General features: G+C 41.0%; 1 protein-coding gene across 2 annotated transcripts; it reads right to left on the minus strand.

Moving 5' to 3' along the window:
• Nucleotides 1-4,816: 4,816 nt before the first annotated feature.
• fam174c (family with sequence similarity 174 member C) lies at nucleotides 4,817-47,502 on the minus strand. Of its 2 annotated transcripts, XM_059991233.1 has the most exons (4): nucleotides 47,169-47,502; nucleotides 20,818-20,940; nucleotides 19,037-19,116; nucleotides 4,817-7,668 (listed from the first exon to the last, which is right to left on the minus strand). In XM_059991233.1, exons 1-3 carry the CDS (start codon nucleotides 47,414-47,416, stop codon nucleotides 19,083-19,085), a joined length of 405 nt encoding a protein of 134 aa, XP_059847216.1. In that variant the 5' UTR covers nucleotides 47,417-47,502; the 3' UTR covers nucleotides 4,817-7,668; nucleotides 19,037-19,082. The 2 variants fall into 2 exon arrangements, with proteins under 2 accessions (XP_059847216.1, XP_059847217.1); XM_059991234.1 differs by lacking the exon at nucleotides 19,037-19,116.
• Nucleotides 47,503-72,089: the final 24,587 nt, after the last annotated feature.

Consider the following 72,089-nt stretch of genomic DNA (forward strand, 5'->3'; position numbering starts at 1 on the left):
GACAGGTGTGCTGCCGTCAGAGCTATTAGACCCAATGGTTGCCTCCTGTGCTGTAACAATTCTAAACCCTCAGCTATATGCTCCTATATGCTATATGAGTCCTATATGCTGGAATTTAGCTACGTAGTGTAGTGGTTAGCACCATCGCTTTACAATGCCAGCAATCACCAACTAGGGCTCGATTTGTGCCTAAGGAGTTTGTACATTCTCCCCATGACCACATGGGTTTCCTCCCATCTTCCAAAGACACATGGTTAGGGTTTGAGTTAGTGAGTTTTAGGCATGCTATTTTGGTGCCGAAAGAGTTGTGACAATTGAGGGCTGCATCCAGCACAATCCTCAGACTGTGTTGGTCATTGATCAAAATGACACCTTTCATTATATTTCAATCTACATGTGACAAGTAAAGCTAATCTTTCCTTCCCCAAACCTCCTTAAAAGACAAACCTCACTGACCAAGCATTACTCCACATGCCTGGGTATCCCTTGATATAGCTTCAAGTCCAACTTTTAATGGCATTTTATTCTGTTATTTTGAAATACAACGTGAAATAGGCCCTTCCAACCCTTTAAGCCATACCACCCACTGCCCCTGCGACCCCTATTTAACCTGAACTAATCACAGAACAGTTTACAATAATCAATACATCAATCAATACTACCCGATATGTCTTTGGACCGCATAGGAGGAAACTGATGGACCTGAAAAAAAACCCAAGCAACCCACACGGAGGACAAGCAGAGACTCCTTACAGAGGATGTTCGGAATGAACTCTGGACACCCCTGGCTGTAATAGCACCGCGCTAACCACTACGGCGTCCAAGTCATACTACTAAGAAGCATGTTGTAATGACTTTACTAAAGATGCTTTATTTACAAGAGTTACTGCCATTATCCACATCCAGGCACAGCCCTTTGTTAATTACACTCCTTTCTTAGTCTCTGTTCTTTGAGAGTTCAAACCCAAATCCAGGGACTGTACCACAAAATCTGTACTGCAGTTCCAGTGCAGCTCCAGAAAAGGCATCCTTCTGCTGAGTGCATTCTTCTCTTGCTAAACAGACAATTTGATAACTTTAAATGCTGAAGTCAAGGGAGTTAATCCTAGTCTCTTGCACAGTATTCATATTTCCGTCAGCATCACAAGGAGGACTTCATTCCCCAGAAGTTCGGAGAATGAAAGAAGATCTTACAGAGGCATACAAAAGTATGAGGGGTATAGATACGGTGAATACATGCAAGGTTTTTCACCCGAGATTGAGTGAGGCCAGAATTAGAGCTGGTTGATTCAGGGCAAGGGTTCCAATGGGATCCATGGACCTTTTGCTTAATGGTAAAGGTCCATGGCATAAAAAAAGGTTGGGAACCCCTGATTTAGGGTCACATGAACTGAACATAATAGTTTATTTTTTGTTAGATTGTCTAATTTCAGGACCTGGGACTTCTACCCTCAATCTATTCAACAGTGCTTACTGAAAATGTGATAGGAGACTGTATGCCCGATTTAAACATGCAAACTGACAGCATTAAGCACACATTGGTAGGAAGGAAAACATCAGAAATTAACATTTAAAAGAATGATGCAAAACAATGCTTTTGATTTTTTAAAAATTTATTGGTCATAGTTGAACAACTGAAACTACCCAAGTACATATATACACTTTACATTTGGTATTGTTGTGCAGTTTATAATATGGTCTCTTTACAATCTCAGACACTTAAAAAAAACAATCAACCTATAACAAGAAGGGTTGAGACTTAAGTTATATTAGTAACAAACATGTGTAACTGAAGTACCTGTGCCTGCCTTTCACCCCTCAGTAAAACATGTTCCCATCAAATGAAGACACTTTTGATAATTAATTGAGCCAATGATTTTTCTCCATCCACTCTAATTTTTTTTGTTGGGAGAGGTGGGTATGCGTGTGAATTGCCTCAAGGAGACAGAACCATAAATTGTGATGGGGAGAAACCTCTGGCTCCAATCAGTAGAAACCTGGATCTCTCACCACCCACCAGCATCCTTGGCTTCTGGCTCAATTCTATCTTAAGTGATGCTGGGCGGGAGGGAGATCCATTTCGCAATTTCAAAAAGTAAAGCAGCCTAACAAGAACCAATGAGAAGAAAATATGTAAGATATTGCTAACATACACATTAGGAATGAACAGTGAATAAAGTCTGTGCAGGTGCAAACCCTAAACCTGCCCTTATTAAAATATGACATGTACGGCACTCCGATATAGAAAAGGCAATTTAAATACAAACCCCAGAAGCACTACAGAGGAAACATTTACAACATTTGGAATAAAAAGGACTTTGTTCTGTTATGAATGCTAAGCAGAAGAAAACTGAACTAAACAGAAAAGCTGGAAGTTAAGAATAATAAAAGGTCACGGAACGCTCAGCAGGTAATGAAGATTAGTTAAACAAAGGGAATTCAGCAGATGTTCAAAGCGTAAACCTTGGTTTAGAACTGGGTGTTTATGCAAAATAATTTAGTTGGATTAATTAATTAATCCATCTCATAAGCACTTCCAGTCACTTGCACACCCGCCCATCTGGAGATGAAGATAAATTATGTTCTGATGTTCGCTGCTTCCCAGGACTTTAGTATGGCTTATGGACCACATCCATCCAAATATAATTTGTTCACAGTCAATTAAGTAAAACTCCAACAAATTTCTCCACAGATGCAAAGATCTGCTTACTTTGATCTAAGGGTTTTAACCAGATACTGCTGTATAGGGGCAAGGTCAAGCCTATACAACAGCAAAAAAAGGTGTTGTTTTACTTCAACCATCTAACCAAATTCAAAGTGACAGCCCTTCAATGCAAAGTACACTGCCACATAACAAAAGCAAAATAAACCAAAAGGAGATCACATGAAGCATTTAGCTGATAAAAGATAATTTCACTTCAAGTTCACAATGTGTTAATAAGTGACTTCTAGTGTTAGTCTGGAATTATTTGCTCCAACAACCTGATAATAATAGCTATACGGCAATGAAAAGAGGGCTAAGTACACAGACCTGCTGCACAGACCAACTCCCTCAGTAACTCCTCGGCTGTTCAATTATACATTAAATTTTCTTCCCCCTTCTCACTGCACGGGCTATATATTAGTCTGGATGCATTGCTCTAGTATCCCATGTGGCCATTTTTTACCTGGGAAGCTAGAAGGGAGTAGGAAAGCAGAAACCTCAGTTCCCGATTCAACTCATTTTCCACTGCATTACTCAAGAATGCAGGGGCTTCTGCTTGTTACTGCCTACCAATGACCTTTACTCAAGAAGGGTCATTGGCAGGCAGTAACAAGCAGAAGCCCCCTTTCCCAAACCTAGTGTCATGTGAAATGTGACAAGCACATCTCTCCAAATAGTTTTACTGCAAGTTCAGGGATGAAAATTTTCCTTTTCAACAAAAGCATATTTACACTCATTAAAATAAAACCAATTGCTCATTTACACGCTAACAAACTCACTGTATTTTCTGAATATCACCATTTGGCAGGCAAGAAAACAGACAAACATATTTTCTATGGGTCCAAAATTAAACTTGCTTTGTTCTCTGGGGGGAAAAAATGGCTAATGTACCATGAAGTGATCTATTACACAAAGTGATTTACTCTTCTGTTAAGCACAAATTTTACTTTAAGTTTTTTTGCCCTCTCGATTAGTACAAGGACATAACATAATCCATAAATTTTTTCTAGGGCTGACTAATGTTCTCCTCTCACACTAGGCAAACGCTCAGCAGCATCCTTAATGTCTCGATGATACTTGCTGTAACTCACATTTGCCAGTTTTGTAGTTCTCAGCTGATTTCAAAACAAGAATGGAGCAAACCATCTGGGACCAAATGTTGCATTTTCGTAAACAAGCACATTCAAAGAATAATCTGACGCACATTTGTCCGGTTTGCTACCCTCCTTGCAGCTTGCCTCCGTGAGCTACCTCTCTGCTGCAGTGCATTTGTTCAAGGTGGAAGAATTCATTTGTCCTCATTAAAAATCTAAAAGTGTATGACATGGAAAGAGGCCATCCAGCCCATTTTCTCAATGTCAGCTGATTGCTTTGTAATGCTTCACAGCAAACAACAGTTCCAGGAGTGATGCTACTTCCTTCACTTCTCCTAGTTAGTGTCCATGCTTGTTAGAGAAACCTGAATGTTGACCGCAAGCGGGGTATAAATTTGCACTGATTACCACATTCATCTGTTCCTATTAGCACACTTTTCAGCACTGTTTCATTCCCAGAAGAGACCCTGGCCAAGTTTTCGCCAACATTTGTTCAGATCAGAGCCATTAAGGTCTGTAGCACTAGTCCGAGTGATAGGTCAACCAGGATTAGCTCATGGCCTAATTAATTATGCTTAAATATTGTCTTCCAATAAGCAAAGTTGTTGACAAGCTTCAGGGTACAGTAACAAAGCTCTTCAATCCATTAATAGCTTAGCCAATTCATGAAACCGTGGACTAAAGATAATCTGACACCGCTCACACATAGTGTCAGATTTTCTGCCAGGTCCCTGACCTATAAGACATTCAACAGCGCTATCCAAAGAAAACTGAATGTGGTTTGCTGGAAAAGAGGAGGCCAAAACAAATTAAAGCAGGCCAGCCCATCCATTTAATGTCAATTTGTCCATCCCTGGAGCTCTACTAATAAGGGCATTGAGTGACAAATGTGTCATACAACAGATGATCGGTTTTGCTTGTCCGGTGGATGGAGGGGAAAGCAGCAATGTACATCCACTCCTCTAGGCTACTGAACACATACATAGGTTTAACTCGGCCTCGATTTTAAGAGGAGTCAGTGCCATTTACATGGAAGACTGTATATACTGATGGCAAAATGGCCAGGCAAAGTGGACACAACTGGGCAATTCTATCAGTCCTATTGACCACATTATTATTAATCACAAAGGTTCATTTTCATCATGACTGTTCTCCACTTACTGCCTTTGTCTGGGATAATTACCCTCCTTTTATTCAGAAAAGTAGTTGCAGTTTATTTTCTTTAAGCTGTAAATAATTTTTGAGGAAAGGCTTTATTAAATAAATACTGTAAGCCCAGTTATACAGCATGCCTTAGCTCTAACACATTGCCTGATGCAGTATTATCTATAAATAATGTAAAACAGACCACTGCCATTGCTGTAACAGCTGTGAAAAAATAAGGCAAATAGACGTTTAAAATGTTCACCTTATTTTTTTCCAAGGGTGCCCTAAACTAAAACCATATTCATACAGTAGTATGAAAAGTCTGTTACATGGCTGCATATGAATTGAGCTCAAGTTGCCTCAACCCAAGTCCTTATGAATACAAGAATTGCATTGTGGAAAGTAACTTGGCATTCGGTGGTGATCTGAATCAAACAGGCAGCAATTCCTAATGAGAGAGAGAAAATAAACTTGTCCGCCTGGTTCAATAAAAGGGTGTTATCCACAGTGGGTAGATTCAGATAGCAGCTGAACTTAAGTTGGGTAGAAATTAGGGAGTACTTTATTTCTCTCTATCTAGCATTGATGTGCTTAATGCCAAGGAAAGATTGAAGAGTTCCATTTTTTCCATACAAACGTGTTTCATTTTGAAAATTACATAACTAAATAAATAGAGCATTATAACAAACAATAATAATAGAGCTTTGGTCTTTTGCTTTTATTTCTTCCAAAGATACAGTATCACTACTTCTACTTACCCCTAAATCTCTAACCCATTTTTTTCTCTTTCAGCACTTTTGTTGCTTTTGACTGCAACATGGAAGTGAAATAATGAATCAGCAATACATTCAGAACCATCAACTTTCTAATAAATAGAGCAGGAATTGCTGTCAATAACCCACTTTGTAATCTCTTTTAAACAGGAAAAGACAGTTTCATTCTTTCCTTCATGTTCCCTGTTAATAAAACAATTGAAACCCTGAATCAGAATTTAAGATAAATTATAAGCTTATTTCAGCCACTGCATAAAATGGCGTGAAATTTGCATTTTGTTTTTGTACTCAGTGGACATTTTATGTAATTAAAATATTATCTTCAATTAGTGCCAAAGTCACGAGCTCCTTGTAACCTAAGGAAAATTAGTAGAGGAAGGGAAACGCTGTGCCAATCTGTGCATAGGAAACAGTGAACAGGGTTTGTGCTCAAATTATTCTGTAATGCTTCCCCCTCACCCAATTTCTCCAACCCATCTCCAAACGCTTCGACCCAATGGCTGTCCTGCCAAAACTTCACTGCAGCTCCCCACCCTTCTCCAACCTGAATTTAAATACCCCTTTCATTTTGGCACATTACATTGTATAAACCCCAATTGCTTCACCCCTCTTCTGGTACAGACTTAAACATCTTGGTAAGGAATGTGTTCCGGAGGACGCTCTCAGCAACTCTAACTACATCTATGAATCCTATCAGTTAAATTACATAGGGCACCAAAATTATTTTTAAAAGGTTTAAATTCACATAAATTAAAGAAAAACTATGGCATTCAATTGTAGCTTCTTCATGTTGTCGAGAAGGCATGTAAAAAGCTTCACAGTTCCAACAAGTATATACTTTGTGAGTTATGCCACATTGGCCTGGACTGAACTTATTTAAGCTAACAATGAAATAATCCTTGAATTGCGCACAGGAAACAGGATTTCAGTCAAAGTAAGATAGTATACTGTGGTTGCACTGAAAATAATTAATTCAACCAGCAAGCTGGTAAGTTTCTTCCTTGCAAGTGAAGTCAGTTCCCCAAATGTGCCATAGAAATGTCTGCTTACAGGTGACAGCTTCTACATACTGGTGTCACCGAAAAGGGGAATCATTTTTAAAACCTGCTTTTCCCCATTCATTTTTAAAACCTGTTTTTCCCCATTCCTCCTCCCCAAGAGAAATTTTCAGTGCATTAGAATCACGAGTACAAAAGAAGCATTCTATGTTAAACAACCGATGACACCCAATTAATTGCTCCCTTTGTTTAAGCAGGCACTCCTATATGACAACATTATACTTTAAAATATTAGGTGGTTAGCAGACTTTCTGTATAGCCATCCATAACTTAATAGGGACAAAGTGTAACACAGCACTGTTTTAAGTGTAAAACAGCTCTGTTGCTAGGAAGACCATGGAAAAAGCATTTAAAATAAGATGAGATTTGGGGTGCCACTTTAGGCAAAGGTTTAGTTGTTTCTTCCAAAAAAGCACGTGCTCTCTGCCAAACACAAAATATTATTAACATTGTTGTATGTACATACATACATTTATCCACAGTGAATGGCATAAAAGCAAACATTCCACTCAGTGCAACAATATCAATTTAAATATTTCATTACAAAAAATTATACATGTTTTAAAGTTTGCAAATCCCACTTGCTGTGAAGCAGAATTTTAAAGAAAAACAATTCAGACAAATCTTCAACTTGTCTTTTGAATGACACAGAATGATACAGAAATTTCAAAGTCAGCGTAAAACATCCCCCCCCCCCCCCCCCAGCTGAAGAAATTCCCTGTTCCTTTACTGAAGAGCCTGCTTGTCCTGGAATTGTTACCTGTCGAGTGCCACATAAAACCATACGAATATTTTTAGTCATTGGTTGGTAATCAGTGGGCGACAGGGAGCTTCTTAAAAATTGCACAACAGGTAATGTTGCATTCGCTGTATGTCCCTCGGGTGCTTATTATCTGCAAACAAAAATATATAATTAATATTATAAATTTGTCATTTTGTAGTTTGTATTTAAATAGCTGTGACTTGTCCAACGCAACTAGATTCAGAAACAAAAATCTTAGATGCTTAAAAAAAGGGTCAAGATTAAATGGTCATTGCACAGAAACAAATCAGAATTCTACTTCCATTTCCACAACTTATCTAATTAATGTAACAGCACTGGTTGTTAAATGTAAGAATGGATGCAGTCCAATTATAAACATAATGGGCTGCGTATAACATTATGGAAAGATGAAAATGATGCTTGGAGGATTATCCAGGCTGTCAGCTGGGCTTGTCGGCAACTGGTTACAAGCTTGCTTTGCGCTGGTTACAATCCTGCAGGAATAGCGCGACTTAGACAATGCTAACTTAACACTAAAGGCACTTTCATTATTAAAATAGCAATGATATCTGCCTACAAGATTGCAACATAACACAGACTTCCCATCTCAAATATAATGGTTCAATAAAATAAGAAAACATTCAGCTAAGCAGTATTTTTAAACATTTTCTTTTACAATGGGTGCAACAACACTGCATGCACTATTAAAGGGAGTCATGTAAAAAACTGTGATCATGCAACAAACAAGTTGAGATTTAAGCAGGACTATAAAAGACAGCAATAAAGTATAAATCTGAGCTGAAGAGGGAAAAATCAAGTGAATGAAGTTACCAAGAATAAGTCAAGTTTATATAATCTTTCAGTAAAAGTAATTCCATTTTAAGCAGTGGACCCTGCAATGAATGATCAGGAAAGAGATCATTTAAAGTAAAAAGCCCTGATTTTATCTGAATAAAAACAAAAAATAATAGGAACATGCACTTTCTGGAAATAAAGACTTACTATTCTACACATACACTTTTGCCATAAACTCAATGTACTCCTAACCAGACACAGAGTGACCCTTCCCTATGTCTCTCTTCCTCAGTTACTATTCAATTCAGCTGTTTCCAGAGAGCTGCATCAATGCTTTTCAGAATCAGGTATTATTAGCCTGTGCCAGTATCCTTTCTAAGCAGTGAATCGACTTTTGTAAAGGCAGGGATGGGGCAACTCTAGCTACTCGGATGTTCAGCTCAAGGCAGCTTTCAGACTGGAGACTGGTTCATTTTGCACTCTTGAAATAGGAAGTGCAAAGCTGCTGGAGGAAACAAATGAAAAATGATTAATCACAGAAAATCTTTGTAATTAATTTAACTCCATTTAATGTAATAATTTTTACAATTTATTCATATAGTGACGGACACATCAAGGAGAGCACTTACTGTCCATCTTTAATTACTATCGATTGGTTGATCATTTCTGAATATGAGCTGCCAGAGGAAGGAGGCAGGTATATTTAAAAAGCAGTTGTATAAGTACATGGATAGGAAACGTTTAGGGATATGGACCAATCAGAACTAGTTTAGATTAGAAACAGTAGGCACAGACCAGATGGGCCAAGAGGCCAATTTGTGTTGTTAGAGTACGATGCAAGAGTCAATCATATTGCTCTGTATAGGTGTAGAGCAGGAGCTCCCAACATTTTTTACACCTCAGAACCCTACCATCAACCGAGGGGTCCGTGGACTCCAAACAGTGAACCTCTGGTCTGGGATCAGACACAGACCAGAGTGGGCAAAGACAAAGAATTTCCACCCTTCAAAAAGAATCTTAGCAAACCAATTTGTTTCTATGACAATCCAGTGGTTTCATGGCCACCACAATTAATACAAGCTCACAAAGGTAATTAACAATTTAAATTACAGAACTGCCTTGGCAGGATTTTAACTAGTGCCCCTAGTTCTGAATTGATAATGCTGCAATGCAACAATGGAGGGCTGTGTGGGAAGGAAGAGTTAGGTTGATCGTGTAGGTTAATAGGTCGGCTCAACATTGTGGGGCAAAGGGTCTGTACTGTGTGTAAAGTTCTATGTTACCATAGCATTGTGATAAGATTATTTGACACGTATCCAATGACCTGGATCATTTATCAGGCGATAGTACTTTGAGTCATGTAATTGTAGGGAGTGAATTTAAATTTAAACATTCAATTTGAAACAAAATAACAATAGCACCAGTAACTAGACAGTTGCAGAAATCAACCTGGTTTACGACTGTCCTTCAGAAAAGGTAATTTACCATTTCTACGTGGTCTTGTCTGCAAGGCCAACTCCAGAACCACTGCACTGCCTCCTCAGCTGAGCAGCAACTAGAGTTGGATAACAAACAATAGCCTTGCCAGTTTTATCTACATACCATAAACATACAAAGTAAACAGTTAAAACACTTTGTTCTAGGTCAAAGTGGTTGAACATCTGTCCCTGAATGAATATAGGATTTTAAATCACATTGAATGCCAAAAACTATATCCAGAAGTCCAGAGGGTTCAGTTGCAGATAGCTGGGAAAGCAAGCTGTTGGATGTACTCACTTGAGCAAACTATCCCAAGTGAGATGATCAAGTCTTTCCTCCTAGAGTAGGGGTTCCCAACTATTTTTTTTTAATGCCCCGGATCAATACTATTAAGCAAGGGGTCCATGAACCTCAAATTGGGAACCTCTGTCCCAGAGAGTGCAGGATACATAGATGAAAAAAAAGATGCTTTCTATGACTTTAGGATACAGTTTCCTGGGATGGTGGGGTGGCAATGACACAACTTCAGTTAAAGGCCCCTTATCAATTCTGACTGTTGCTTTATAAAATAGATTAAGGCTTCTGATTTCACATCAGTCAATCATTAACGGTCTAAGTGGGCAAGATCATTAGTTCACATATTTTCCCCTTTTGTTGAAAGCACAGAGGTTACTTCCATTTAAACAGCAAACACCAACACTGCTATCAAGAGAGCTTGTTTATTTAACCTGCTGCTCTCCATTTCAGAGTTAAAACCTGGCACCAACTTATTCTTTTTTTACTCCAGTCTTCCAAGCACAAGACTCTTGTGGTGAGAAACTGAAGGCTGTGGTAAATTTCTTCAGAAGCCTCCCTTCCTTGATAGGCAACTCCTCATAGGGGAAGCTGTCTACACTTTCTACAATCTCTTTGGGGTGATGGTGTTGTAAAGCAGAAGCAAACTGGAAGAGGATCCCTGTTTTGTGGATATGAGTTGTTAGGTCCATTCTCTTATATGATTCAGTAAATTAGGCAATAATGACTTGAGCAGCTTCCAAACATAAACAAATGCAAGCCACCATCTGCATACCGCAGTTTAATTTCTTTTAACAGATGGTGGTGAATCTGTGGAAGGTATTGCCACAAATGGATGTGGAGGCCAAGTCAATGGGTATATTTAAAACAGAGATTGATAGGTTCTTGATTAGTAACAGCATCAAATGTGACAAGGAGAAGCCAGGTGAATGGGATTGAGTGGGAAAATAAATCAGCTATGATCAAATGGCAGAATGGCCTAATTCTGCTCCTCTGGCTCATCACCTTAACTACTGAAGATGAAGCATGGGGGGTGGGAGGATTCCAATTCAAGCTGTCATGAATTTGCTGTAATGCCTGGATATTCTTGTCAAAGCAGTCCTGATATTTTCTGAGAACTTCAGGAGTGCTAATTACAATGGATTTTGAGGCAGTCTAGATGTCATGGTCATTCTTCTTGGTTGCAAGTTGTCAGCTTATCCATGGGAGTTAGCATTGCAGGGTCTTTATAGCCTTTTTATGGTGACTTTCTTGTCACATTCTATTGCTGCCATTATTTTGGGTCAAGGTTAATGAAAATACCTCTTGTCTGGAGATTATGGACAGGTGTCAGGGCTAGGGCAGGGGTGAGACAGTGGGTTATATTGATATCATATTTGATGTTCAATTCGCTGACAAAACAGGAATTGATTATGACAAGGCTATGCTCCAGGTATTTTGATATGAGCACTCCATCCAAGTTATTTTTCCCCTACTCCCTCTTGCCAAATCATGTCTTATCAAAGGATTATAATTTTTCTGATCTTATCACTGAAAGCTGCCGAGAATATCAGGATTGTTATGGCAAGCCAAGAGGTGGCGATGGATCGGTATATAGGAGGGAAATTGAAAATCTGGCTGACTGGTGCTACCACACCAACCTCTTACTCAATGTCAGTAAGACCAAGGAGCTGATTATTGAATTCAGAAGGAGGAAATCAGAGGTCCATGAGCCAGTCCTCATTGGGGGAATCAGAGGTGGAGAGGGTCAGCTACTTTTAAATTCCTCGGCGTATTCATTTCAGACAACCTGTCCTAGGCCTAGCTACAAAGAAAACACGAAGTTCCTAGACTTCCTTAGAAGTTTACAAAGATTCAACATGACATCTGAAGCTTTGACAAACTTCTATAGATATGTTGGGGAGAGTATATCGACTGGCTGCATCACAACCTGGTATGGAAACACGAATGCCTTGAATGGAAAATCCTGAAAAAAGTAGTGGATACAGTCCAGTCCATCACGGGTAAAGCCGTCCCCATCATTGAACATATTTACATGGAGTATTGTTGCAGAAAAAAAGAATTCATCATCATAGACACACCCCCACACAGTTCACACTCTTTTCTCACTGGTGCTATCAGAAAGGAGACACAGGAGCCTCAGGACCCACAACACCAGGTGGGCAGCCCAGTAGCACAGTGGTTAGCATGACACTTTACAGTATCGGCAACCTGGGTTCAATTCCCGCTGCTGCCTGTAAGGAGTTTGTACATTCTCCCTGTGACCATGTGGGTTTCCTCCAGGTGCTCTGGTTCCCTCCAACAGTCCAAAGACGTACTGGTCAGTAGTTTAATTGGTCATTGTAAATTGCTCCATGTTTAGGTTGTGTTTAAGTCGGGGGATTGCTGGGCGGTGAGCTTCGAAGGGCTATTCTGCGGTGTATCTCAATAAAATAAATAAACAAACTGCCAGGGTCTTGAACCAAAGGGAATAACTTCACTCAACATCACTTCCCCCAATCACTGAAACGTTCCCACAAACTATGGACTCACTTTTAAGGGCTTTTCATCTCATGTTTTTGATATTTATTGCTTATTATTATTATTTCTTTTTGTATTTGCAGTTTGCTGTCTTTTGCACACTGGTTGAACATCCAGTTGGTGTGGTCTTTCATTGGTTCTATTATGGTTATTATTCAATTATTGATTGAGTAGGCTTGCAAGAAAATTAATCTCAGGTTTCTAAACAGTGGCATATATGTTATTTGAACAAGGATGTTGCTCTCTGGAATGTGAGGCTGGAGCACAAGTCTGGGTTCAATTCCTACCGCTTCCTGTAAGGAACTTTTAATGTTCTCCCCGTTACCGTGCGTGTTTCCTCCCACAATCCAAAGACTTACTGGTTGGTAGGTTAATTGGTCATTGTAAATTGCCCCATGATTAGGCTAGGTGGTTGCTATGCAGCATGACTTGAAGGGCCGGAAGGGCCTACTCCTCATGATACACAGGTCAACCTTCTATAATCCAGGACCATTGGGACCTGAGGAGTGCCGGATTAGTGAAAATGCTGAATTACAGAAGGATCACATTAAGCAATAGCTAACCGCCTCATCATACCTTTAAAACATCATGTAAATCAGTACAAGTTAGATAATAATGAAACAGAAATACTAAATGAGAAGTGAAATTTTAATAAAGTAATATACTGTACAGGCACAGATAAAATAAAAGGTACAGGTAAATGTACAGGAATTAACTTATACAGAACAGTTGAGCTTCTAAAGTGAGACGTTTACTATACCTTCAGGCAAAGTTACATGTCTGCAAGTGTGGGGTTGTTAGGATTATCAACATCTTCATCTTGAAAAATGAGTGAGGCATCAGGAACTGGTGCTGAAACTGGCACAATAGTTTCTGCAAAAATGTTGATGTTAGTGGCAGCACATCTGGGTGAGCAGAAGCAGAAGTCGGAAAAAGGTCTTCTATATCCCACATTTCCTGTGACTGCCAGGCCACCGGAGATTCGGCACTGGGCTCTTCCCTCTTCACTTGCAGTTACTGAGTTACATTAGTTTCTTTTCCTCCGCTTAGTAATGTGCTTAAATTCAGTGGGTCTGATCTGAGGTCGTAGGCAGGAGAGAACAGTGCTAGTCAGGCAACGCTGGAGGACGGTGCGTGTCTGCTGGCAGCTGGGCAAGAAAGCCGACTGATCCAGCATGCGCCAGCTCTCCTGCTGTTGGTGGGTGAGACGGCTGGGTGCCGAGTGGCCGCGCCTCATGCAAATGATATTAATAAATGCAGGAAAACAAGCAGGAATCGCCTGTCTGTGCTTACAAGAGCGCGCCAACACGTGAACAGATCTAGCGCAACCAAAACAATGCGCAGCAGATTGGTAGGGTGGCCCGGGAAATTTGAAATTACAGTTGCACAGAAAATTTGAAATCAGTGCTGGATTATCGAAGGAACCGGATTACAGGTGGACAGATTAGTGAAAGCCAACCGTATCATAATAAATAGCTTCCAGGATGACCTGCCATACTGATGACCATAGTGTGCAGGTTGCTAGAACCAACTCAATGGTCATTTATCCTACAGAGGAAGTTGCTGAGATACTTCACCAGCTCATTCGTCGTAGCAAAGCTCACCCCATGAAGACAACTAGTCACTGTATTTTTAAGCTGCCCATCTCCTGTCCACATCTCATACAAGATGGCAATGTCAATGGCAAAGCTCTTGGGGTATGATAACTGGGCATCAAGTCAGGTCTGTTATAATTGGAATGTTCTTACAGTAAACTCTTATTGATCCAGTAATTATGCATCCAGAATTCTCATGCGACCAGCAACAAATTTCAAAGAATATTTAAGTTTTTTTCAAATTTTATTTGCTAAAACATAGATTTTAATTTGAAGCTGATGAAATACCATTAGAGTACTCTGCACAGCTAATAAATTACTCTGGCCTTTATACATTTAGAATTGAGTGATTTGAGTTTAAGTGGAAGCCTGGCCCAGATTAACTACCACTTACACTAAAATCTATTAATCTGAAATATCAAAGTCAATATATTACCTACAAGAGATTTTGTTTTTATGAACATAAACTCAATTAATTTTATTCGAAGCATTATTCAAAATATTGTTTTGGTATATACACAAGGGCAGTGCAGTTACAGGCTGATTAGAAGCAAAGTCTTCTTTGAAGATTAGGCACTTCATGTGATAGCAGGCATAGACATTCATTTGATTATTGCTGTGTTTCACCTTAATTTATATAATTGCAGTGTAAAACATTATTTAAAAGGGTGAGGAGATAATATATAGCTTGGCAATTTATTCATAGATTTATGCAGAGAATACTAATGTGTGATTTACAGTATTTTTCCAGAATTCTCATGCAACCTACATGTACATGGAACCAGCACCACATTCCCCATGGTTAGCAAATATCTGAGAGTATACTATACTTCATGAAGTCATTTGAAAATATAAAGGCAACCATTTGGCCCACAAGTCCATGCCAGCTATCAGAGCAATCCTATCAACCCATGAAAGCATGGGTAATCATCTTTTACTCACTTGCTTATCTATTTCCCCAACTGGCTTACCACCCACCTAGACTAGAGGCATCTTACAGTTACCATCTGTAAATCCTTTGGTTATATGGAAAGAAAACAGTGTTTCTAGGAGAAGCAGACAGTTTTGAATCTGGGTTTGACTTGTGAAGCAGCAGCATCGTCTGCCAAGATACTGTATGCTTCACATACGCACACATCCATGAGGAGCCTAATGTTTCAGATCCTAGGCAAAAGTGATTCTTACACAGCAGGGTAGCCATTGCACATCAGCTGCCACATGAACTTGGTAGAGTGGGGGTCTTGATTCTGTAGCAAGGTGGATCCAAGATAACAGGAAATCAAGCTCATGACACTGGCTTTAAATCAGGTGAACTTGCATGTCAGCACCCATCGATGTATACACTCTTTCGCTCCAAGCATCTCCTGCAGGAACAGCAGCAGGCATCATAAGATGCTGGGGGCTGTGAAGTCTTCATACTTTACAACTAATAGACTCTTTATAAGAAATAGAATAATTTTGAAGTTTAACTGGATTATAATAGTGTAATTGCAGCAGCCAATTTACACACAACAAGATCCTGCACAGCTATACATTGAAAGTTTTGTTGTTTTAAAAATGCAAGTTGAAGATACTGGGAAGATGCCTATGCACTTTCAACCGTGTCTGAGATCTTTCATGTTCATCCAGCGGAATGGACTCAGTTTAACAAGTCATTCAAAATGTGACACTTCTGACAAAGCATCAGACTGCTAAAAATATCAGCTTATTTTAAATGTTCAATTCTAATGAGATCTTGAAAAGAAGCAAACATGATTCAGTGGCTAGACAGTTATTTTGAACCAAAGGAAACAGAAAATTTGGGTGAGAAATGAAACACTAATCGTGTACAAGCATTTGAAAGCCTGGAATTCCCTGCTAAAATCTACTGAAACCCAAGCATTAGACAATTTACAAAATGCACAAATTTGATGAAAGGACCTTTAAATAGAACGTACAAAAAAGCTTGATTTGACCACAGCATCTGCTGTGTACTTTGTGTTTACCTTTAAATAGAAACCTCTTACTGAAGAACATTAATTTGAATTCACATCAGTGCAAGCTGCTCTATGCAGCCATTTCCAAATAGGCTTTTGTGACTTCAAATCTCGAAGGTAGGAGAGGGAAGAGCAGTGGGAAATCTTTACTAAAGAGGCACGTGTGATTTTCAAAAGAAAACTTTCATAGAGACTAAACACTAATTAAATTCTGAGGGACTGAAATCCCCAATAATCAACTTAATGAGATTTTCTATTACCAGCTGAGTGACAAAGGAAAGGTAATGGCACAGAACTTCCAGGCAAAATAATGAGGAGCTTAATGTGCATACCATTCTTCTGTAAAAGACTAGAATGACATGGAAGAGATACCCATCAACTGGACTCAACTCCCTGTCTGGACATTTTATTTTATTTAGAGATACAGCACAGTAACAGATCCTTCCAGCTCAACAAGCCTATGCCGCTCAATTACACCCATGTGACCACTTAACCTACTAACCTGTAGGTCTTTGGAAAGTGGAAGGAAACTGAAGTGTCTAGAGCGGGGGTCGGCAACCCGCGGCTCCGGAGCCACATGTGGCTCTTTTACGTCTGTGCTGCGGCTCCCTGTTGCTTTGGGAAATAATTGGTTGTGGCGACCCTTTTCCTGGCACATCCGAACCGACTCACTATTAGATAGCCTACGGGGGTTTGCGAGCACAGAGCTTTGGAGCCTCTGCGCCATGGGGGGCAGGTTGAGGGAGGCTTAAAAGTGAGGCTGAAGATTTCGAATAAAGTTTTTTCCTTCGACTGCAGTTACCGACTCCGTGTCGTAATTTTAGCGCTGCGTGTAGCACACCGCTACATGGTCAGTATTTAATTAAAATGTATTTTATGTTAGTTTGTTAGTTTTTGAAATGTAATTCTAAATTTGAAGATTATGGTGATCTTGTACAATCTAAATAAGACGTTGTGGCGACCCATTTCCTGACACATCCGAACCGGCTCACAATTAGCCAGCGTTCAGGCTAAGGGAGATAGCCTACGGGGGTTTGTGAGTACGTGCCTTTTGCAGCATCCGCGCCCATGGGGGGCGGGTTGAGGGAGGCTTAAAAGCAAGGCTGTTTAGTTCGAATAAAGCTATCTTTGACTGCAGTTTACTGACTGCGTGTAGCAAACGCTACAACGTGTTTTTATCGCTGGCTGTCCAGAGGGGAGGTGCTGAAACGCTTTGTCGCGTGTCTGGAAGAAGAGAAAACTTTCCTGGGCAGCAAAGGGCTCACCTTTCCTGAGCTGGAACAGCCAGAGTGGCTGGAAAAGCTACACTTCATGGTAGACATGACAGCGCACCTGAACACGCTGAACACAGCTCTTCAACGGGGTAAGGACGTACAGCCCTGCACATGTTGGAGGATGTTTTGGCATTCGAGCGCAAGTTGACGTTGCTTGCCAGAGATTTACAGAAAGGCACATTGTCTCACTTCCCCAATTTGAGAGAGTTCAAACAAGGTCACGACATGATAAATTCGGAGTATTTACATTCTGCAATCATCGCAATGCAAACATCGTTTGGGAAACGCTTCTGTGAGTTCAGAGAGGAAAAAAACACATTATCCTTCCCGGTCACTCCCCTAAGCATCGATCCATCCCTACTGAATACGACTGCATTGTCAGGTGTGAGTCAACCTGAACAAGTATGATAAATATTTTAATTGCCTATTATTTTACGTATATTCATATGTTTTCATTGTTCAGTGAAATAGTCCTTTTATTTTTCAGGTTGACAGCTGGCTGACGTTATTTTTGGTTTGCTGCTGGCGGCAAATTCAAGTTTGGCGTTTTTCATAAATACAAGAAGGACTCAAATAGACGTTGAGTATTTTACTTAAAAGTAACCTTCAACCCAATGTCTTTTTTTTCGGAGTTCAAAATGTTTTTGTTGCATGCAGAAATGTAATTTCGTTTTCTCTGCAGGAGTTCATCAATTTCATAAATGCAACACATTATAGTTTGTTTATACATAGCATAAAGGCAAAACAAAACGTTGTATGCAGTGTTATTTCATTTTAAATGTCAAACGGGTTTTGCGGCTCCCAGTGTTTTCTTTTCTGTGGGAAACGGGTCCAAGTGGCTCTTTCGGTGGTAAAGGTTGCTGACCCCTGGTCTAGAGGAAACCCATGTGCTCATAGGGAGAATGTACAAATTCCTTACAAACAGCAGCACTGTCTTGCTTTCCATTGCAAAATCAGGGCACAGAACTATCATCTTTATTACTTACTGCAAAAATCATTTTTTTGCTAAAAAAAGATTAGTTTTGCTGTATTCAGCAAGCAACCATTTAAATTTGATAAACAAAGTGGATAAATGCAAGTTTTGCTTATCATGCAAAATTGAAAGATGACAAATAGGTAGAGCAGGTTTCCTCAAACATAAAGGACAACTATACAACCCTGCTTCTTTCAGTCTTTTCTCCTATATTTTTTGGACTTTTAAAAACCCACTACATTAAACTCTTCCTCCTCTTCTTTTGTATTAATTATATTGCTTACATTCTTCATATACATGCGTAAAAGTCTTTACGTTACATCTCCGTCTAAACGTGCAATTTATAGTAATTTATTATAAATACTCCAAGTCCTCTGCATTCTGAGCCTGTCCTTTTGTGTGTGCTCTCTCCTCAGTTCAATTTATTCCCCTCTCAATCACACATTAACATTCAGATAAACATGCATGGATATTTAGAAAAGGGATCGTTGAGAAATTGGGAAAGGCATTTTGTTAATGGGAATAAGGTGGGGTGCAAAATGTAACAGCTAGGATTGTGAAAAGCAAAGGACAGAACACTTATCAAACTCACAGCAGAGAAGTGGAGCGTATCTTGAAGAATTTGGAATGGTTGGAAGTCAGCAAGTTTGTGAGGCAGTGTAGTTAACGCTCCTATAAAGGTTGAAAGAGAAAGTAAAACAGAGTTTCAACTATTACAGAAGATCAAATATCTGTGTGTTAAGCTGAGCATTTACTATTTCTTTATGACAGTGCTGAATGGCAAGAGAAGATTAATACATGTAAAACAGCACACTTCCCACTTTAGGCATTCAATATCTTCAGCAAACTCTATCTAGTTAGCTTAAAAAAAGTAAGATAGTTTGTGAATCACGTTCTACTCTGTCCAAACGACAAGACCTCTTCTCAGTATCTGATAGCCTCTTAGACTGTGAAATCCATGGCAAATATTTGCAAAAGGTCCATGGATCAAAGTAGGATTGGATCAAGCTCTCTAGAATCACTTCACAACATTCTAAGTCATAAATGAAAAATGTATATTCCCTTATTTTGCCAAATTGAGAGCAAGAGTGATCCTTAGCTAAATTTACCCTTCTATCCTCAAAAAGGCAGGTGCAGTATGAAATCACCAACAATAAATAGAAGGAAATATGCCACTTCACCACCATTATCAAAAACACTACAGTCATGCAACTGACCAGATTTCAAAAGTTCAATTTAACGTCATTGAATTATATACAATATACATCTTGATATGCTTTTTCTTTGCAAACATCCATGAAAACAGAGAAGTGTCCCAAAGAATGAATAACAGTTAAACTTGAGAACCCCAAAGTACCCCTTTGTATGTAAGCGGCAGCGAGCACCAATTCTCCCTCCCCCACCACCGGCAAAAAAAAACAAGCATCATCACCACCACGGAGCACAAGTGTGAGTGAGGTAATAGCAAAGGCAAAGACACAGACTTGCAGTTACCCCAAAGACTTCACATTTCATCCAGCATTTGGCAAGCCACAGGTTCTCTCTCTCCCCCTAACAACGGAGAGGGAAGTGTCCCTCATTTTCACAGCAATTTTAAATACATTTTCGGACATTATAAAATTTATTTTTAAGATGTTATCAAAAATTGAGCGTAGGTGGTCAGCTTTTGGTCAAAGATCATTATTTTGCCCATTTAGTCTCAAACTTTCAAAATACCTACATCACATTTAAGAAATTACTTTTCATTAAAATTTGCTCAACATAACCACCTGGCAACCAGTTGACTAATACCCAACTTAACAAGATGTGCAACTTGTTGTCCATGCTCCCTGTAAAACAACTTTGTAGTACTCTTATAAACAGTTTATTTAAAAACCTTTAACTCATCATGACTGAATTTCTACCTTGGCTGACCAGGAAAAATTGTTCTGGGTTTAACTATATGTTCATCTGCAAGGTCCTTTCTGTAATTGTAGTTTACCATGGACATTTTGTGCAGGGCAGTGAGTTGCAATGGGTTCACTACTCTCCTCTGCATTGATATGAGCTTTGGATCAGAAGGAGGAATGTATATTAATTGTAATGACTCACGTCATCAAAAATTCTGCAATTCTTAAATGAAAGAGGCCAGTTTAAAAGTTTCATTTATTCAAATAAAAAGTTGTCTCTAACCATTTATTTTATATTTGTTTAATATACTCAGTCTTAAAAGTGTGAGAGATGAGAAGACTTCAAAATATATAAGCACACCCCAAATACATGAAAAGTTAACTCTTTTAGGGTTCAAAAGCTGATGAACAAAGTCATGGAATTCAACAGATGTGGACTGGGCACAGCACATCACCCTAATCAGCATCAACAACAAAACATCACCTCCTCATGCTCTTTGCTTCAAATAATGTTGTATCATCATCATCTGTGTCCATTGGAGCCATCTCCACGTGATCATCAAAGGAGGACAGCAACCCATACTTCTTCCTTTGACTTTTCTTTAACCTAAAAAGCAAAACAAAATTGCTCTTAAAAATGTATTATTTTTTCACTTTCTTCATTTAACAGTAATTAAAAATTATTTTTGTAAACCCAAGTCATAAATAAAGTGCAAGAAATGTTCAGTACATCAGTTAGTGTATTGGTATAACCTTTGTGGAAATTGTAAAGAAAAAAAACATGGTTTTAAGTTACAGACAGGGTAGGATGAAAAGGATGTAGGAAATACTTATGATGAGGTGAAACTAAGGTTGCCATGGGGATAGGCTGTAAATGAGGTCATCAGTTGGTTTGTTAATGAGGACAATTAGAGAAACAGAATCTGAAGAAAGGAAGATTAAGAGCAATGAAATGTGTGCAGAGTGAGAACGATAAGGAAAAAAGTCAAGATGCAGGAATGCATAGCCGTAGATCTAGCCATGCTAACAGACAGAGGAATATCAAGCCATGATTTGTAATTAATGATTTCAGCATTACTGGCCAGTTCTGCTTTAGACAAAGGTTTATTTATCAAAGGTCTGTGAGTTCTGGACAGTTGTGCGTAGGTCATCCAACTGCAGCATTAGCTCAGTTCTCTCTCAATAACCAGACCAGCTGAGTACTTTTATCAAGATAAAGCATGGGACAGACCCTTGCGCCCCACCGAGCTGTGTTACCCATCAACTTAACCCTAGCCTAATCACAGGGCAATTTACAATGACCAATTAATCTACTAACCAGCAAGTCTTTGGACTGTGGGAGAAACCAGAGCAACCTGAAGCACAGGGTGAGTATAAAAATACCACACAGAGGGCCCTACCAATGCCGACAAAAAGAGAAGAAAATGCTTTGCATTTGTAGAAAAAGAAACAAAGTCAGTATTTCGGTATCAAGATGCTATCAGAATGGGAAAGAATGGGAAAGAACTCATTTCTTTAAGTTGTTGAGTGAATGTTGGAAGAAGTTATTTGGAAGAACTCATTTATAGCTTATCCAGAATTGGATTTTTAACTTCAACCGCCTGAGCTGTAATAGAATTGTGCTACCCACTATGCTACCATGGCACCCCATACTATGGCATGTCCTGTCTCTTCACTTTGCAGCATTTATATTCCTTTCTGTTTTCACTCTTAAATGCCCTCATTTCGTAACTTTTACGGTCCCTTGTTCAAGTTCTCTTTCTGTCACACACTGCCTTCATTAATCCATAGACCAGATAACCTCATTTACAGTTCATCCCCATGGCAACCCTAGTCTGACTCACCGATATTCTCTTTGTCCTACTTGTTCTTCCAACATTCACTCTACAACTTAAAGAACTTAGTTTCCTTTCCCAGTTCTGATATTATGTCTTGGACCAGAAACATTGACTTTGTTTCTCTTTCTAGAAATGCGAAGCATTTTCTTTTTTGTTGCTGTTGTTACTGGTAGGATCATTTGTCAAGAAACACTCCCTTTTTGCAGATAAATATTAAATCTGGTTTACTGAACAGAAGGAACTAAAGTCAGATTCCTACTGCAACTTTAATACAATGGCGCACAATTTTATAAACAAGTTATGGCCAGACTGATCATCCAAATTTGTTGGCCTCTTATCCAAAAGTCTTGAGATTCTTGCAAGGTATTTGCAGATGTCAATCTACATGTTTCAATACTAAATGCACAAATTTCTGCACTAGAGAACTATCTTCTAATACAATCACTGGGAAATCTGGGAGTTCAATGACGGATTAAACCTGGCACAGACTTGGCAACTTCATTCATTTCAAAGGAGATGAATGGATTGAAACAGTTTTCAGATAATAGCTTAAAAAGTAGTATGCTAAGTTCATTTGATAGTTTAGGATGTTGATGTTTCATGTTTCTCCCCCATCCCTCACCTTCTTAAATGTATACTTAAATTCCAGACTTAAGCGTAATTTATCAAATATTCTCAATAAAACATTACCTGATCATTATTCACAGATACAAGAGGTACTGCAAATGCTGGAAATCTAGAGCAATACACACAATGTAGTGGAGGAGCTCAGCAGGTCAGGCAGCATAGATAGTTGGTAATAAATATTGAGAAATATATCTGACATAACCACTATATATACCTGAAATATAATCACTACGTATTAGCTATTTACTATACTATGTAATCACTTCTAGGTACTGAATATTAGTATGTATTATTTTACTAGACACATTTTGTTATGTGTTGTTTTCACTAGATACTTTGTACTCTCTTTGCTGCATATTATGGCACTTACAGAACACCTGTTCGTTTAGAAGCACTATTAGCTGAGATGTATCCCATGTATTACACTCAGCCTTTGTTTAGTACGAGATAAAGGTGGCAGACAGGATGCTGTGAGCAGGAATGTAATGTGAGGGAGGTTGTCTGGAAAACATAATCTTGGCCACGAATAAGGTCCTGATGCGAATGGGTGAAAAATAATGGTGACCGACCGAGAGCTAGGCAACAGCTATTGATTAGTTAATATATAGATGATATGCAATTATAAATTGATTGGGTATGCTGATGAAACCGAAATGTAACTGAGATAAGAAATTACTATAAAGAATGCTGTACACCGGAGCTCGGTGGGCTTTCGGTGACAAGTTCATCGATTGCCTCAGCCTTTGTTTGCAAATATAGGTTTAAACTTCTCAAAGAATTGTCTGCGTCTCCTGGTCATTTCAAGTAACCACGACAAAATTGGCGACCGCGGCAGGACTGGAAAGAGACCTGTGAAAAGGATTCGGCGGGTTGAGGCCGCTTCCCGGTCCCTCGAAAGCCCTCACAGAGCTAACAGAATTACGGGTGCACACAGAAAAAAGATAAGCGCTTTTTGTGACAATTTGGATTAAAATTCTGTTGGTTTTGGGGGTCTCGGGGACTCAGAGGTGTGTAGCAACTGCCGAAGGGTCTCTCCGATCCAAAGAATCTGGCAGAATTGAGGGTTTGACAGGAGGCTCAGAGGATTGATCGAGAACACTGCAGTGGGGGTAAGTACGAATAAGGTAACAAGAAGTTGAGTAAAGAAAATTCCACGTGGTGTTGGTAAATCCCTGTGGATACCGCTTCGCACAAAATGAAGGGCTGCACAGGCAGGGTAAGGAATAATAGAGTAAATCCCTGTGGATACCACTTCACACAAAACGAAGGGCTGAACGGGCAGGGAGAGTGAAGAGAAGCTTCTGTGAGTACTGCCCTAGGTTGAGGGCTGCTCGGACAGAACGGAACAGAAGGTATGAAGAATTTGATAAATTGCTTAAACACTGGTAAAATAAACTGTAGGGCTAGGTGTAAAGATAGGATCGGGGAAGTATTTGAACTGTGAGACTTTTAAGAAATAGTACCCAAGAGAAGGAGAAGAAAAAACCATGGCGGAAGAAAAAGGAACAGCAGTAGACACTCTGTGCAAGAAATTCCCGGTAAGTAGAGGTGAGATTACTGCAATTTCAGAGAAATGGGAAAAAAGAACCAAAAACCTGCGCACGAAATGGCCAAAAGAAGGGACATTCGATGTAAGCTTGTGTGAAGGGATGGAAGCACTAATTAAAAATCATAAACCAAACGATAAGTCCAAGAAAAGGGAGGAAAGGAGAGAGCAGGAGATGGAAGTATTGAAACTTTTTAGGATGGAGGGAGAGAGATTGAGAAAGACAGGCAGGATATTGATAATAAACGAAAAAAGACAAAAGGGAACAGGAAAAACAGTCGGGTGATGGAGAGGAAAAACCTAACAGAAGCCCGGCTTCAGCTCTATACCCGGATCTGAAAGAAGTAGAAAGAGCCCCTCCCTATAATGAGCAGGGAACACCCAAGCAATGCCCCATGATATCAGGAACAGTAAGCCTGCAGGGGGAAGTAGAGGTCTGGGACCCTGAGGAGGAAGGAAGGAAATATGAGAGGGTGAGAGAGGTGCTGAAGAACGAGATAGAGGGAGAAAGGATAGAAGGGAGATGGAAAGAGAAGTGGAAAGGCTACAGAAGCAGAGAGAGGAGGGATTTTGAGGAGTATCGGTTATACTGTAGAGACAGACAGACTAGAAGAGAACAGGAATCATCTAGACAGCAAGAATGGAGTGAGTTGAGAGGAAGTTGGAGGAAGGTAGGAGACGAGGGTTTGGAAGAAATACGAGAGAGGACGGAGAAGCAGATATTGGAGATGGAAGAGGGGACTAGAGTGGAGAAGGAGCAAGGAAGGTATACCCCAGGAAGGTATGAGTGGCAGACAGTAGTACTAGGGCCAGCAATAGATAAAGAACCAAGTGAGGAAGGAAGCTTGATTACATGGAACGGGGAGAAGGAAATGCTGCCGCTGCTGGTAAAGGGATCAGGACAAGTACAGTATATCCCTTGGGGATCCCAGGACCTGGAAGGGCTGAAAAATACTCTGCCTAGTCTGCACGAGGGGGCAGGAAAGTGGATTAGAGCCTTTGAGGAGGAAACAACAGGACGATTGTTGGCTATGGGAGATTTGAAGGCACTGCTGATAAGGTTGATGGGAACTTCCAAGCTGAAAGAACTGATGGAAATGGCTGGCTTACATAAAGTGGACAGTCCACAGACTGATGGGGCCAATTTTGATCCAGTGAGACAGAGGGTATGGCAGGCTCTCAGGAAGCTTTATCCACCCAGAGTAGACCCCAAAGCCTTAAAGGGGGAACTACTGGGAGACACTGAAAACCCAGCAGCCTATGTAGAAAACCAGTTGGAAACTGGAGACTGAGCAAGAGGTGGAAAATAACTTGTTTCTGAATTCACTGTTCCGACAGAGCATTTTGGATGCAATGCCTCCGCAGGTCAAGTCTAAATTGGAGGAAGTGGTTGGGCTGTCATCACTGACCCCACGAGCATTCAGTGATCACGTAGTCCACACGGTGGAGAAATATCGGAGAGACAAACGAAAGCTGGCTGAGCAGCAAGAAGAGGTGCAGCGAAAGCTATTGCAAATGCAGCTCGAAGAACTGAAAAAGGACAAAGAAAAATGCAAAAAGATACTGCCAGCCATCACTAGTGTGAGTACAGCCATTACACCATTAGATGGAGGAACCAATCATTCTGTCAGTCAAGGGCCAGAAAATCCCATGCCAATAATGAATGTCTTCGGAGGAGCATTTCCACAGATGCCCTATCAGGGACAGAGTAGATTTAAGCAACAGCCCAGACAGGACTGGAAGTCCCAAGGAGGGGGGCAGAGGAGTTTTGGGCAGACTGGTTAGAAAGCAGACTAGAGGGATGGGGTGCGTGGCTGACTAAAATGGCAATGACTGCAGGTATTGTGCTGATAAGTTGTGCATTTATTCTGTGCTGTTTTCTTCCATGTCTCAAGACTTTGATAATGCGTGCGACAGCAAAACAATTCCTGATGCTCCTGGAAATTGTTGAATCTGACCCCAGACAAGGAGAAAAGCCGATGATGTACTGTTACAGTCTGCACGATGCATCAAGCGGACTGGAAGGTGTTAATAATGTGGACACTAGTCTGTAAGGGTGTCTGAGTCTTTCTTCCTGTCTCAGCTACGGAGGGACAGGTTTTTGGCTCAACAGCCTAGGATAACAAAGAGAGATCATTTTGAGCTCCGAGTACGGAAATTGTAGTTGACCCAAATTTGGGATTAAAATGCTGGACTTTATTTTGGCTTTGGTGCACGGCCTCTGAGTGTTCTCTTTCTGTGCGAGACCCTGTGGGTCTCAAAGGGGGGATTATATTGAGAAATATATCTGACATAACCACTATATATACCTGAAATATAATCACTATGTATTAGCTATTTACTGTGTAATCACTTCTAGGTACTGAATATTAGTATGTATTATTTTACTAGACACATTTTGTTATGTGTGGTTTTCACTAGATACTTTGTACTCTCTTTGCTGCATATTATGGCACTTACAGAACACCTGTTTGTTTAGCAGCACTATTAGCTAAGATGTATCCCATGTATTACACTCAGCCTTTGTTTAGTACAAGATAACGGTGGCGGACAGGGTGCTGCGAGCAGGAATGTAATGTGAGGGAGGTTGTCTGGAAAACATAATCTTGGCCAAGAATAAGGTCCTGATGCGAATGGGTGAAAAATAATGGTGACTGACCGAGAGCTAGGCAACAGCGATTGATTAGTTAATATATAGATGATATGCAATTATAAATTGATTGGGTATGCTGATGAAACCAAAATGTAACTGAGATAAGAAATTACTATAAAGAATGCTGTACACTGGAGTTCGGCAGGCTTTCGGTGACAAGTTCATTGATTGCCTCAGCCTTTGTTTGCAAATATAGGTTTAAACTTCTCGAAGAATTGTCTGCGTCTCCTGGTCATTTCAAGTAACCACGACATAAACAGATGACATTTCAGGACTGATGAAGGGTCTCAGCCCGAAACATCGACTCTTTATTCCCATCCATAGATGCTGCCTGACTTGCTGATCTCCTCTAGCACATTGTATGCATTGCACCTGATCGTTATTTCATTGCTGTTGCTGGGTGTTTTCTGGCAAAAAATTAACATTTCTCCAGCATTACTCAGTGGCTGCAGTTCAACAGATTTCTTTTGATGTAAAGTGTTTTGCAATGTAATATTGCAAAAGGTGCTCTGTCAATATAAACTGATATTTTTTAAAACTGAGTGCCACAGACTGAGTCAAAGCAACAGCTGGCAATGAAATGCGTGACTGCTGATATTATGCAACCTCTGTTGCCCTGCTAGAGCAGAAACAGCAGGCTTGGCAATAGATCCAGTAAGTTGCTTTATACTCTTTGTGTTAAACACAATGCTAATAGTGCAGACTGCAGGTTAAAACACTGATGTTAAACAGGTTATTTAAGTGCTCTAATTGCCTCATTAGGGATTTTAACACTTTGGGTTACTTAAGGAAAATGGGCTCTCAAGTAATTTTTTTAAAACATTTTTACAATGCAATATAGCAAATAGAACAGAAATCCATTGTTAGACAAAGCCAAGTAAAATATCCAGTGTAACACACACAAAATGCTGGAGGAACTCGGAAGATCAGGCAACATCTATCAAAGTGTATAAACAGTCCGAGTGTCCAGCTGAGACCCTTCTACAGGAGTCCTGATAAGGGGTCTCGGCTCAAAGCGTCGACTGCTTACCCTTTTCCATAGATGTTGCCTGGCCTGCTGAGTTCCTCCAGCATTTTGTGTGTGTTCCTTCGACTTCCAGCATCTGCAGATTGTCTCTTGTTTCTGTAGAGGAAGAAATCTTACAGGAGAGGAGTGTGGACCATGGGAGAAACGGAAGGAGCACTAGGAAGCCGTGATAGGCAGGTGAGAAGAAGTGAGAGGCTAGAGTAGGGAATAGAAGTTGGGGCGGACTATTTTTAAACTGGAAGGGGAAATCAATGTTCATACCATCAGGTAAGAGGCTACTCAGATGGAATACAAGGTGTTGCTCCTCCACCTTGAGGGTGGACTCATCGTGGCACCCCCTCATATCAGAAAGGAAATGGAAATTAAAATTAAAATAATTGGCCACTAGGAAATTCTGCTTTTGACAGATGAAGGGGGTGTGCTCAACAAAGCTGTCCCCCAATTTACGTCAGGTCTCACCAATACAAAGGAGGCCACATTGAGAGCAGTGGATACAATAGATTCATAGCTGGAGTGCTGCCTCACCTGGAAGGACTGTTTGGGGCCCAGGATGGAGATCCACCATAAGGTGAATGAACAAGTGTAGCACTTTGGCCGCTTGCAGGGATATTTGCCAAGAAGAGGATTAGCAGGGTGGAACAAATGGAGGGAATCACAGAGGGAGGAACCCCCTGCAGGAAATGGAGAGTGGGTGGGCAAAGTAGAATTGTATTTGGTGGTACGGTCCCACTGAAAATGGCATAAGTTGCAGAGATTGACATGGTGGATGCAGAGGTTCATGTTGTGAGTGTGAATGTCCAGGAAATGGAGGAGATGCAGGTGAAGGCAAAAATCAATGGTGGAGGAAGGTAAACCCCATTCTTTGGTGTAGAAGGACATATCTGATATTCTGGAAAGGAAAGCTCCATACTGGGAACAGAAGCAGCAGAATTTCTTGTGCTAAAAATCCAGTTCTGCTCAATAACTAAAAGAGTAACAAAGTTAAAGGGATGATAACTCCTTTTTAGAGACAGAATAAGTTTATGGGTTGAGTGGCTTACTTGCCACTGTCTTTCTGACATAAAAGAAAATTTTACCACTTGGCTTCCAGTTCATTTAATGCCCCAGTTAAATTAAAGGATGACACTACAACAGTTACTGACTTATAACTTAACCCTATTTTAGTTGACTCTAAAGAAAAAGGCAAAAATTCCCAATATATCCTGTCGTTTTAGTCAGTATACTCAGCTTATTCTGAGTGTTACAACTACTTGACTTTCAGATATTTTCGCCCGATCTGATTAACCAGGGGCAAGTATGTGAACCACACCACAAATATCACACTTCTGCAAATAAAACCAACAGAAACTTCAGAGGTTAGAATACGAAACGTGCTACCGTGAAATGGTCGACATTAATAGCATACGTATATTTAGGAGGAAGCTGAATGAACAACTGAAGAAAGGTTTGGAAGACTAGAGTGCAGAGGAGAAAAGAGTAAAAGGAGACTCATTTGGAATATTAACTTCTGGTCCAGTTGGCCTTCTCCTAGGCTGAATTGTATGTATAGTACTATAATTCTATACAAGAACTTCTGGGATATACTTAAGTAGGTTTAAATTGCTTTCAGCCATTCTAAATGTAACCTTCTTTAGTTCTGCAAAACAAAATGAAGTTAACTTGTAAACATTTTCTGGAACAAGTTGCTCCCTCTATTGAATCACAATGTAAAAGTTCATGCTTATACAACCACCCTTGGTCAATGTCAGCATAGAAAATTAACCACACATGCAGGAAGCCTGAAATACACAGGCTTGTGCAGGGTAAGAAAGCAGAATTAAATAAAGCAATGCAATCTTTAACATCCACATGCAGCAATGAATTTGTATAACAAATGCATCCAAAGGTCATTTACAGAACAGTCAGCAAACAAAAAAAAACTGACTACATAGGAGATGAGGAGATTCAACAGTTTTAACGAGAAAACATTTAGCAGTCTGTGAGGGAATTTCAGAATTTGGCCTTAGACAGCTAATGGCAAACTTGGTGATAATCAAGTAGAACTAAGAGTCTCAAAAGGTTATAGGCTAGAGCAAATGAAGACAAAACCAAGCATTTAAATAAACTATATAACTGGGAATCAGTGCAGGTTGGTAAAGACCGGGTCAATGAGTGAGCAAGACGATGCAAATTAGGGCAGCAGAGTTCTGAGTGTCAAGTTTAGAGCACAGAACAAGGCTAGCTATGTTTTTCAGTGGAAGATTTATTATTTCAGCTGAAAAAAGCAACCCATCTGACAGTGCAGCACACTCTCAGCATTAAGAGTTGTATTCCCAAAAAGGGCCCAAGTGCACAACTTGCTAACAACAGGTAAAGAGAATACTGTCTTAAATTAAAACCAGAAAGTGCTACAAACTTATAGAATTATCCAAAGCTGTTGTGAATATGCAGTGTAGAAAACTGCACCCTCTTGAAACACAGAACTCTCCCAGAGTCTATATTTTCTATTCAGTGATTAACACCAATTATTCCTTAATGGTTAAATGTATGCTGAACCCTTATGAATTACAAACCTGAATATAGTTAGCAGATTAAAGAGTAAATATATTCATCTCAATTCGACTGCTGTCTCTCATGCTCAACCTTTGTTCTCAGGCTTTAGAACCAGTCAGTAGTAGTCTGGGAACAGACATTTAAAGTGAAGTTCTTTTCAAATGACATCAAGGATGGAGCCTATCCCCTACAGCTCCACATTGCCTTCTAGAATGTCATTGAAAATGAAATAACAGCACCAACTTCAGCAGAATATTCCCCTGGAACATAGCTCAGAAAGAAAAATTTTCATTTCAGTTTTACCTTTGAAATAGCTCTGTCAATTTACAGGAATTAACCTAGCTTACCAGACTGTAATCAGACTTGGGAAATGTCTTCCAAAGGGCATAACATTAACTCGGAAAGGGGTGGAAAGCTGAATAGTACAGCAAGCAGTAATCATTATTGATACGAGAGTGTATATAGAAAAATTATATAAAAGCTGTCCAAAATACAGCATGCAATAAACCCCTTACATCTGCCTGCTTGAGGCTTGAATAAGTATCATTACTATTCACTATTCAAGAGTGTCTGTACCAAAATTCATCCCTCAACCAGATCTGCCTGAAATTATTAACTGACCATTCAACTTGAGTCAAACAATTGATTACCTTGAAATAGTAACATTAATAAAAATGATAAAACACTAAATATTTTATCTTGTAAGCTGGAAACTAAGCTCAATTAAGCACTTTAATAGCACTATATTAAATGTTTTACTTTTGCAGTTGGATAAAAATTATCAATTCACAAACAATATGGGAAAGTATATTGTAGCAATCAGAATTTAGATGCTGACATTATTTATGCAATCGCATAAACCTACCATGAACCCAAATTCCCCTCAGCTTTAAATTTTTCCTTTGAAATTTCCCAATCCAGAACAGTGACTGTTCATTCCTTCCATAGCTGCTGTTTGACAGGCCGAATTCCTCCAGCACTGTGTGCTGCTCCTCTCCAATAAGCTTTTACCATCAATACAGACAATGCATTCTAGCAACCCACTATTTTGTAATACTTTTGCTGCATAAATTACTTTAAATCCATCTCCTCTGATGCCAATGTTTTCAAAATTGTAAATATTTCCCCTGACTAAAATGCCTTATTACACTGAAAACTCCTAGGTTTTTCTGCCCGAGTCTTTTCCCTGATTTGAAATCTTGCATCCCTGACTCAATTCAGTAGCACACACAAAATACTAGACAAACTCAGCAAGTCAGGAAGTATCTACAGAAATGAATAAATAGTCAACGTTTCGGGCCGATATTCTTCAAGATTGGAAAGGAACAGTGAACATGTAAGGATAAGGTGTGGGGGGGGGGGGGGGGTGGTGAGAAGAAGAATAGCTAGGTGATAGGTGAAGCCAGGTGGTTAGGAAAGAGAAAAGGCTAGAGAGAAAAGAATCTGATAGAAAAGGAGAGTGGACCTTAGGAGAAAGGGAAGGAGGAGGGGGCCCAGAAGAGAAGTGATAGGCAGGTGAGAAGAAGAAAGAGGATAGATTGGGGAAAAATTGATGTTCATCCATCAGGTTGGAGGCTACCCAGACAGAATATAAGGTGTTGCTCCTCCACCCTGAAGGCAGCCTCATCTTGACACTGGAAGGGAATGGGAATTAAAATGTTTGTCCACCACCAATTTTTACTTTTGGCAGATGGAGCGGAGGTGCTTAATGAAGTGGTTCCCCAATTTAAGGCAGGTCTTGCCAATGAAAAGGGGGTTGTATCGGGAGCACCAGACGCAATAGATGACCCCAGCAGATTCGCTAGTGTTGCCTCACCTTTTTCTGCAGTTTGTTCCCAATACAAATCTAAAAGTGAGGTGCCCAGAACTGGCCACAATATTCCACCTGGGGTCCAAGAAATGACCATTTGCATATTATCTCTATCAGTCCGGAAGACTCATCTTGAGCTTTCAGTTGCCTACAAAAAATTCTTCATACCTCTCTGCTTCAGTAGTTCAAAAAGCCAAAGACAAAGGACAAAATCTAAAATAAATAATTGAAATAGTATCTCACCCTCCAAGTTTCAGCCTCAAGACTGAGCAACAAATCTACCTATATCATATAACCAGACTTACCAGCTTGTGTCAAAACTGGCAAGTTCTGATGATGCTTATCATGGTGCAATTTGTTTTCCTCCACCAATCCATTCATATTTCCAACATTCCCTTTTCCAGCAATTACAGAATTTTTAATTACTTCCCCCCACACCTCCATCCCCTTTCTGGTTTTTTGTCTTCATTTCTCTCCTGTTAAGATTTCATCAAAATAGATGCAAGAAATTATCATCACATCACTATGACTTTTGTTCTCCATGGTGTCATTGATATTCCCATTAGTTCCCTGCCTACAATTCAAAACACTCATTTTCTAATCTTTGTCAGTTCTGATCAGAATTGGATTTATTATCACTAGCATGTGTTGTGAAATTTGATAACTTAGCAGCAGCAGTTCAAAGCAATACATAGTATAGAAGAAAATAAATAACAGCATATGCATATTGAATAGATTTAAAATAGTGCCAAAATAGAAATAATATGTATTTTAATATGAACCTGTATTCACAGGTTCAACGTCCATTTAAGAATCGGATGGCAGAGGGGAAGAAACTGGTCCTGAATTGCTGAGTGAGTGTCTTCAGGCTTTTGTACCTCCTACCTGATGGTAACAATGAGAAAAGTGCATTCCCTGGGTGCTGGGGGTCCTTAATAATGGATGCTGCCTTTCTGAGACACCGTTCCTTGAAGGTGTCCTGCGTACTTTGTAGGCTAGTACCCAAAATGGAGCACACTAAATTTACGACCCTCTGCAGTTTCTTTCAGTCCTGTGCAGTAGCCCACCACCCCCATACCAGACAGCGATACAGCCTGTCAGAATGCTCTCCACAGGGCATCTACAGAAGTTTTTGAGTGTTTTTGTTGTGTTACGAACCCCGTAACTGGCTATCTTACCAGCAAAGATAGGAGTATCTGTTGAAGTCTGATAATACTATTTTTAACAGTATTTATTAGTAAAAATACACAAAAATAATATCAATGCAAATATACAGATAAGATACGTCATCAATACTAAACTTAAAAGTGTGGGTATAATAATAATCAATAAGAAATAAGCTCTATCGTTGTCTAGGGGATAATGAATTGTCCGATGGAAATATAAAGTTCAGTTCAGTTCATGCAGGCTGCAGTAGTTGTTGTTCACGGTGTTGCAATTGTTGGAGAGAGAGAAAGAGAGAGAATAACAGCTATTAACTTGCCGACTTTCCTTTTACGATCTTGATCCGTCGATGCGTTGTTGTTGTGGCCATTCGCGTATGACCAGTCCGTCCTTGAGCTAGACCGTTCCGTGGAGGACTCATCACCCAGGCAAGGGTGGACACACACACACAAGCCCCCACCGGTCTCGTAGCATCTCTCCTGGCGCGTCTGAGGGGTGTTTCCCCAGACCCTACTTTTATCCCCACTCACGGGGTGTCAGGTGTTAATCAGGTTAGGATGATACAATCCCTCAACCAGACCACTCTGGTTGCCCCCTGAGGGGTTTCAATGAATAGAACAGTACTCAATGCACAATCCTTCTCCAAGAGACAATAGCAGTAATCTCTCTTTTTGTCAATAGGAGACATTCCAACCTGAGGGCCTCTCTCTCATTAATTTTTCATGAGCATTGTCAATCTCTCTCATTTCCTAGGTCTCAGACCCGAAATAATAGCGATTTTGCGATTCTCAAAAGGGGGGGGGCCACTTTGCACCCTTCTGCCCATCAGAGTTGCTCCTCATTCATAACAGTTGACATATCAAATCTTTTCAAACTCCTAATGAAGCATAGTCACCGTCTTGCCTTCTTTTTAGCTGTATCGATGTGTTGGGACCAGGTTAGATCCTCATTATACTCAGGAACTTGAAACTGCCTACTCGCTCCACTTCCTGTTCCTTCTTCTTACTCTTCCTGAAATCCACAATCACCTCTTTCAAAGGTTCAAAGGTCAAATGTCAGAGAAATGTATATACAATATACATCCTGAAATGCTTTTGCTTTGCAAACATCCATGAAAACAGAGAAGTGCTCCAAAGAAAGAATGACAGTTGAAAGTGAGAACTTTCATCTTATTGCCATTGAGTGCAAGGTTGATGCTGTGATGCCACTCTATTAGTTGGTTTACCTTGCTCCTGTACACCCTCTCATCTCCATCTGAGACTCTACCAACAATGGTTGTATCATCAGCACATTTATAGATGGTATTTGAGCTATGCCTAGCCTCACAGTCATAGGTATAGAGAGATTAGAACAGTGGGCTAAGCACACACCCAGGGTGCAGCAGTGCTGTTCATCAGCAAGGAAGAGATATTGTCAATTGTCATCAATACTAAATGTTTTTGCCTCCATAACTGCTGCCTACCCTCGTGAGTATTCCCAACTTTTTATTTATTTCTTTTAAGCATGACTCAAACTGTCTTAGCACCATGCTCCATTACAAAGCCTATGTCGTGTGAAATCATGATTGGCTCATGTACACTGTACATTTTTCTGTTTCTGTATCTCTGCTCCTGTAAACATTTTATTATAGATGAAGAACAAGATAACAACTTCTGAATATCAGCTATGAGACAAATTATCTCAATAATGGTACAGTAGGGGGACGTCACGTGATGACGTAGGATCGAGACGTGGAAATCCAGCTCTCCCGTAAAAAAAAACTAATAAATTAATGTTTAAGTGAAGGAAAGTTAGTAAATATTTTCTAAAAACTATGTCTAAACTACTCAGGATTTTCCTTAGATATGCCTCCTAAACAGACAAAGAAGAAAACTTCTACTTTGAAGATACTACAAGCTGAGCCGGCCACCATGAAGAAGCCTCGGACTTAAGTGCATCTTACCTCCAGCGATACAGAACAGAAATTGGCGGCAACATCAACAGTCTCCAAGAAGGAACAACAGGAACTGCGCATGTGAGCAGGAAAGGGCATGCGCAAACATGAGCAATTTGAACTACAAATCCCAGCTACGATTGGAAGTGGAAGTGAAAATGAACCCGAGGTGGATTCGGATTCTCTGGAACATACAGATGAAGATGAGGAGGTAAAAGAAGAACAACAGGATGAGGTTGAAGGTGGAAGATATTCTGGAGACATACGAGAAACTTTGGCGCAAATAATGCATGAATTAAAAGAACTAAAAACATTAAAAGATATTAAAAATATGAAGGCTATGTTTGATAAAATGGGGAGAAAGGAGAAAATGGACAAGAAAGTTAAAAAGCTGGAAGAAATAACAGGATACACAACTGAGAGAGTGAATAAAATGGAAGATAATATTCTTGCCTGGACACCAGAAAGAAAATGACTGTCGGAAAAAATAGACGTGTTTGAAAATTTTAGTAGACGAAATAATATTAAAATTGTTGGTCTTAAAGAAGGGATAGAGGGAGAGGATCCAATAAAATTTTTTCAAAAATTGATCCCGGAAAAATTGGAAATGGAAGAGGGAACCCAGTTGATTGAAATCGAAAGGGTCCACAGAGCCTTAAGATCAAAACCACAACCTGATCAAAATCCACGACCAATCTTGATAAAATGCTTAAGATATCAAGATAAAGAAAAGATCCTGAAGGCGGCTGCCCAATGTGCCAGAAAGATAAATGAGCCATTGATGATAGAAGGGAAAGCAGTTCTTTTCTATCCTGATACAAGTTATGACCTTTTGAAGAGAAAGAAGGAATTTAACCCAGCAAAAAAAGTTTTATGAGAAAAGGGTTATAAATTTATATTGCGCCACCTGACAACACTGATCCGGAAAAAGAAGATTTTTTTTTTACTGATCATCGGGATGCAGAGGAGTTTGCACAAGAACTCCCAAATATTCACTAGACACAGTAAAGATTTAAAAGTGAAACAGATTAAAGATGAAGACGGGGACACTGAAGTGAGTTGATGAACATTAAGGATAGAAGAATATTTAAATATACTTTTAATTATATGGTACAGGGGGAGAAAGGTAAAGATTTGAGAAATATTAATTGAGAGTAGTGATATTATTTTTTCTCATCTTATATAGACTTTTTTCATGTTACGGGGGAGCTGGAAGAACTTCAGATCGATCGCTACGGGATTCACATGTGTAATCATGGCATTTGCCATGACCTGCACAATGGAGGGGGGTAATGTGTTTTTTTTTCATTCACAACATTAGCAGGGGGGTTTTTGTTGTTTTTTTCTTCATAATCTATTTTTCTTTTACCTTTCTTTCTTTGCCTGGATGATCGGAGGGGATACACATAGCAACATGGAGAATTTTAAAATAATACCCCAAGGTACTATGAGACTTGAAATATTATGTATTATTATAGACTGGAGTAACCCCGTTAAAAATTATGACTAATTTACTGAAATTTTTAAGTTTTAATGTTAATGGGCTTAATGGACCGGTGAAAAGAAAAAGAATTTTAACATACATTAAGAAAATGAAAATAGATAGAGCTTTTATACAAGAAACACATTTAACAGAGATAGAACATCAGAAATTAAAGAGAGATTGGGTCGGAAATGTTATAGCAGCTTCATTTAATTCAAAAGCAAGGGGAGTTGTAATTTTGGTCAACAAAACTTTACCAATTAAAATACAAAATGTATTAATTGATTCTGCGGGAAGATACGTAATTATACATTGTCAAATCTTTTCAGAACTATGGACGCTTAAGAATATTTATGCACCAAATGAAAACAATGTAAAATTTATACAGGAGGCTTTTTTGAATTTGGCTGACGCACACGATAAAATATTAATAGGTGGAGACTTTAACTTTTGTCTAGACCCAGTTTTAGATAGATCAACAAAGGTTGTTACAAAACCAAAAGTAGCACAATTAACTTTATCATTGATGAAAGATTTAAATTTGATTGATATATAGAGAAGAGTTAACCCAAGAGAAAAAGATTATTCATTTTATTCAAATAGACATAAAACTTATTCAAGGATAGATTTTTTTCTTACTATCAGCGAATATTCAAGACAGAGTGAAAAATATGGAATATAAAGCAAGAATATTGTCAGATCATTCCCCCTTGATAATAACAATGATAATGATGGATAAGGAGGAATCGATTTACAGATGGAAATTTAATTCAATATTATTAAAACGGCAAGATTTTTGTGATTTTATGAAAAAACATTCAGTTTTTTTTAAGATACAAACTCACATTCAGTTGATGATAAATTTATATTATGGGAAGCGATGAACGCATATTTGAGAGGTCAGATAATAAGTTATACTTCTAAAATTAAGAAGGAATATATGGTAGAAATAGCTCAATTGGAAAAAGAGATTACAAAATTAGAAAAAGAATCTCAAAGATATATGACAGAAGAAAAACAAAGACAACTTGTTAATAAGAAGCTACAATATAATACACTTCAGACATACTGAACAGAAAAAGCAATTATGAGAACTAAACAGAGATATTATGAACTAGGTGAAAGATCACACAAGATTCTTGCTTGGCAGTTAAAAACAGACCAGGCTTCCAAAACGATAAATGCAATTAGAACAAGTGTAAATAAAATTACTTATAAACCTTTAGAAATCAATGAAACTTTAAAAATTTTTTATTCTGATTTGTATCAATCACAATCACAAAATGATATTGTTGAGATAGAAAGGTTTTTAATCACAAATAACTCTCCCAAAATTGAATTCAGAAGAACAGAAGGGATTAGATGTGCCTTTTACATTAAAAAAGGTCGAAGAAGCTCTAGAATCACTTCAGAGTAATAAATCTCCAGGAGAAGATGGTTTTGAGCCTGAATTTTACAAAAAGTTTAAAGATTTATTAATTCCTCCTTTTATGGAGCTAATACACCAAGCGGAAAGAATGCATAAACTTCCAGAATCTTTTTCGACAGCTATTTTAATAGTATTGCCAAAAAAAGACAGATCTTTTAAAGCCAACATCATATAGACCTATTTCTTTGTTGAACACGGACTATAAAATAATAGCAAAGATTTTATCTAACAGATTACCTAGATACTTACCAAAATTAAAATACATGGACCAAACAGGATTTATTAAAAATAGACAATCAGCAGTTAATGTAACTCGGTTACTTAGCATAATTCATTTGGCACTAAAGTGGGAAGAAATGAGTGTAGCAGTTGCTTTGGATGCAGAAAAAGCATTTGATAGATTGGAATGGGATTTTTTATTTAAGGTATTGGAAAAATATGGATTAGGAGTATCTTTTATAAAATGGATTAAAACCTTAAATACTAACCCCAAAGCTAAAGCGCTGACAAATGGCCAAATTTCAACATCATTTCAGTTAACAAGGTCAACTAGACAAGGTTGTCCATTATCACCTGCTTTATTTGTGTTGGCAATAGAACCATTAGCTAAATTAATTAGAACTGACTCATATTATGGGTTTCAGAGTTAATCAGGAGGAATATAAGATTAACTTATTTGCTGATGATGTTCTGATTTAACTAACTAACCCATTACATTCATTGCGTAAATTATCTTCTAGATTGGAAGAATATGGGAAAATATCAGGGTACAAAATAAATAGGGATAAAAGTGAAATTCTACCCCTTACTAAAGGGGATTATAGTCAATGTTGATTAATAACTCAATTTAGATGGCCGATAAATGGTATAAAGTATTTAGGTATAAGAGTTGATAATGATATAAAGAATTTATATAAATTAAATTATTTGCCATTATTGAAAAAAATTCAAGAGGATCTTGACAAATGGATGATGTTACCAAAAACATTAATAGGTAGAGTCAATGCTGTAAAAATGAATATATTCCCTAGATTACAATATTTATTCCAAACATTACCAATACAATTACTGCAGAAATTTTTTCAAGAGTTAAATAAATGAGTGAGGAAATTCCTTTGGAAAGGTAAGATGTCAAGAATATTGTTGGAAAAATTGACATGGAAATTTGACCTAGGAGGATACAATTACCAAATTTTAAGAATTATTACAAAGCAAATAAACTTAGATTTATTGCATCTTTTTTTGATGAAGATAAACCGGCATGGATTAGAATAGAATTAGACAAAATAGGAGAAAATATACCAGAAGATTTTATATATAAATGGGAATCTAAATGGATATGGGAAAAGAAAGAATCTCCCACACTAAAACATTTGATTGATTTATGGAATAAGATAAACGTTGATGATATAAAGAAATCTTTATTAGCAAAGAGACCTTTAATTCAAAATAAACTTATCCCTTTTACAATAGACAATAGGTGCAGGAGTAGGCCATTTGGCCCTTCTAGCCAGCACTGCCATTGACTGTGATCATGGCTGATCATACACAATCAATACCCTGTTCCTGCCCTCTCCCCATATCCCTTGACCCCACTGTCTATAAGAGCTCTATCTAACTCTCTCTTGAATGCATCCAGAGACTTGGCCTCCACTGCCTTCGCGGGCAGAGCATTCCACATATCCACCACTCTCTGGGTGAAAAAGTTTTTCTGCATCTCTGTTCTAAATGGCCTACCCCTTATTCATAAACTGCGGCCTCTAGTTCTGGACTCACCCATCAGTGGGAACATGCTTCCTGCTTCCAGCGTGTCCAATTCCTTAATATTCTTATATGTTTCAATCAGATCCCCTCTCATCCTTCTAAATTCCAGTGATACAAGCCCAGTCGCTCCAATCTATCAACATATGACAGTCCCGCCATTCCGGGAATTAACCTTGTGAACCTACGCTGCACTCCCTCAATAGCAAGAATGTCCTTCCTCAAATTTGGAGACCAAGACTGCACACAATACTCCAGGTGGGGTCTCACCAGGGCCCTGTACAGCTGCAGAAGGACCTCTTTACTCCTATACTCAGTTCCTCTTGTTATAAAGGCCAGCATGCCATTAGCTTTCTTCACTGCCTGCTGTACCTGCATGCTTGCTTTCATTGACTGATGTACAAGAACACCTAGATCTCATTGTACTTCCCCTTTTCCTAACTTGACTCCATTTAGATAGTAATCTGCCTTCCTGTTCTTGCCACCAAAGTGGGTAACCTCACATTTATCCACATTAAACTGCATCTGCCATACATTTGCCCATTCACCCAACCTGTCCAAGTCACCCTGCATTCTCATAAATCTTCCTGACATTTCACCCGCCACCCAGCTTTGTGTCATCAGCAAATTTGCTAATGTTACTTTTAATCCCTTCATCTAAATCATTAATGTATATTGTAAACAGCTGCAGTCCCAGCACCAAACCTTGCGATACCCCACTGGTCACAGCCTGCTATTCCGAAAGGGACCCGTTAATCACTACTCTTTGTTTCTTGTCAGCCAGCCAATTTTCAATCCATGTCAGTACTCTGCCCCCAATACCATGTGCTCTAATTTTGCCCACTAATCTCCTATGTGGGACTTTATCAAAAGCTTTTTGGAAGTCCAGGTACACTACATCCACTGGCTCTCCCTTGTCCATTTTCATAGTTACATCCTCAAAAAACTCGAGAAGATTAGTCAAGCATGATTTTCCTTGCATAAATCCATGCTGGCTCGGACTGATCCTTCTACTGCTATCCAAATGTGTCATAATTTCATCTTTTATAATTGACTCCAGCATCTTTCCCACCACTGATGTCAGGCTAACCGGTCTATAATTCCCTGTTTTCTCTCTCCCTCCTTTCTTGAAAAGTGGGACAACATTAGCCACCCTCCAGTCAGCAGGAACTGTTCCTGAATCTATAGAACATTGTAAAATGATTAGCAATGTATCCACGATTTCTAGAGCCACCTCTTTAAGTACCCTGGGATGCAGATCATCAGGTCCCGGGGACTCAGTCTATCTAACACCGTTTCTTGCCTAATATACATTTTCTTCAGTTCATCCTCTACCCTAGTAGTTCCTTTGGCCACTATTACATCTGGGAGATTATTTGTGTCTTCCCTGGTGAAGACAGATCCAAAGTACTTGTTCAACTCATCTGGCATTTCCTTGTTCCCCATAATAAATTCACCCGTTTCTGTCTTCAATGGCCCAATTTTGGTCTTAACTATTTTTTTGCTATTCACATAACTAAAGAAGCTTTCACTATCCTCCTTTATATTCTTGGCTAGTTTACCTTCGTACCTCATTTTTTCTTGGTGTATTGCCTTTTTTGTTATCTTCTGTTGCTCTTTAAAAGTTTCCCAGTCCTCCAGTTTCCTGCTCATCTTTGCTATGTTATACTTCTTCTCTTTTAATTTTATACTGCCCTTTACTTCCCTCGTCAACCACAGCCACCCTTTACTCCCCTTTCTTCCTCTTTGGAATGAACCGATCCTGCACCTTCTGCATTATTCCCAGAAATACTTGCCATTTTTGTTCCACCGTCTTCCATGCTAGGGTATTGTTCCATTGAACTTTGGCCAGCTCCTCCCTCATAGCTCCATAGTTCCCTTTGTTCAACTGAAATACTGACACATCCGATTTTCCCTTCTCCTTCTCAAATTGTAGGTTAAAACATATATTATGGTCACTACCTCCTAATGGTTCCTTTACCTCCAGGTCCCTGATCAAATCTGGTTCATTGCATAACACTAAATCTAGAATTGCCTTCTCCCTGGTAGGCTCCAATACAAGCTGTTCTAAGAATCCATCTCGGAGGCACTCCACAAACTCCCTTTCTTGGGGTCCAGTACCATTCTGATTCTCCCAGTCTACCTGCATGTTGAAATCCCCCACGACAACTGTATCATTACCTTTGTGACATGCCAATTTTAACTCTTCATTCAACTTACACCCTACATCCAGACTGCTGTTTAGGGGCCTGTAGATAACTTCCATTAGGGTCTTTCTACCCTTAGAGTTTTTCAGTTCTATCCATACTGACTCTACATCTCCTGATTCTATGACCCCCCTCGCAAGGGACTGAATATCATTCCTCGCCAACACAGCCACCCCACCCCCTCTGCCAGTCAGTCTGTCCTTTCGATAAAATGTATATCCTTGAATATTCATTTCCCAGGCCCTGTCCACTTGAAGCCATGTCTCTGTTATTCCCACAATATCGTACTTGCCAATTTCCAACTGAGCCTCAAACTCATCTACTTTATTCCTTATACTTCATGCATTCATATATAATTACTTATAATTCGTTACTTCCCTCTCCTTTCATATCAATTCCTATTTCACTTGGCCATACTGTATGATCTCTTCTTGAGCTTTCTACTCCATTGATTCTGTTGTCCTTATTAACCTTTCTTATTTTCACTTTCCCTTTAACTCCAAACTTATATTTCCAGTTCATCCCCTTCCCCCCCCCACTACTTAGTTTAAACACATCCGTGTTGCAGTAGCAAATCTGTCTGCCAGAATGCTGATCCCCCGCCTATTAAGGTGCAACCCGTCCCTTTTGTACAATTCATCCCTACCCCAAAACAGATCCCAGAGGTCCAAGAATGTAAATCCTTGCTTCCTGTACCAGTTCCTCAGCCACACATTCAGATCCATCATCTCCCTGTTCCTGCCCTCTCCAGCACAAGGAACTGGAAACAAACCAGAGATAACCATCCTGGAGGTCCTGCCTTTCAGCCTTCTGACTTCTCTGAAGTCCCACTGCAGAATGTCCTTCCTCTTCTTCCCGATGTCATTTGGGCCGACATGCACTACCACTTCCGGCTGTTCACCTTCGCCCTTGAGGATTCCCTGCAATCGGTCCGTGATGTCCTGGATCCTAGCACCAGAGAGGCAACACACCATCCTTAAATCTCGCCTGTTGCCGCAGAAACCCCTTTCCGTACCTCTCACTATGGAGTCCCTTACTACCACGGCTCTTTCTGATGTCTGACTCCTTGGCTCTGCTTCTGCACCAATTTTCGGCTCGCAGACCTGTCCGCCTCTCAGACTGGCAGTATTTTCTGTCCTGACAGCTTCCAAGAGGGTGAACCTGTTTACGAGAGGTACATCCCCTGGGGTCTCCTGTTCTTCAAGCATCCTTTCCTTCAGCAACCTGAGGTCATCCAGTTCTTTCTTCAGTGCTGTAACATGCTCCTTCAGAAGTTGAATCTGGACACATTTTCCACAGCTGTAGCTGTAGCAAAGGGTTGATAATTTTTTTTTTCTTTCTGTAACCTATTTGAAAATTTAATAAAAAAAACAAAAAAAAAATAATGGTACAGTAGAGCTGCGGACAAACTTAAAATGAAGTTAAATGTTGCTGCTATCCTGCTATAAAGATTATGATTGTTACTGCTCATTCTTCCTATCAAATGAATTGCTTCATACTTGCACTGAACTATTACTGTCACCCTCCTATTTCTCCAATCGATATCTTCCAGAAATACAGTGAACATTGAGGAAGCTAGTAACGTATCAAAGCTTAAATGTGACATGAAAGCTTTGACATGATTTGTTTAGTATAATACACAAAAACAGAAGTAATCCCAAAACCTACTGTCAGTGAACAATACAGTATACTTTCCTCCAGTCTGAAAAAAGGATCATTCAAAACCTCTCTTTGCTCTCTGTTTCACCGAGTTTTGTACTTTAAAAAGATGTTTCCATTTTTAATATCAGGAGTCTCAAATCTGCCAACAAGCATATTATATGGGACATTATAAAATGCTTTAACCACGATCCTCATTAGCTCTTACTTCTAAGAAAACACTCAAATTTGTTTGTAATAAATCCTACAGCTAACAGTAACATTTTCATGATTGCCAACCAAGTTTGCTTTGCTTTAATGTCTTTAAAACATCCCCATTATTAACTGTATTGCCAAACTGACCAACTGTATTGCCAAATCTATCAGAATAAAGCAAATCTGCACCTCTGGCACCACTCCCAAATCACTTCAATAATACTTAACCAGACACAGTTCATCTTGACAATAAATTAAACACTTCCTGGTAATTACAATAAACTTTATATACAGAAGATCCTCTTATTTTATTAAGTGACATGTCATAAGAATAAGGGTAGTCTCTGAGTACTTCAGAGCTCAAGAATGAGATCAAGTTTTTAAAACATGAATTAGTTGTATTTGAATCACGCAAGATACTTAACATTCAGAAAGGAAATGTGTGGAATTTTAATAATTTGCCTGAGGTACAAAACAAACAAAAAAATTACTTGGCACACAAGGGGTTTTACCCTCTTTTCACCTGGCTCAGTCATCTTTTTAGTCATTCGGTGTCTTTTGTTCTTCATTGAGACCCCTGTCCATCTCTTTCTACTTAATCAGCAACTTTAAACACTTTCTATTTTCTCTCAGGTTTTGTAGATCATCAACCCAAAGCATTAACACCTTCTCATGGACACCTTTTCATTTGCATTTTCAGTTAGCTCAGATTTCCAGCTTCAAAGAATTTGATTTTGTCCAGTGAATTAACTGATTGTTTATTCAAAAACTACCAACTGCACAATCTGGAAATCTGAAACAAATCAAGAAATACGCAGCAGTTCATGCAGCTCCTGAGGAGAGAGAACCAATGTTTAACATTCAAGTCACCACAACAATCCAAAGGAAGATTATTGACCTAAAAAATGTAAATTCTTCTTTTGTTGTTGCAGATTCCATTGAATATTCTATCAAGCATAAACTTGAGAAGTCTATAGATGCTGGAAATCCAGAGCAATACACACAAAATGCTGGAGGAACTCAGCTGGTCAGGCAGCTTCTACAGAAAAGAACATAGTCAACTTTTCAGGCCGTGACCCTTCAAGACTCAGGACTTTTGTCAGGCATTTTCTCTGGAAATGTGGCAGCCAAAATTCTGCAAATAAAGCTCCAAAATCAGCAGTCAAATAATAATGTTTTGGTGGTAACAACTGAAGGAAAAGTGCAGACAGGAGAAGAGGGATAGTTCTCATTTATCTTCAAAATAATACCCCAGTGAACAGCCACTTTAGAAAGAAATAGCCTGGCTTTAATACTGCAAAACCAATGGATAGCCCTCTTATTGCTTCTGTTCCCATTAACCTCTCCTTGTTAGTCTTCCTAATGTGTTCCAATTTCCTCTCTCAAACCTAAACCATTTAGTCCAACTTCAACGGAATAATCAAACTAGAACTTTTTGTAAGTCTACTTCAAGACCCAAACTCAAGTGGCAAGATAAGTAATGAAATACAGTTTTGTAAGAAGATTTTCTAAAGCAGTGGCTCACATTCACTCTAAAATTGCCATGGAAGTACTCAATGATTGGTGGGTGAGCTGGAGAGAGGGACAGAGGGGAGGGAGGGAATCGCTCCTAATGATCCAATTATCACCATTCTTTTCTCAGTCAGTCATACCACAGCCAACGATTAATCAGTTTCCTCAAAGCGTATGTCCTGTCCAAACATAGTTGGCTTTTTACTCAGATGCACAACAGCAATTGCACTTTTGAAAGCAAATCATCATGTACAATGTCATTGAAAAATTTAAGGAATTTGAAAAAGACATGTTGCAAAGTTGATAAGTGAATTAAAGGGTTAAAATGAGGAGCTTTTGATGGCTCTGGGCCAATTTAGAAAGATAAGAGGGGACCTCATTGAAAACTGCTGAATACTGAATGACACCGATAAAATTGACATGGAGAGAATGATTCCAATAATGGTAGAATCTAGGATCAGAAGGCAAAACCTCAGAATAGAAGGACATCCCTTTAAAACAGAGATGAAGATTTCTTTAGCCAGGTGTTTCAATCTGGAATTCATTGTTACAGTCAGCTGTGGAAGCCAAAACAATGGTCTATTTAAAGCAGAAGTTGACATGTTCTTGACTGGTAAGGGTGTCAAAGGTTTCAGGGAGAAGGCAGGAGTATGGGATTGAAAGGGAAAATAAATGAACTATTATCAAATCACAGAGCAGACTTGATGGGCCAAATGGCTTAATTCTGCTCCTATGTCTTATGAACTATGCAGCAATGACATCACAGGCAAGTTCACTGGCACATATATAGCATGTTAAAGCAAACATTAAGTTGTCAAAACCAGCAACAAAATGCATTATTAACAAAGAGGTGAGATTATGAACAGTCGTGCTTGTTTAAAATAAACTTAAGGCAATTACCCAAACTGGCAAGAGTTTTCACCCAAAGTTCTTGGTAAACATTGATTAGTGATCTTGCAGACTCAAATCTCTCTCTCAAAATAATGGGAAGAGTTAGGTTTTTATGCTATTCATCTATTAAAGTACCTACAGCAAAAAAACTTGTCGACTGGTCTTTAAACCATTTCCTCCCACCAAACCATACCCTCACTTCCTTAACTCCACTCCTCTTCCTTATTCACCGTTGCATCTTTACTTCCTCTTAAACCATTCTTTATCCACCCTCCTTTCCCAGTTTACACGATACAAAATATCCTACAGATATACAAACCCACTCATTGCTAATCCTATTAACGACCAATTTTGTTTTACGCTAACCAACCCTGCCTGTGACTTCTTCTGGCACCCCAACTGCCACCACTCAGTTTCCTTCCATCTCACTATCGACCCTACCTCTCTTTCTCCTCCTCCTCTTTCCCTTTCCACTGTCGCTTCACCTCAGCCCCTTTTACCCCCTCCTTCTCTCCGCGACAACCTTCCGCCCACCCTCCCCACGGCCCAATGTCCCGGTTTTTCTTACCGCAGGCCCCGCACCAAGAGGTAGATGAGCCCGAGGGCGCTGAAGCCGAGGACCACGGCCACGGCGCGTCCAATCGCCGACCCGTCGTTAGATTTGCCCCAGGCCGGCGAAGTCCCGGGCCTGGAACTGCTGGTGTTCGGCGCCGTGGTGTTGCCATTAACCTGGCACTGCCCCGGCGGCAGCAGCAGAGACAGGCAGAGGACGGCGGCCAGTGCCCAGCCAAGGGAATCGCCGCCGTCCAGCCTCATCGTCCAGGATTTCCCGCTCCTACTTTGGGTAATGGGGAACCTTCACACTGTGACACCGTACTGCAGGAAAGGCGTCACATTCAATCCTCCGGGCAACAAGCAAGAGCTTGGAGCTCCCACACGTACACACAAAAACCAAAATAAATTAATCATTAATCAATCAATCAAACATGTCTCTTTACAAGAGAACTAATCCGACTTTATTAGTGTTTAAAGAAGATCTGTATTTTCACCTTCAGTATGTATTTTTTCTTTTAAATTTCGCCAAAAGAAAATTATAAATGAAGTGTGTTTGCAATCCTAGTTTGTTTTGGTGAGTTTAGTAATTTAGCTTAATCAAGTTACTCAGATCCTGAGCTGTCTGGTTGGGAAATCGCTTCTTGATGTTTGTATAAGGATCTAATTTGAAAAGTGTTTTACAATCAGCATGAGCAGTCAAAGCAAGTGATACCATATTGTTTATTTAGTTTTTTTTCCACATATATGGTTGTATATGGCACATTAGACTTCTAAAATGAAATTCTTTAAAAGAATTGTAGGCCTACCAATTTATTATGATGGGGAAAATAGAATATTGTGTGAAATCACAAACTAGAGAATATCCGCAGATGGTGAAAATCAAAGTAATACACGCAAAATGCTGGAGGAACTCAGCAGAGGAGGCAGCATCTATCGAAAAGAATAAACAGTGGGTGTTTCAGGCCAAGACCCTTCATCAGTCCTGAGTTCCTCCAGCATTATGTGTATATTGTGTAAAATGTTAACTTTCTTCGTAGGATATCCCAGTCACAACATGGAATTGTCATAGTTTGAAAATAAAATGCAAAAAAAAACAGAGATGGGCATTATTTGAACAAATTGTGCGGACTTTACAACATTCTACTCTTAGTGATTTATAATGCAGCTATCTGAGTTCCAGTATCCCGATTCTATTCTGTATTTTAATTGGCTACGTTTATTTAGGAACAGCCATTTGTAATTGAGATTGAAAAACACAGCTGCCTATTAAGGTCCATTTCAAATTGATTTTTGGACTCTGTCTCATGTATTGATCTTTTGATGTATTATGTGACCTAATTTTCTTATCTGATCTGTTTACTTTTTTGTGCAGGATAAGATAAATCCACATGAACGTCATCCTCACCGTGATTAGACTTTACCCACCAATAAGATTAACAAATAAACAAGACACCATAAATGTCCTCGAAAACAAACATGTAACTGGAGAAACATTGATGGTATCCTTGCATTAATAACAATAGAGCCTCAGGTTCACAAGATCATGGATATAAGTGCCACTGTTGGGACTTGACCACAAAAATCTATGGTGACACATCAGTGTAGTATTTTCACACAGGGCATATCTGCTCCCTGTAAGCATGTGTAATTCATAAAGAGATTGCAGACTAGTTTAGAAAAGAAAAAGAGAAATTCTCAAAATCATGGCTATATTTATTGATCTTGAGATGTTAGAATATCATCTCAGAAATGGAACACAGAACAAACACTTTGGCCCATCATGTTTGTGTCAACCATGACATCAATCCAACTAATCTCATCTATCCACAAATGGCCTACATCCCCCTATTCTCTGTTTATTTATGTGTCTGTCTGACTGCCTCTTAAACACTTCCTTTGCATCTGCATTTAACACCATCCTTGGCAGTACATTCCAGACATTCTCCACTTTCTGTGCTATAAAACTTGACCTGTAGATCTTTTAAATTTTTCCCCCATAACATTAATTAGGTTTCTCTTTTCACCCACGTAGCCTGTTTCCAATATGTTCTGTTTTTATTCTTTATATCTCCAGCATCTGCAATTCTTCTTTTTATACTCTAGATCAAATTGTTGTATGTGAGAAGTTGCTGTGCAAATTGGCTGCCAAATGGTCTTACATTACAAGACTGTCTACACTACAACTGTGCATCATTAACAGTAAAATGCTTCAGAGTGTCTAGAAAGGGACTAAAATATTGCTATCTTCGTCAGAATGTGTCAATTAATTTGTCCAGATAAGATGTAAATACTAACATTTTGGCCAAGAAAAATATTAGGCTCGTTGTTTCTGTCTGCTCCTGCCCCACTGAACTCCTGTCTGCATACCTCAACTCCATTCTATCCCCCTTTGTTCATTCTCTTCCCACCTACATCTGTCACATTTCACGCACTAGCGATCTCCTCATCAACTTTCAGTTCCCTGGCTCTGACCACTTCATTTTCACCATGGATGTCCAGTCTATCTCCCAACAAGAAGCATTAAAGCTCTCTGCTTCTTTCTTGACAACAGATCACCACCCTCCTCCATCTGGCAGAACTGATCCTCACACCTCAACAGCTTTTCTTTTGTGTCCTTCTACTTTCTCCATACCCAAGCTGTAGCCATGGGAACCTGTATGGGGCTCAGCTATGCCTTCCCTTTTTGTTGGCTGTGTGGAACAGTCTATGTTCCAAGCTTTCCCTGGTAATACTCCACAACTTTCTGTGCTATATTGATGGCTGTATTGGGGCTGTTTCATGCACCCATGCTGAGCTCATTAATTTCATTAACTTTGCTTCCAACTACCACTATGCCCTTAAATTCACTTGGTTCATTTCTGACACCTCTCCCCTCTATCTCAATCTCTTTGTCCCCATCTTTGGAGTCAAACTATTTACCAATATCTTTTATAAACATACCAATTCCCATGGCTATCTTGACCATTCCTCTTCCCACCCTGTCTCCTGTAAAAATGCTGTTCCCTTTCCTCAGTTCCTTTGACTCCACCACATCTGTTCCCAGGATGAGGCTTTCCTCTCTGGGACATCAGAGGTGTCCTCCTCCTTCTTCAAAGAACCATGCTTCCCTTCCTCCACCATTGATACTGTCTTCCGTTTCTCAAACATCCACATTCACCCAATCTTTCCAACACCTTAACAGGGATAGAGTTCCTCTTGTCCTCACCTACCACCCCATGAGCCTCTGCATTGAACAAGTCATTCTCCACAACATCTGGCCTCTTTGGTGGGACCACATCACCATTCGCAACTTTTCCTCGCCTACCCATTCTCCACTTTACTCCAGGGATTGTGTCCTCCTTGACTCCCTTCTCCATTTGTCCCTCTCCACTATTCCCCCTCCTGGCATGTATCCTTGGTGCTCCCAAAGCAGCCTTCTGTACGTTGGTGAGACCCAATGTAAATTGGGGGACCTCTTGTCCAACACCTCCTCTCCATCTACCAGAAGCAGAATTTCCCAGTGCCCAACCATTATAATTTATATTGCTATTCCATTCTGGCATGTCAGTCTATGGTCTCCTCTTCTGCCACAATGAGGCCACTCTCAGATTGGTGAAGCAACAGCTCAGATTCCATCTAGGTAGCCTCCAACCTAATGGCATGAACATTGATTTATCCTTCTGGTAATTTTCCCCTCACCCTTCCCTCATCCTCTATTCCCCAATCTGGCCTCTTATCTCTTCTTTTCACCTGCCTATCACTTCCCCCTGGTGTCCTTTCCTTTCTCCCCTGGTCCATTCTCCTGTCCTATCAGATTCCTTCTTCTCCAGTTCTTTGCTTTTTCCAATGATCACCTCCCACCTTCTTGTTTCATCCTCCTTCCCTCCCCTACCCACCTGGCTTCACCTATCACCTTCGAGCTTGTCCTCCTTCCCCCCCCCCCCACCATCAATTCTGGCATCCTCACCACCCCCCTTCCTTTCCAGTCCTGATGAAATGTCCCGAAAAACTGACTTTTGATTGATTTCCATTGATGCCGCCTGACCTGCTGAGGTCTTCCAGCATTAGGCACATGTTGATTTTTCAATAATATTATAATTCGGTCCAAGGTTTGGCTGTTTCAGGTCTACCCTTCCGGCTGACAAGATTTTTTTGCCTCAATTACATTCCCTGCCTGATCCTTAAAACTCCACTGCGGTCAAAAAATCTATTTCAACCCTCAACATACCCAGTGGTTTAGCCTCTAGTTTTCTCCGGAACACCTACTTACAAAATTTCAAAGGTTTCTAAGATAGTAAATTCTTCCTCATCTTTGTCAAAAATGACCAATTGACCCCTTATTCTGAGACTATAACTCTTGGTTGTAGATTCCCTTTTACGGGGAAAACATCCTCACAGCAACGAGACAGAAAGATATATGACCTAACTATTATTGATGATGTGACTGCTAGCTTCTACACGAATATGCTGATTACAGCAACACATTTATTCCCATCCATCTATTTATACCATATGAGCTCTCCCTAGTGGTTCAGCTCATAACTGCATTGTCCTTTGCAGAGGAAGAACTTCCCATTACATCACCACTTTGACATTCTCAGGAGGCTAATGTGGATGGGCATCACTCTTATTTTCTTAGTCATTTCTCATAGCTGTAAAGTCCCTCAAGCACTAGGTCAAAAAAAAAATGAGCTGTTAGGCTGGTGATGTAATTAAGCTCAGGAGGTCTCTCAGGGCAACACCTTTGATGAATCCCACAGGAAGCACTGCGTTCTCAGTTTAGCATCCCATCTACCTCCAGGAATGCAGTACTGTTCGAGGACAGGACTGGTGTGAGTGTAGACTGTGCAGTCATATCCCAGTGGGACTTGAACCCACGACGTTCAGATTAAACTGTGGCAGCATGATGAAATGACACTCACAAGAAGGATCCAGCTTGGGTTCAGTCAGTTGGCGTTCAGCTGACTGATCCGAGCTTAGGAGAAAAACACAGAGCCCTAGTGCTGTTTGGAGCTGGCGCATTAATCAGTGTTTCTGCCGCATAGTTACAGCGTCTTCCATAAGTTTGCTGATGACACCACTGCTGTTTGTAGAATCTCCGCTGGCGATGCAGGAGTGAAATAGATTGGTTTGGCTGAGTAGTGTCACACCAACAACTTAGCACTTAATGTAGCAAGATCCAGGAACTGATTGTGGAGGAAAGGGGAGTTGGGAGAACATGCATCAGCCTTGTCGAAAGGGTGAGCAGGTTTACATTCCTGTGTGTCAGCATCTCCAAGGGTCCGCGCTAGGCCCAACGCATTGATGCTATCATGAAGAAGGCACAGCAGAGGCTCAACTTTGTTAGAAAATTGAGGAGATTTTTATGTCACCAGAGACACTTGCAAATTTCCCTCGGGATCAATAAAGTATGTCTGTCTGTCTGTCAAATTTCTCTTGATGTTCAGTGGAAAGCCTCACAGCCTAGTATGGAGCTTCTAACGCACAGGACCACAAGACGCCGCAGTGTGTAATAGGCTCAGTCAGCTCCATCACGGTCACAAGTCACTGAGGTTACCTCAGAAAACAGTGTCTCAAGAAACAAATTCCATCATTAAGGACCCTCACCTGTGCCCCCTTTTCTACCATCAAGGAGGAGTTACAGAAGCCCGAAGATCCACACTCAATTGTCCAGGAGCAGCTTCTTCCTGCCTGCCATCAGATTTCTGAATGGTCCATTTTGATGTGAACACTACTTCATTATTCTTTTTTCTTATTTATTTTTATATCTTCAATTGCACTGCGGCCACAAAACAACAAATTTCACATCATAGGTCTGTGATAATAATTCTGATTCTGGAAATTAGGAAGAAATAAAAACTTTTTATAAAACTTTCATCCGATTCCGTGATGCTTATGTATGCCCAAACATAATGTTAGAGGTAGAGTGGAAGGAATGATGAGGAGGATGAGTGAGTCATTTCTTTCTGGTCAAATAGCACAATTTGTTCTTGTGTACGTGGTATTGGGAGCGGAGTATGCATGTGGTCAGAGGCAATGCCAATATTTCTGTGGCTATGGTTTGGCACTCACTGAGGGAGGTGGATAGTGTTGGTGTAAGAAACCAAAGGCAATGGTTTCAACCTACCCACAAACGAGAGAAAATCTGCAGATGCTGGAAAGCCAAACAACACACACCAAAATACTGGAGGAATTCAGCAGGCCAGGCAGCATCTATGGAGAAGAGTACAGTCAACGTTTCAGGCCAAGAACCTTCAGCAGGACTGGAGGAAAAAAGAGGAGGAGTGGAGTTAAAACTTGGGGGGGGGAGGGGAGGCAGAAATACAAAGTGAAGCCAGGAGGGGGAGGGGTGAAGTAAAGAGCTGGGAAGTTGATTGTGAAAGATACAGGGCTGGAGAAGGGGGAATCCAATTGGAGAAGACAGAAGTCCATGGAAGAAAGAAGGCCATGGGCGGGCAAGGAGATAAGGTGAGAGAGGGAAAAGGGGATGAGGAATGGTAAAGGTGGGGAGGGGCCATTACCAGTAGTTCAAGAAATCGATGTTCATGCCATCAGGTTGGAAGGTACCCAGACAGAATATAAGGTGTTGCTCCTCCAGCCTAAGTGTGGCCTCATCGCAACAATAGAGGAAGCCTTTAATAGACGTTTTGGAATGGGAATGGGAAGTGGTGGCCACTAGGAGATCGTACTTTTTTTGGCAGATGGAGTGTATGTGCTCAGTCTACCTTTAGGTTTCCGCAAATAAAATGAAGTGAGGTGTTTTATGCTTAAAAAACCCCTTGGCACATTTGATTTAACTCCCAAACCTATACTACCAAAGCAAGCTAAAACCCTTTTACATAATAACATAATCATGTCAGACCAGCCTCTTAAAGCTAAACCCCAACTCAATGTACATTTCTCCCAATTACGTTACCCTACACAGCAACCCCCCCCCCCCCCCCCATCCACCCACCCCGCAGAATTCACTAAAACTGGCAGAGTGAGCCTGTCTGGAGCTCGGACGAGCTGCCAAGCTCAGATCCTATGCTCCATGGCTGGGGGAACCGCAGGTGCCTCTGGCTCATCCAGAAGTGCATTGACACACTCTTGGTCATGTTGTGACACCAGGGGTATGACAGAGGAATACTCCAAATCTTGGTGGGCTGGTTTAAGGGGCTCTTCCAAAATACATTCAGGTTTACCCCTCTTATCTATGATAGAACTCTTTTCTCCCTGTTCCCAAATGTGGAAGTCCGATCGTAAGGGGGTCTAAGGGGATGTTGGTGTGCGTCATGGCAGATGAAAACAAACAAGGCGGAATGTAGCTCTACAGAAATCCAAGATTGTTGTATGCCATGATGGGAGGTAGGAATAGGTGAAAATGAATTGAATTTATTGAGGAGGAAGGTACACTGTTGAGAGGCCAACCAGGTGGTTATGGTATCAGGAATGAAGTCATAATGGCTGCCTGTATACCAACTCAGCCAATGACGACAGAGGGTGCTCTTTTGGAGAAGTTCTGAGCCCCAGCAGGATCTATGGAAGACGATCATGCCAACATTCATCGGTCAGGGAAGCCCTCAGAGCAGCCTTTAAGGAGCAGTGAAATTGCTCGTGTAGGCCATTGGACTGAGGGTGATATGTCATGGTGTGGCGTGGCCTAATGCTGAGGTTGTAGGCTATCACAGCCCAGAGATATAAAATGAATTGGGGACCGCTGTCAAAGGAAATTCCAGACGCGGTGCCAAACCAAGCAACGCAAGTCCTGATGAATGCCCGGGCCACATCTGTGGCAGTCGTCAATACAGAGGGACGACCTCTGACCGCCTAGTGGTATGGACCACCATGGTAAAAGGTGTGTGAAAATGTGGGAGGAAGAAAAAGAACCAACAAGGTCCACATTGACGTGGTCAAGCTGCCAGAAGATGCCAGTGGTGCCAGAATATGAAGGTTAATTTTTGCCCACTGGCACTCCACTCAAGCTGCAGTCCAATCACATGCATCGTTTTTGATGCCATGCCAAACAAACTTTAGTGCAACCAGACCCCGTGTGGCCTTCCAGCCCGGATGCGAGAGGCCATGAATTGAGTCGGAAACAGTTTGGACCAGTTTGTGGGCACGATGGGGCAAGGGCAACCAGCTGAGACATCGCACAGAAGAGAAACATCAGCTTCTCTGAACTTAGGGTCAGCCAACCACAGGCCCATGACTGCTGTTTGGTAAGCTGGGACCTCTGAGTCAGTAACTTGGTCGGTTGCCATGTGGCCTAGTCAATCGCTATGTGTACGGCCTCAACAGCAGAGGCAAGTGGTCACAGCATTATTTTTCCCCTTGATATGTTGTGCATCCACTGTGAACTCTGATATGTAAGCCAGTTGTTATTACTGCCAAGCAGACTAGGGGACTGACATTTTGGACTTCGAGTGCATGAGGAGTTTGTGATCATCAAACACTGTGAAATGGTGACTCTCGGGAAGAAAATGCAAATGGTGAACAGCCAGATAGAGACCAAGAGGCTAATAGTCAAACGTGCTCTACTCCCTTACGGGGGGAGCTAGCAGCTGACTGAAAATGGCAAGCAGCTGGCACACATCTCCAACCAGCTGTTCATGCACTGCACCCAGAGCATAGTCTGAGGCACCAGTTGTACTGGCTATGGGTGCATTGCGGAGTGGGTGGATGTGCCAGTAGAAAGAGCTAGTTTGGTAACATCAAATACCCTGGTTATGTCGGCTGACTAGTCGAGCATTTGATTAGGGGTATTACCCTTAAGCTCACTATACAGGGGGAGCATAAGTTCTGCAGTTCATGGGGTGAAGTAGTGATAGAAATTCACCAGGCCTAAAAACTCCTGGAGTTTTGTAGTAGTGTGGGGCGGTGGGAAATCTCTGATGGGAAGGTCTTTGCACCTTCTGCGGAGATGTGATGGCCGAGAAAGTCAATGGTTGCAACCCAAATTGCATTTAGCAGGATTAATAATCAACCCATGTTGGCTTAAGCACTCGGAAAGTGTGCGAAGATGAAATATGTGTTCGGACATTGGCTACAAGTATGTCCTCCAGGTAAGTGAGAAGAAAATCTAACTCTTTTCGTGCAGAGTCTATCAACCGTTGGAAAGTCTGCACTGCATTTTCTGTCCAAATGACATGTGCAGAAACTCAAAAAGACCAGACGGGGTTATCACAGCTGTTTTGGGAATGTCCTCCGAGCACACAGACCCTAAATAGATCGACTTTAGAAAAATTAGCTAAATGTGCTGAACGGTCTTGGATGTGTGGGACTGGGTGATGATCAGGGGTGATGGCCTCCTTAAGGCATCGGTAATCACCACAAGAGCAGCAACCACCATCGCACATCGGAACCATAGGGAGGGATGAAGCCCAGAGGCTATTCAACCAGCATAGTTTCCGAGTCCTTCCACATAGGCAAGCTCAGGCTTCACAGTTTCCAGCTTTTCTGGATCCAGTCTACACGCACAAACACGGACTGGTTTGCCAGTTGTGGGAATGTGGTGCTCGACCCCATGTCTTGTGACAGTTGTGGAGAATATAGGCTTGGTAAGGTCTGGGAATTCACCCAGCAGTCGAGTAAACTCACGTGCAGTGGTGCATGCACCAGACAGAGTCACTGTGGGGAACTTACCAGGGGAGCAGGGCAGCAAGCCAAAGTCCTTAACGTCAACAAGCCGGCAGTTTATAAGGTTGAACAACAATCCTTGGGCCTACAGGAAATCTGCATACATGCAGAGTTCTATCTAGCCTCTTTAGACTGGGCGAAGTCCCGTGTGTAACTGTCGTACCCCCTGAGTCTGGATCTTGCTGCCATTGGCGGCCTCCAGCAAAGTTTTGTTGCTCCTTGCCCTCTCATCAATAGGGGATGCTGGCAGCACACTCGCTTGTGCTCCCGTGTCACACAGGAAGCATTGCCCAGAAAGAGTGTCCACAATGAACAGTAGGCGACCCTGGCAGCTGGAACCCACAGTGTTTACAGACCTCTGACGTCCTGATGCGCTGGCATTGTTGAAGCTGCAAGGTGCTTGGCACTTCCTAGTGTTCCGACCAGAGCGAGCACGGTAAAATCACAGGCCCAGCGTCATCTGTTTCGCAGCCACAGGCATCCTTACGTTGTGGGTCTTGCTGACTGGGCCTATTGAGTTAGAGAAAGGAGGAGGAATTAACTATTAGCCATTTTAGCCAGCTCCCTATGGTCCACTCAAGCGCATTAACAAGGGTGTGCAAACTTGCTCAGGCATTTGCTACATGAAGAGTTCTTTAAAAATAAAACAAGGATGTGATTTCCCAGCAGAGACAGCGTGTGGTCCATCAGCTCCAAAGGCCTAGCATCCCCGAGACCGGGTAAGGAGAACAATTGCTTGGCGTGCCCAGACTCCGATAGTCCAAAAGTCTGTAAAAGGTGAGTTTTCAGTATTTGGTATTTATCATGTTCAGGCAGCTGTTCAAACGGACTCACCACTCTCACCACGGTGGAATTGCTGAACCATGCTACCACACAGTAGAATTTGGTATCATCTGTGGAGACTTCTCACAGAGCAAACTGGTCCTCAGTTCGTAGGAAGCAAGTGACGGCACTTTGTTCCCGAAACTCTGGCAGGTTCAAAGCCACAGTGTTGGCAACATGTTCAATATCTCTTGATCACCCTAGTTGGGAGGGAGGTGTTGACTTCATTGACTGCACTGGCGCTGCCTCCTGCACACATGCTGAGCTCGTTGACTTCATTAACTTTGCCTCCAACTTTCACCCTGCCCTCAAATTTACCTGGTCCATTTCTGACACCTCCCTCCCCTTTACTAATCTTTCTGTGGAGCCTACAGACTCTCACAGCTACCTGGACTATTCCTCTTCCCACCCTGTCTCTTGCAAAAATGCTATCCCCTTCTCACAATTCCTCCGTCTCCGCCACATCTGCTCTCAGGATGAGGCTTTTCATTCCAGGCCGAAGGAGATGTTTTCCTTTTTTAAACAAAGGGGCTTCCCTTCTTCCACCATCAACTCTGCTCTCAAACGCATCTCTCCCATTTTCTGCACGTCTGCCCTCACCCCATCCGCCCGCCACCCCACTCGGGATAGGGTTCCCCTTGTCCTCACCTACCACCTGACCAGCCTCTGGGTCCAACGTATAATTCTCCGTAACTTCCGCCACCTCCAAAGGGATCCCACTACCAAGCACATCTTTCCCTCCCCACTCTTTCTGCTTTCCGCAGGGATTGCTTCCTATGCGACTCCCTTGTCCACTCGACCCCCCCCCCCCATCCCTTCCCACCGATCTCCCTCCTGACACTTATCCTTGTAAACAGAACAAATGCTACACCTGCCCTTACACTTCCTCCCTCACCACCATTCAGGGCCCCAGACAGTCCTTCCAGGTGAGGCATCACTTCACCTGTGAGTCGGCTGGTGTGGTATACTGTGTCCGGTGCTCCCGGTGTGGCCTTTTATATATTGGTGAGACCCGACGCAGACTGGGAGACCGTTTCACTGAACACCTACGCTCGGTCCGCCAGAGAAAGCAGGATCTCCCAGTGGCCACACATTTTAATTCCACGTCCCATTCACATTCTGATATGTCTATCCTCTATTGTCAAAATGAATCCAAACTCAGGTTGGAGGAACAACACCTTATATACCGGCTGGGTAGCCTCCAACCTGGTGGTATGAACATTGACTTCTCTAACTTCCGTTAATGCCCCTCCTCTCCTTCTTACCCCATCCCTGACATATTTAGTTGTTTGCCTGTTCTCCATCTCCCTCTGGTGCTTCCCCCCCCCCCCGACCTTTCTTTCTCCCGCGGCCTCCCGTCCCATGATCCTTTCCCTTCTCCAGCTCTGTATCACTTTAGCCAATCACCTTTCCAGCTCTTAGCTTCATCCCAGCCCCTCTGGTCTTCTCCTATCATTTCACATTTCCCCCTCCCCCCACTACTTTCAAATCTCTTACTATCTTTCCTTTCAGTTAGTCCTGATGAAGGGTCTCGGCCCGAAACGTCAACAGTGCTTCTCCCTGTAGATGCTGCCTGGCCTGCAGTGTTCCACCAGCATTTTGTGTGTGTTGTTGGAATAATCCAAACATTGGCTTGTAAAGCCATCAGGTGTAATGGTAATTCTGCTAAAGGACTTCCCCATGTGCTTCTCAGTCCAATGAATTCAGCAATTTCCTGACCTTTATAAATAGCAAAGAGCTGGATTTTTGGTCAGCAACGTTCATACAGTAAAAAGTTCCAAAGAATTTCACAAGTGATATTATAAATCATTGATTTGTAGAAATTCAATGGTGCTTAGGAAGGTCATTCACAATGATAATGAATGCAGTTTCTGCCTCCGCCAGTAGGTGGCAGGGAACCTCACTAATCAGAATCAGGTTTCGTATCACCTGCATATGTTGTGAAATATGCAGCAGCATAATGCAATACCTGATTAATAAAAATAAACAAATAAATAGATCACAGTTATTCTATGTGCATATTAAATAGTTAAATTAAAAGTAGTGCAAAAACAGAAAAATAGCGAAGTATAGCGAAGTAGTGCTTATGGGTTTAATGTCCATTCAGGAATCGTATGGCAGAGGGGAAGATGCTGTTCCTGAATCATTGGGTGTGTGCCTTCAGGGTTCTGTACCTCCTTCCTGATGGTAGCAATGAGAAGGGGGCGATGAAGTGCCTTCGTAATGGATGCCGCCTTTCTGAGGCACTGCCCCTTGAGATGCCTTGGATATGACGGAGACTAGTACCCGTGATGAAGCTGACTCGTTCTACGACTTTTTCTAGCTTCTTACAATCTTGTGTAGTATCTCTCCCCCCCCAAACCCCATGCCAATGATGTTGCCTGTCAGTATGCTCTCCATGGTACATTTGTAGAAGTTTGCAAGTATTTTAGTTGACAGGCCAATTTTCCTCAAACTCCTAATGAAATATAGCCACTCTCTTGCCTTCTTTAGAGCTGCATCGATCCGGGATGTTTGTGTACTACCTCACGTAGCACTCAAGATGTGCTTTCAGAAAAGAGAGAACACATCCAGGAGGCTCAATGCTAAAAGATTCAGAATCAGGTTTATTTATCATGTGTACATGGAAGCATGCAGTGAAATGAGTCATTTGCACTAATCACCAGCACATCCCAGGATGTGCTAGGGGCAGTCTGTAAGTATCATCACACATTCCAGGGCCAACGTAGCCTGTCTACAATGCTTGGCAGGCAACAGGGAATGCAACAAAACAGAACACACCAAATAACAAAGTGTTCATTATTGAGGGATAGTGCAGAGCACACCAGGACACCAGCATGAACAATCCTCAACTGATCTTTACCAATAACCCTAAATGTACACGGTGAGAACTCCTCCTATGTGGGAATGTCTAACCGAGAGGCATTGGAATAACACTATTAGCTACCATTACAAAATCAACAACAGCAAAACCATTGCATTGTATTGTACATCTATAATCCTGACAGCATTGTGTTCCATGAACCTGCCTGGAATTCCTGCCTTCCATGCTCATGCACGCTGATGTTGAGGGCTCAGTCCCCTACTAACATTCCTGCAGCAGTAAAATGGTTAAAGTGATATCACTGTCCCATGGCTCAGTTTAGATTGAGCAATTGGGGCAATGTGCAAAGACTGCCCAGGCGGGAGAGCTGGTGGACTGGGCCAAATAGCGTGATCACTTATCACTGACAGATGTGGCTCCATGGTGTGCGGCAAGATTGGCCACCAGCAATGGCTGCTCCAGGTGTCTGCCTGGATCCATTGGTCTCTCGTTACTTTCTCTTAGATGTGATGGAACCTGCCGCCACCCCTTCTCTTTGTCTGGCTGAACATCAGTCCGCAGCATGGAGATTTGTCTATGGTAACAAGCTCAATAGTCAGTGACAGCGTTACACTTGTCACCTGAGTAAAATATCTCAGGGCTGAAGGCAGTTGTGGGACCTAACACCTGAGGAGGAGACAACAGCTTCCATCAGCTAAATCACCAGAGATGAAGCCACCAGTCTATCCCCGGAGGCAGCCCTGTAAATTTCCCCTCTACAAAGTTTCATTTTTACCTTCAGACAGATTTCAAATTCATAGCTCACTGCTTAAAACCATTTCAGATTCAGAGTCAGAACCATTTCATTGCATTTTACCTCTCCAAATTAATCAACAACAATAGGTACAGCATAATTCATATGAAAAGCAGACACAGAGAACCTGTTCAAAGAAAAATCATACCCTTGAACTGGATTGTGCATGTGAGCCACTTAAGGTTGGGCTAAGTCATTTAACGTTACCTTCAGGAGGCACATGAATGACAATATGAAATTATCTTCCTGAGTATCTGAGTTAGGGGATTGGCTCAGTAATTTCTATATGGGGGTTTCAGCAATCTGAAAGAAAAGATGCTGCATCTCAATACCAGAGAGCATCTGTTTAAGGTGAGTGGAAGACAGTTCAGGGGAGATGTCAGAAGGAGGATTTTTTTACACAGAGTGTAGTACGTCCCTGGAACACACTTCCAGGTAGATACTGTTAGAGGCTGATACAATATTAAGATCTATGAGGCTCCTAGGCACATGGGTGTATGGAAAATGTAGGGTTATGGGCTGTGAAGGAAGGAACAGTTAGACTGATTGTGGAGTAGGTTTAAATAGTTTGACTCAACATTGCCAGAGGACCTGTACTGAACTATACTATCTTAAGTTCTCTGTTCAATGATATGGAAGGTCTTCATTCATGACCTAGAGACAGAGGTGTGTTCAGATAAATTGAGACCTACCTGACAGAAATCTTTATAAGGCTCATTTGACTTTTCTCTGCTCAAAGGCTGCCAGAGATTTAGTGAATGTAATTGGGGATCTCCTGACTAACTTTGCCCTACTTGGCACAACCTGCCTGTCTTCTTGCACCCCTCCACAGTCCACCAATCACCCCAGTCTCTATTCTCACCATCCCTTTTCCTCTTTATCTGACACCTCACTTCTCCCCTATCAGTCCTCATACGGGGTTTTGTCTCAAAATGTTGATAATTCCCTTCCTCCCATAGATGCTGCTCAACCCGCTAAGTTCCTCCAGCAAATTGTCTGTTGATCTAGATTTCAACATTTTTATATATAATTCATATTATTTAAATCCAGTGTCTCTACATTATTCAACATGGGTTTGTATCCACAAACATGTCCTCATTTATTTTTTCTTGTCCTTTGTTAGAGATGAGACAGATTAATGTGTCTCTTAACCAACAGGCTGGGAGGAAGATGATTTGACTGGTCCCTTTCTCACCCTCCAAGCATAATTGAAGGAGAGTTTTGGGTACAAAGAGAGATTGGATATGCTTGTTAGGGTCCGGTCCGGAGCCCGCCTTCCGGGTCTTGCTCTGGTCCGCGGACTCCAGACTCCGGGCCTTGCAGCCAGCCCTCCTGTCACCCGGAGCCATTGGATCATCTTGGCTTAAGGAGGTACACCTGTTGCCTATTAGGGGGCAGGTGTTTATAAGGGGCTCGGGGACTGAGCCTAGTTGTGGGGTTGTCCTGCTCTGTCTGGTTGGTCTTGTTCCCCTGCTTCTTGCCTGTGTGCTGGTCCTGCTGTTCTGCCTTATTCTCCTTGTTTGTGCTGCCATGCTGTTGGTTGCCTTTCCCAAATTACCTGTGTATTATGGTAGTCCTGCTGTTTACTCTGGACCCAGCTTCCTTCTGATTCCTTGCCTCTGTTGGGCAGTTCTGGCTGGACTGCCGCTGCCCGGTGGGGGTTCTGCCCCTTCCTATCTGTCCCTGCCTGGGATCCATGTGGCCTGCCCTAAGGACTCCTACCCTTTCCTCCCCTTGTTTCCCATGGGTTGTGCCCTGCACCTGCCCAGGTGTCTGTGACTGCCCAGGCCTCTGTGTTTCTGCCTGGGAGGTGGCCCTGCCTGGGACCCCTGTGGCCTGCCATGAGGAATCCTCCTGCCCCGCCTCATCTGAACTCTGGGATCCTCCTGCCTTACCCCATCCTGACCTACCCCTAGTACTTCAGTGTCTGCGTCCTGCATTTGGGTCCAATCCTGCCCCTGTTCCTGACAATGCTGTGTTTTTCTCACTGGAGTGCAGGAGATTGAGAGATAAACTTCCTACTGCCCTCATTGTTTCACCTCCTGCATTAGTTATGTAAATCACCTCTACTAGAGCACCCACCAGGTTGTGCTCTCTTCTTGCTGCTCCCATCAAGAAGAAGGGACAGGAGCCTCAGGACTCACACCACCAGGTTCAGGAACAATTACTGTACTGTACTGCAAGCATCAGAATGTTGGAAGGGCAAACACGAGGAAATCTGCAGATGCTGGAAATTCAAACAACACACAACAGAATGGTGTTCCACCAGCAGAATGTTGGAAGGGTTGGACAGAGTAGATGTGGAAAGGTTGTTTCCCTTGGTGGGTGAGTCCCGAACAAGAGGTCACAGTCTTAGAATTAGAGAGTACCTATTTAAAACAGATGAGGAGAAATTTTTTTAGCCAGAGGGTTGTGGATTTATGGAATTTGTTGCCACATACAGCTGTGGAGGCCGAATCATTGAGGATGTTAAAGGAGGAGATTGATAGGTATTTAATTAGTCAGGGTATCAAGGGATATGGGGAAAAAGCCTGAAATTGGAACTAGATGGGAGAATAGTTTAACTCATGGTGGAGTGGCGGAGCAGACTCAATGGGCTGAATGGCCTACTTCTGCTCCTTTGTCTTGTGATCTTGTGATCAGACTCTTGAGCCAAAGGGGATAACTTCACTCAACTTCACATGCTCATCACTGCAATGTCCTAACAACCAATGGGCTTACTTTCAAGGACTCTTCACTTCGTCTTCTTGATATTTATTCTGTATTTATTATAATCGCTTTCTTCTTTTATTTGCACAGTTTGTTGCCTTTTCCTCACTGGTTCAGAACCAGTGTTGGTGTGGTCTTTCATTGATTTTGTTATGGTTATTATGGATTTATTGAGAGCGCCACAAGAAAGTGAATCTCAGGGTTGTGTATATGTACTCTGATAATGAATTTACTTTGAACTTAAAGGAGTGGAGGTTCTTCACACGGAGCATGGTATTATATGGAATGAGCTGCCAGAAGAGGTGTTGGAGACGGATGCAAGCATTTCAACAGGTTGTTAGGTAGGAAAGCAGTAGGCAAAGAGCATTGTAGTGATGCCCATCTGGTCTGCCGAATGTAGGCAAACGGGGTAGGGATCACTAGAGCATCCATTAGCATAATCATGCAGCTTGCCACTAGATGGCAGAACACTCTGGAATAACTGCAAAGTTTGCCAGGAGCATGAAGCTTCTGTTGAGTCACAGAGATGTGCTGCACGGAAATGAGCCGATCGGCCCAACTTGTCTCACAGTACCAGCCTCCTTTCTTCAACGAGGTGAGGATTCTGGGAAGAGAAAGGGAGGTAAATCGGTTTCCAGCGAGAGTCAGTGACTAGAGGCCAATTTTTAAATAATTGGCGAAGTAACTAAAGGCGGCGTGGATAGTAGACAGGGAAGTGAGGATTACTCAGCAAGTTGTCCCGCTCTGGAACTCAGTGAGGGCAGTAGAATCACATACAGTGTTTGAAAGCGAAGAAGATAGGCACCTAAAAGTTCAGGGTTAAAGGAAAAGAACAGAGGAACAAGGTAGACATTCAGTGAGGTAACAAAGAACTGATGAGCCATTTGGCCTCCTTTGGTTTTCTACATTTCTATTATTCGTTTTTGGTTGGACCTTTGGCCCTCAGCCTGAGGTTAGGAAGGGAAGAGGTGGTGGTGGAGGGGGGAGTGGGAAATAAGGATTTCATTGGGTGGCAGGGTAGAGGTACATCTCCACCAAAGGAGGTGTAAGGTGCTCTTTCCTTCTGGTAGCCTGCAGGTCACCCTTGGGGAAGGTGTAGAGCCCCCTCCCCCAATCAGCATCATGGGAGCCATGGGAGCAGGTGGTGAATAGTCACATGAGCAGCTGGTGCATATCACAAGTCCTGGTTATGCGACAATCGCTTGGCAGATGATCTCTGATGACTGGGTTCAGCCACCTTGTAAAGACACTGTCCAGAAGAAGGTAATAGTAAACCCTTCTAAAGAAAAGTTTGGCAAGAACTTCATGGTCATTGACCATGATCGCCTGCTGCATACGACAGGGTGCATATTCATGGTGTTTGGGAGTTCAGAATCCCTTTCTCACCAGACATTGTGTTGTAATCTTGATCTTTTTAGAGTGAGAGAATGGAGTACAGTTCTATGACAAATGTCATAAACAAAGCAGAGTGGATTAATATATTTTACTGACGATCTTACACGTAACATAGAAAGGATCAAATATGCTTTTGCAGAGCATAAAACTTCTGTTGATATTATATCCTTTCATTGCTTAACATGAAACTCCATTGTGTAAAGAAAATGGTGAATTGACCTTATGCATTTCAGAAAGAGTCAGCTATGACTATTCCATCATATAAGTAATGAAATTAATGGTCAGCTGAAATATGAGATTAAATTCCAATCAGAACCTAACAACAACAACCAATTTTGGGCTGATCCAAATGTAAACAATTCAAACTTTTTTCTTAACCGTGATCCAACCTAACCGTTATCATAAGTATAACAATCTATTCACGTGCTGTAACAATAAATAAATCACCTGAGCTCTTCCCAATGTGAATGTATAGTCTGCATTGGGTTGGGTGGTGAAACTTTACATTGATTGGGGGACCACTTCGGCAAGCACCTACACTCTGTCCGCCAGAAAAAGGGAGATCTCCCAGTGGCCACCCATTTTAATTCCACTTCCCACTCCCATTCTGATATGTCTTCATGGCCTCCACTACAGTTGTGATGAAGCCACACTCAGGTTGGAGGAACACACCTTATATTCCATCTGGGTAGCCTCCAACCTGATGGCATGAACACTGATTTCTTGAATTTCCGGTAATGCCCCCCTCATCCCCTTTTCCCCTCTCAATTTAGCTCCTTGTCTGCTCATAGCCTCCCCCTGGTGCTCCTCCATTTTCTTTCTTCCTCAGCCTTCTGCCTTCTCTGATTGGATTCCCCCTTTTTCACCCCTGTATCGCTTTCACCAATCAACTTGCCCAATTTTTACTTCACTCCTCCTCTTCCCAGTTTCACCTATAACCTTCTGTTTCTTCCCCCCCCCCCCCCATTGTTTAACTCTTCTCCTCATATTTTCGTCTCCAGTCCTGCTGAAGGGTCTTGGCCCAAAATATTGACTGTACTCTTGTTCTTAGATACTGCCTGACCAGCTGAGTTCTTCCAGCATTTTGTGTGTGTTGCTTGGATTTTCAGCATCTGCAAATTTTCTTTTGTTTACATAGATCATGATGCATTGAGGACAAAATATTCTATTTAAGATATATTCCCCAGAATTAATAATACTAGGGGGTGATTAGAGTAGCTTTCAATCTATTAGGTGAATGGAAAGGGTGGATGGGTGGGGAGAAACCATTTCCACAGGAGTCTAGGACTTCATTTAAGGCCCAGGAGTTAGATCCAGGCCTTTCAGGAGTGAAATTAAGAAATTCCTCCTCGTCTTAATTCATCAATGTCATTTTCAAGCCATAGATAGAACTGTTTAACATTCAAAACACTATGCATCTTATTCCTTCGAATCACACTTCAAAGTCCACATTTTGAATATCCCAACCTAGGTCATTTGTAAAGTGGAATCCTCTGTGACAGGACGCTAGCAAGGTTGCAAGGGATGAAAGGAAAATCAAGATAAATGGGGAAATAGTGATTAGATGGTGTCAACTTGAATTTTAATAGCCTATAGATGGAAGGAAAGATTGACAGGAGGTGTAACATGGTTCTGAGTTTCTGGGAAAGAATTGGAAAGGGAGTTTTTTTTAACTTACGAAGGACACAGGGAAGAGGAGAAGCATAAAGGGTAAGGGGTCTCACAAAAATAGGAGAGGAAAGACCAACCGTTGAAGGTGGTTAGTAACCAGACTAGTATTCTGACCCTGAGATATTTAATCCTGCAGCATGAGTTCAATTCTCAGTGGGAACTTAATTACTCAATACACATGTAATCAATTGAATATAGTCTTTTGCCCAGGGTTGGAGAATCAACAACTACAAGACATAAGTTTAGAGTAAGAGGGGAGAGATTCAATAGGAACCTGAAGGGCACACCTTTTCACCCAGAAGGTGGTCCACATATATGGAATGAGCTGCCAGGGAGATGTGGTTTTGGCAGGGTCAGTAGTGTGCAAAAGTCTTAGGTACACATAGCTACCATGGCTAAGACTTTTGCACAGTACTGTAATAATTTTATGCACTGCACTGAATGTCTGCTGCAATAAAAAAATGAATTTTAGGACATATGTGAATGATGATAAAGCTGATTCTGATATGGGCCTCTATTGTGGACTGAGAGTTGGCTGCGGTCCAGGGAGAAGGGAGGGAGGGAGCAGGAAGCACAAGTGAGACATTCTGTAATGATCAATAAACCAATTATCTGGAATCAAATTACCTTACTGAGTGTCTCAGGGCTGGGTGTGCACCATCCCTACCCTGGCACGTCTCCCACACCCTTCCGATAGAGCTCCACTCTCACAATTCCCAACACCTTTTGCTTCCGTCAGACATACAAACTGATGCACTGCTCCACGTTGACAAATACAGTACTTAGATACCCTAGTTATATAAATATGCTTAAGACTTTTGCACAAAACGATACATTAATAACATTTAAAGACCTTTGGATAGGTACTTAGATAGGAAAGGTATAGACCAGTGTTTTATGCCATGGACCCCTACTATAAACCAAGGGGTCTGTGGATCGCAGGTTGGAAACCCCTGGTATACAGGAATGTGGGTCAAATGCAGGCAAGTAAGACTAGCTTAGATGGGAATCTTGGTCAGCAAGGACCAGTTGGGCCAAAGTGCCTGTTTTTGTGCTGTGATTCTGACCTCTCACAACCTTTTATTATACCATAGGACATTGTAGTTAATAAAATGCCTTTAGGTGTGTCGTCATTACTTTAATGTAAAAGGCAAATAAGGTTGAAATAAAAAGAATAATTGGATTGGAAACATTTACTTTCAATGTACACATCAGTAGAAAAGGCAGATTATTCTTGCATTTGTTGAGCAATGTTGATACAACTTACATCCAAGGTATAAAAGCAAAACAAATCAGTATTCTGCCAGCAGTTTCCAACCCGCCCAATCCAAATCCCTCTACTATTTCCTCCTCATATTCCTATTGATTTAAAATACAATTGCCTCAAGCTAAGCTGGAACCATATGAGTCAGGAGGACCTTGTCCAATGTCAAGAAAAGCTCTTGGTAGCTTTGGAAATTACCTTCACCATCTACCTGTGAATGTATCAATGAAAGCTGATAGTTAAAAATATCAAAGTTACTTTATTCAACACACAACACCACCCTGCCTACACAAAAGCCAAAGAGAGGGCATATAATAGATCAAAAATTAGAGGATTGGGAAGGTTTTAAAAACCAGCAGAGGGCGACTAAAAAAGTCATTTAGAAGGTAAATGTGGAGTATGAAAGTAAGCTAGACTATAATATTAAAGAGAATTCCAAAAGTTTCTTTAGATATATATAAAGTGTAAAAGAGAGGTGAGAGTGGAAATTGGACCACTGGAAAATGATGCTGGAGAGGTAGTAATGGGGGACAAGGAAATGGCAGATGAACTGAGTAAGTATTTTGCATCAGCCTTCACTGTGAAGACACTAGCAGTGTGATGGATGTTCCAGGTGTCAGAGGGCAAGACGTGTGTGAAGTTACCATGACTAGAGAGAAGATTCTTATGAAACTGAAAGGTTTGAAGGTAGATAAGTCACCGGGACCAGATGGTGTACACTCCAGTGTTCTGAAAGAAGTGGTTGAAGGGATCATGGAGGCATTAGAATTAATCTTTCAAAAATCACTAGATTTTGGAATAGTTCTGGAAGACTGGAAAATTTCAAACATCACTCCACTCTTCAAGAAGGGAGAGAGGCAGAAGAAAGGAAACTACAGGAGGCAAAGAGTGGGAGTAAAGGGAGCCTTTTCTGTTTGGCTGGCGTTGACAGGTGGTATTCTACTGGGGTCTGTGTTGGGACTGATTCTTTTTGTATGTCAATGATTTGGACGACGGAATTGATGATTTTGTTGCACAGTTTGCAGTTGATATGAAGATAGGAGGAGGGGCAGATAGTTTTGAGGAAGTAGAGAGGCTGCAGAAGGACGTAGACAGATTAGGAGAATGGGAATAGAAATGGGAGATAGAATACAGTCTCTGGAAGTGTATGATCATGCACTTTGATTAAAAAAATGAAAGGGTTGACAATTTCCTAAATGGAGAGAAAATACAAAAATCTGAGGTGCAAAGAGACTTGGGAGCCCTAGTGCAGGACTTTCCCGAAAGGTTTAGTTGCAGGTTAAGTCTGTGGTGAGGAAGGCAAATGTAAAGTTAGCACTTATTTCAAAAGAACTAGAATATAAAAGCAAGGATGCAATGTTGAGACTTTATAAAGCACTGGTGAGGCCTCACTTGGAGTATTGTGAGCAGTTTTTGGACCCTTATCTTAGAAAGGATGTGCTGAAACTTGAGAGGGTTCAAAACAGATCCACGAAAATTATTCCAGCTTTGAGTGGCTTGTCATATGAAGACTGTTTGATGGCTCTGGGCCTGTATTCACGAGAATTCAGAAGAATGAAGGGTGACTTCATTGAAACCTATCGAATGGTAAATGGCTTTGATAGAGTGTATGTGGAGAGGATGGTTCCCATGGTGGGAGAGTCTAAGACGAGAGGACACAGCCTCAGAATAGAGGGACGTCCTTTTAGAATGGAGATGAGGAGGAATTTATTTAGCCAGAGAGTGGTGAATCTGTGGAATTCCTTGCCACAGGCAGCTATAGAGGCCAAGTTTTTATGTGTATTTAAGGCAGAGGTTGATAGATTCTTGATTGGTCAGAGCATGAAGGGATATGAGGAGAAGGCAGGAGATTGGGGCTGAAAGGAAAATTTTATCAGCCATGATGAAATGGCAGAGCAAAATCGATGGGCCAAATGCTCCTATATCTTATGGTCCTATGGTCTAATATGCATCTTTCTTTTTCACCGTGAGTCTCACAAAAGTGGAAACAAAATAAATGAATATTTTTGAGCAAAACTTTTTAAACATTTGGGAAGAATCAAGGTTAAGGAGCAACAGATAATCAATGCTGAAATTTATACCACAGCCCAACAATAAGCCTGGCATCTTGAATTTTTCAACTTTAACCAATAAAAAAAAAAATTGAAGGCTACTTAGAAAAAATTGTTTTGTAAAGATTGCTAAATCGCTGCACCAGTCATAAATGACAAACTTGCAGGATTTACATTTTTATTCATATTGTTTTACAATCCACAGGCACAGACTAACAGCATCAATAGACAACTGACCAAACCCACGTGCGTGTGGATGTGCTGGTCAGTCTGTGACCTCACAGGAGTTAATTTTAATTACTAAGTTTGTCTTTTTTATATTTATCAGTTATAATTATAACTAATTACAATTCCTCTCTTCTCACTGCTCCATCAGGAAGAAGGAACGGGAGCCTTAGGACTCACATCACCATCAGGCTCTTGAACCAAAGGGGATAACTTCACTCAACTTCACTTGCCCCATCATTAAAATGTTCCCTTAACAGATGGACTCATTTTCAAGGAGTCCTAATTTCATCTTCTTGTTATTTATTGCTTCATTATTTAATATTATTATTCCTTTCAATGTGTATTTGCTGTTTGTTGTCTTTTGCACACTGGTTGAATGCCCAAGTTGGTGCAGTTGGCTCATTGACTCTATTATGGTTATTATTCTATTATTGATTTACTGAGTATACCCACAAGAAAATGAATCTCAGGGTTGTATATGGTGATAAATTTACTTTGAACTTTGAACTGTAATTTTAAAGAACAAAAGTTTTAATAATTGAAAATAACTAATTTTGCTAAACTCTAAAACTGAAGCACAATTATTATATGAACTAAAAATAAATATAGAAGAATTCACTCCTACATCGCATTAGAATTGGTTTCTTTTGCATAGTCCATCTCATCAGTGTTGCATTTCCTCTCACAGATGCTCATCCACCCCCACTGCTGGATTAAGATGATCTGGACATTGTTTGGAGCGGGAGAGATTTGCTTGGAGAAGTCCCCTGCTCTGAACCAAGGTTGCATAGGTAACGACCCCAGCACAATCACCAGCAAATCAGAGGCTATGTCTGCACTACGCTGGATAAATCCATAACCGAAGCTTTTTCTCTTAGTTTTTATCCTCCGTCCACTCTAAAACGGCACTTTCGTCCCCCAAAACCAGAGCTTTTCAGAAACGCTTTCCAGGGTGGGCACTTTTAAAAATGCTGCTCGGGCAAATCAGTGTGGATGGGGTAACTGGAGAAATTTTAAAACGCTGTCAGACGGCAGTGTGCCATTTCATTGTTTTCTTGAACGCAACTTAAAAATTTCAGAACAGACGGCAACGAGACTGAAGCCAGAAGAGTTAGAAAGGACTCACCAAATACTTTGACCCATAACTTACTGAATAAATAAGTATACTGTACTCACTTTGCCCTATTTCCTGTCCTTGCTCGTATTTACCTATTTAAGCAAGTACTTCTCTGACAATAGATGTGTAACAGCCTAATGTATCATTGTATGGAAATAGAAGATAATACTGATGCAGACATGTTTTACACATTTAAACAAGGTGCTTTATTAATGGAACAGAGTTAGTCAGTTTTTCAATGTTCATCGTCAGCCGGGTCATATAGTCCGTGAACTCCCCATCGGTTGCCTCCATATGCTTCAGTATTAGTTTTTTTTTACTTTTAAATCTTCCTGCATGAGAGCCAACAGCTGCCCATCATTTAAGTTTTTCTAGTCTGTAACTGAACAAACATGCACCATCTTTCACAGCGAGATTCAACACTAAACACGTCACTTATTTTTGGTAGATGTGTCCTGCGCAT

This window comes from Hypanus sabinus, chromosome 16 (genome assembly GCF_030144855.1).
Source record: "Hypanus sabinus isolate sHypSab1 chromosome 16, sHypSab1.hap1, whole genome shotgun sequence".
Classification (NCBI taxonomy): domain Eukaryota; kingdom Metazoa; phylum Chordata; class Chondrichthyes; order Myliobatiformes; family Dasyatidae; genus Hypanus; species Hypanus sabinus.

Coding starts and splice junctions, on each gene's coding strand:
- fam174c (XM_059991233.1), bottom strand. CDS start 47,416: ATGAGGCTGGACGGCGGCGATTCCCTTGGCTGGGCACTGGCCGCCGTC. Junction 20,941..47,168: donor CTCTTGGTGCGGGGCCTGCG/GTAAGAAAAACC, acceptor TTTGCTTTTTAG/GTTAAAGAAAAGTCAAAGGA. Junction 19,117..20,817: donor GAAGCAAAGAGCATGAGGAG/GTGATGTTTTGT, acceptor CAACCTTTATAG/GAGCGTTAACTACACTGCCT.